The following is a 70,384-nucleotide window of genomic DNA, read 5'->3' on the forward strand; positions in this document are numbered from 1 at the left end:
TGGGTGCATAGTCAGAAAGAAATGCGAATATTAGTGACTTGTAGAGTGACCATAGAGTTTTAGATTATTTTTGTCAATGAACAATATATCACATAAACTATCCACAGGTCCTGACCCGAATGCTCGAGTTACCCGTCCCAGCCCTATAGAAAAGCATTATGTATACAAACCCACTTCTCACTGAACAGTATGCCAGTAATCACAAGTAGACTCATGTGGGAGGAAAGCCAAATGTGATACATGGTAAGTTCTTTGGGAAACCCACAACCCGGGTTATCATTTTGATAAGCCAAGGATCCTTATCAGGGCAAATCTAGCTTTGAACCATGGATCAGCACATCCTGACATGGGTAAGGGTCACAACTCTGAATAGTGAATTTGTTGTCTTGTACCATTGTGCCGCATGAAAGAAGGTACCATATTCACTGTATTAAGTACCCCACCCCAAAAGCACCTCCTGAACAACTAGACCAGTCTGTAATTTTAATAAATGCCTGATTCTAAGCCCAGAAATTAACACTTAAATCATATTTTCTTGTGCATATTACGGTTCTTTTCACAGTATAGACAGAATTGTAGAAATGGGTATGTAAAGCCAGTACTATGATGGAAAGTCTGTTCTTTACCACTGGATCTCGGACAACAATCAAAATGTGAACGGTTTTAATAAGCACACTCCTCGGTCAATTTTCTAAGCACCACGGGCACAAAATTATGATGGCGAATACGGTAACCTGGTATAATGCTCATGTACAAGAAGTAAGAAAGACCTTTTGGATCACTGATCTTGTCAAATTCCACCTTGTATAGCTTTGGTAGGTCATACATGGAGTTTCATGGTACATGTCCAACATGATATGCATCAAACCACCAAGTAACTGTTTTATATCTGTACACTTTTGTGACAAGCAAGGATGAGAATGTATTTTTTCAAAATTGGGATATTTTTAAAGTTCTTATTTTTCTAAATTCAGAGGTATCTTGACATTGAAATGTAACACTGCATTGAATGCAATGAAGTTAAACTTATCATTAAGACTCCTCCACTGTATAGGTCCTAGTATCAGAGTATACAAGTCACATCTAATAATTAAGAGTACTTAACTTTTGCTCAGATAGATCAAATCTTAAATCATACACTACCTCATAACATTAGTTATAACAATAACAGCAGGAATTGGGAAATGTTTAATTCCAATTTGGAAATTTGTACTGACATTTGCTGCAGACTTGGAGCCAAATATCAGCCTCTGAGACGGTCTAGATAACTCCCTGCATAACATCCCTAGCAGTAAACTCATTCTGATCACAACTCGGCGACCATGCTAATACCGTATTCGACGTAATAAGCGGCCACAGCGATATTTGCTAAGATATTGGCTAGTGAACAATCCCAATTAGCACCCCTTTTGATTGATCAATTTACACTTATTTATTCGTGTATAATACGCACTCATGTGTTATATGCACCCTTAATTATGGGCAGTTAACTTCTGGAAAATATATCTGTCGTGTATAATATGCACAGACTTTCCTTTTGTATCATTTCAGGCTGTCGGCATAAAACACGAAATTTGCAATCTTTCAAATCTAATTTTTTCTCTCCAAAATTATATTCTAATAAGAGCCCACTATTTCTAATTTTGGGAGCGCCATGGGCGCTTATTACGTTGAATACGGTATATGAAACATTGCCATTATAAACAGATGATCTATGCCTTCATATCTAACACAGTAATATCAATCATGGTAGCGTCATTCTCACAGCACCAATAACTACTTTCTATGACTGAGTATTGGGAATAAATCAATTCCAGCACCATGAATTTGTCTCCAGGGTATATAAGTCATACATGTTGTCTACATGACCTAATCTCCCCATGACGTAAAATCAATCACAGGCAGGAAACAGCTCATAACAATAATGATATCACTGATGATGTTTTGTTGAGAGGCACAAAAACAACCATAACATAACTCTCAACCATGTGAAACAAGCAACCATCTAAAAAACAAATGTTAAAAATTGTACTGCCACAAGGCTTTTACCATGTTTACAATGTCACATTTGCATGTGTGTAAATTCATTCCTTTTTCAAAGATTGTGGTTTATTTGCAGAGTGATGTACTGCTTTCTCCGGTGATCCACGCTCAGGACCATTTACAATCCTAAGCGCACCATTTACAATCCACTTAATTATCTTGACCACAATGGTGACAATCAGAACTACCAACACAAACACAACAAACAAAACAAGGAGAAGAGCCGGGATGCTCAGCTCATAGGACTGAGGAGGCATGGCTTGGGCTTGTCTGACTGCTTTGACTACACAAATATTGTTTAATGGGGAGAACTTCTATCTTCTTCGTTGAGGAAATATACTGAGACAGTACCCTTTGATGTTGAGACGTCCTCTGAGATCTTTGCAAACACCCACGACCCTATGCCATAAGCAAGAGTTGGTATACCTAAAAGGAAGAAAACAAACGTGAAAGGAAAAATAAGTCAAAATTGATTATTATTTAATAATTAAGAGTACTTAACATTTGCTTAGATAGATCAAATCATCAATCATACACTACACCGTGTGCGACATACGCTGTTAGTCGGAAAGCCCACGTTAAATCCCCAACCTCAGTCAGTCAGACACTACATAATGGGAACACTCCCACACAGATCAAATTGCACAGTAAGTACAAACTTATACCACCAGACAACCCAAAATCATATAAAAAAGATACATGCAAATTAATGTTATTTTGAGGCAATATTTCATCAATATCATGATGATATGCAAATAATCAAGTCTGGACATGTGTTGATTGACACACTATCAGCCATGTTAACATCTTCCTCACTTAGCACGCTTAGTTCATCAAAATGAATTACTGTTATCACCTACAAAGTACCAAACATCTTACCTATATTAAGAACTTTGAGACACGTGAAGAATGTGTTTTCAAAGCTGAGATCTTGGTACTCTCGCCGTGAACAGTGGTACTTGATGAAAGGAAAACAACCAGTTCTCAAAATGTGATAATTTGCATTCTCTACTCTCCAATTGAAATGTGACAATCCAAACTGATCATTTACGACTGCTTTGTATTTGACACAGAATGATGTCCATGGTGGTAGACCAGCCTGCTGCAAGTGACATGACAGCACCTCTGATGCTAGCGGCAGGTTCTTCTGTAGCTGTTTCTTGATAATAAGCTTCTGAATACAGCTGATGAATCTGTGTAACATCTATTCAAGATGGACTGTTGAGAAATAGAAAGTTCTAATTGTAAACACTTGTATTAAATCAGACAAACATGACAAAAGAAAAGTTCATTCACTTATATAATGAAATTTCAAACACATAAATACACTGATAAAAGTTTATAAATTATGACACAGATCTTTGAGATCTTTGAGATTGAATATTTTGCTGACGTGTGTCAGTCAATCGGGTTGGGCTGGAATGATACTTTCGCTCTGTAGATAACGTTGCTGATTACCAAAGCCTGTTCAGTTTCGGGTAATATCGCACTGGCTATAACGACACGTTGGGCCGCTAAACGTGCATCATGGTTAAGTGATATTTGCGAAGAACTGAAATTAAGGTGAACCAACGAGATATCAATGATCCCGTGTTACTATCTGTATATTATGGTTTCTACATATCAAGCGGATCTATTCAAACGTGAGAAATTCTTCTCATAAGTCTCGCCATCCTACTTATTTTTGAGTGCACCGGTTCATCTAAATCACATTTTGTTTCTATATGAAACAGGCCCTTTAAAATTCCCTCTTCAAGTTTAACATACGTTCTTTTAGTTGCGAAGAGTTAAGTGCCCCTGGTTGTTATTGGTAGTTAAAAATAAAGCTGAAACGGTCAATGAAGTGCAATAATTGTGAACTCCCTCTTGACAAATTGTTTTGAGTCGTTCAATGAATACGATTTGAGCTAAAACAAACTTGTTATATAGTAACCCAAATACATGTTTTGACTTCGTAATGAAGTCCCAATCCTCTCTATGTGTGGTCAATCTTATTTCAATTTCACAGTCCTACTTTTGGTAATCTCATTTCTAAAAATTAGCACTTCCGGTTACCTTTGGCGGCTACTTCGAAGCAAATGTCAAATTTGTTGTTCAAACCATCACTGTTATGTGTTTCCGTTGCTTTTTTGGTTGATGGTTCGGATATAGTTTGTTTTACACGACTGGTTTGTTAACGAAGTGCTTGTTTAATCAATTTCGATGTGATCGACGTTAGCGTTGCACCATAAACACAACCGGTATGTTTTCCCGCATATATGCATGTCCATGCTTGTCATTATTAAATATGGCATTGTTATACGAAATGTATAAGCACAATAATATTTTTAAACCTCAAGTTAGTTACATTACAATGTCATGATTTGTCACTCTAACTTGTTGGTATAAATGCCATTGCTGTCAGCATGAAATACATCGTAATTTATTACAGTCAGGAATCATTTTTGTAATGTTAGTAAACAAATAGTCGAAACATCCGTCTTCGGACATCATACGTTTTCGGACGACCTTTTTTTATCGCGATTACTCAAGCTGGGTTGGGGTGCTGGAGCATCATCCAGACATTGTCAATACTCAGATGGTGGCTTGTTTAAAGAGAAACTCGTCTTTTATAATGGGTGCGGGGTAAAACGGCACTTCAGCAAAACGGCACCGATTTCTTGGGTGAAAACAGCACCTCATTTGGCGAAAACGGCTACTATTTCTTATGCGAATACAGCTCCTCTATTTTTAATAACGATAAGAACAATTTATGTAGTTGTATATATGCTTTATTGACATGCCCTATTATATTATGTTGCAGTAGTGGCAGTGTTTCCCTTCCTTAGAGGTGTCATCCAACTGTGTGACCACACTAACTGTGATCTGACAGCACCATATTATGCCTTTTAAATACAGTTTCAGCTTGACACAGAGTTAGTTTGAGTAAAGATACTTAAAACTTCAAAGCAAGGGATGTTTTCACAATAAGTTTAGTTGCGCCTCCCAATCAGAGTCTGCGAGTAAATTGGAGTAGGGGCTAATTTCTAATATAACTTTGTTTTAACATTTCACAATTATTTGTGTTTGCAAGTGACCATGTGAAATGTGATTTCATTTATTTCAGTACCAAAGTAAAAAAGAAATATGGTGCCGTCTTGGCCTGGCAATAGTAACCGTTTTTGCTTTAGGCAAAGTGACCTTTGTGCCAATTGGTGCCCTTTTTCGCTCGGTGACTTTTCGCTGAGGTGACGTTTTAGCTGTAACCCTTTTATAAGTGAATGAGGTGTTTTACAGTTGTACATGTGATAAGAGGGAAACTATAATGTTTCTTAAGCATCCGGAAACCCATAATAAAGGGATACGTAACTTCATCTAGCCTCTCACATTGCTTGTTCAGTTAAATTCAATTAGTGACGGAAATAATTTTGTCATGATAGAGTTAACAGCATTTCCAATTTGGCACAAAGTAACCATTGACATCAAAGTGCATTTTGTGGATATACTTTTATTTCCATTTATACATATAAGGTGTTTTCAATGCGCTGCCCTGTCACAATATTTTGAAGGAGGTTGCATGATCCCATTGAGGTCATCACATGCGTTTGTGCTACTGACAAATTTTCCAAGGATCAACATCATATGACAATAGTCAAAGTCAGTAGTAACAGTATAAGCTACACCTAACACTGTTGAACTCTCCTATCACAGGTTGGTCATGCAGTTTATCGTTGCAGCTTACTATAGTGCTAATTTGTTCATGTTTCAACTCTCTCAGATCCGGTAAGACTCTTTGATCTTTAGGGTCAGAGTAGGTTACCCCAAACTCTCCTTAGCCCTTGGACCCCTTTCTGATCAAGCACACATTTACGATCAAACATCCCTTCATGATCCTTGGGGTTGGGCAAAACTTGCCAATCAGACACCCTTTTTTGATCCTTAGGGTTAGTTTGTGAGGTAGTGAATGGGTTAGCCATCTCTTTTAACTAATTGATTAATGCATATGAGTGTTCTTTTGCGTAGAAAATGGCTACTGTGCCTACGCATAACGGTTCACAATCGGATGCTGATTTGTTGACCTATTCTACCCCGGGTCTTCACAGGTCCTTTAGCCTCTAGAAATCCCTAAATCAGGTATAGAATTCACCTGGAAAGTCTACTAGCCCGAATAGTGATAACATATAGGAACATCCCCAAAATGTTCAAAATTCTACCAGCCCTTAGCATGCATACCTTTAACATAAGCTAAACTGGCAAGGACTGGCAGGCTGATGCTAATTTCTATCCTTGGTTTATTAAACAAATTAATCCCATGTAGATCTGGTTTGGAATTGGTCTTCAGGAACCCATGGTTTTTTTTTAAAAAGGCGAATAATGAGATAAGGTAGTCATACTTGCTGACTCGGTTGATGCATGTCATTGTATCCCAATTGCATAGTTTTTTTGTCATGAGGTCAATCATTGGATTGTTTGGTCGCTGTCATATAGCTAGAATATTGCCGAGTACTGCATTAAACAACAAACTTAAACATATGCATCACTTTTGATCAACACTCTGTAACTGTTTCAGAGATGGAGTTTGACACATCAGTTTTGATGCGTCAGGCTGCTCCACCATCAGTTGATTCAAGTGGCCCTCTGAGCAAGCGACAAATTCTCTTTACGAACTGGCTTCTACTCGGACTTGATGTTCCAACACAGCAGAGGACTTACAGCATTCCTTTCAACAAGTGAGTGCTCATGTCCTCATTCATCAGTTCAAATCTTAGCAAGGAAGTAATGATACATGCAGGGTTTTATATGACCCAGAAATGTACGTCCATTACACACAAATGTATAGCATGGACGCTCTGTGTGTGTGTGTGTGTGTGTGTGTGTGTGTGTGTGTGTGTGTGTGTGTGTGTACATAAATGTATAGCATGAATGCTCTGTGTGTGTGTGTGTACATAAATGTATAGCATGAATGCTCTGTGTGTGTGTGTGTGTACATAAATGTACAGCATGAACGCTCTGTGTGTGTGTGTGTGTGTGTGTGTGTGTACATAAATGTATAGCATGGACGCTCTGTGTGTGTGTGTGTGTGTATATAAATGTATAGCATGGACGCTCTGTGTGTGTGTGTGTGTGTGTGTACATAAATGTATAGCATGGACGCTCTGTGTGTGTGTGTGTGTACATAAATGTATAGCATGGAAGCTCTGTGTCTGTGTGTGTGTGTGTGTGTGTGTACATAAATGTATAGCATGGACGCTCTGGATGTGTGTGTGTGTGTACATAAATGTATAGCATGAACGCTCTGTGTGTGTGTGTGTGTGTGTGTGTGTATACATAATTGTATACCATGAATGCTCTGTGTGTGTGTGTGTGTGTGTGTACATAAATGTATAGCATGAACGCTCTGTGTGTGTGTGTGTGTGTGTGTGTAGACAAATGTATAGCATGAACGCTCTGTGTGTGTGTGTGTGTGTGTAGGGGGGTTCACTCTCTGGACACCCAGTGTTGTAGGTCAAGGTAAAACCCTTTCCATGTGTATTGATGCACCAATTCACTAAATACATGCAATAGTTTCACAAAATAATATGCACATGTATCCAGGTAAAATCAGTGGAAAAAACAAACATAACCATGTGATAACCAGTGTTAGTGCTACTATAGCTGATTTACTTATGTAATATATTTACGGAACTATCAGAGATAAAGCAGATTTTATCTATGCTCATATCATACATCTCATGGACATGTCATCTAGTTTCCAAACCTCTCAATTCATTCACTCTCTATGTCACTCATGACATAATCAGTGATAATGCTATATGTATTGCAGTACAGTTTTACCTCACAATACCTGTAACCCCAAATTTACCAGATAGATACCACCTGACAGTGGTAGAGCGTCTGCCTGGAGAGCGGAAGGTCCTGGGTTCGATCCCCGGCTGCGTCATACCAAAAGACGTTAAAAGATGGTACTTGTTGTTACCCTGTCTGGCGCTCGGCAGTAAGGGGCTAAAACAAGGACTGGTCGGCTCGGAGTCAGTATACTGTGTCTGACTGGGGTATTCATGTTAAAGTGCAGCATGGTATCTCAGTGAGCTAGCACTATAAATCGGCATCAGTCCGGACTAGTACAAGCAGCCACAGAAACATACACACGAACATGCACGTCGCTATATAAGTGCAATAATCTTGGACGTGACGTTAAACCCCTCTTCACCTTTGAAGTGAGGTGAACTGGGGTTTAACGTCGCATTCAAGATTATTGCACAGCGATGTGTGCGCTTCATGCCATGTTTATAGCGCTAACCCTGCCACAGTTTAAGGTGGATACCCCATTTGGACACTCTATGCTGACTCAGAGCTAACCAGTCCTTGTTTTATCCGTTAATGCTGAGCGCCATTAAGACCCAGTCGTCTCTTGATTTTGAACACTGCCTTTAGAAGGGCACCATCAAAGGTTATGTCTGACCATGAATGTCCGTTGAATATTTGATATCGAGTCAAATAAGATATCTTGGCCACATATTATTTTATCATGCATCCATGTATGTTAATGTCCAGATGCATCATAATGAACTAGAATAGCATGATAAACAGTGTACTATTTATTTGAACATCATTATATTATTTGTTATATTTAATGTGTTTATTATTCTTTGAAAAGGGACATGTTCAACTTACCAAACAAGGCTGGTGCGGAGGCTATCTTACACTTCCTATTTGATAGGCTCAACCCTGTCATGTGTAAGGAAGAGTTCAGGTAATAACTGCCACAGTAAGCCATCTTTAATGTGGACTTTCTTGTTTGTTTTAATGTAGATTCTTACACCGTTATGATATCAAGCTGGAGTGAGGTGGTTACTGTGGTTACTGTGTTGGGCCATCATGCCAAGGGACCCGTGAAGATCCGGGGTAGAATTGGTCTTCAGCAAGCCATAAAAGGCGACTATGCTTGTCGTAAGAGCCGACTAACGGGACCGGGTGGTCAGGGTCTCTGACTTAGATGATGCATGTCATCATATCCCAATAGTTTGGACCGATGCTCATGATGTCAATCACTGGATTGTCTGGTCCAGACTCAGTTATTTACGAACTGCTGTCATATAGCTGGAATATGGCCGAAGGCGGCGTTAAACAAAAAACAATCAAACAAACAAAAACAACATTATGCCAAAGACCTGGTTTCATTCCCCACTTGGGTATAAATTGTCAAGCCTATTTCTGGTATTCCCGTCATGATATGTTTAGAATATTGCCTTAAGCAGAGTAAAATCCTCCTAACAAGTTCTGAAAATATCCGTGTAGAGACTTATCTATATGTTGTCAACCTTTTGACTCATTTGTCTATCTGCTATAATGTGAACAATAGGGTCATTATAAAACTCTTCGTTGATCTCACGCCGAAGACCCGGGGTCAATTCCCGACATGGGTACATTGTGTGAAGCCCATTTTTGGCTCCCCCGCCGTGAAATTGCTGGAATATTGCTAAAAGCGGCGTAAAACCATACTCACTCACTGATTATAAAACTTAGTTTCTATTCAATAAAAGTTTGTTTGACAGACAAGTTGTCTAGTAGTGATATATTCTGTTGACAGCTTCGTCTTGTTTTCATGTGTCTTGGTTTACATTTCCAAAATTACATCTCTTTTTGAATTCGAGAGATTGAAATATATTGCTACCACATGCAAGATTGCTAATGAAAACAGTTGTATATGTATGTGTCAGTGATCAGTTTACATGGGCATGTCATATCGTAATGCAATGATGTATGTTCCAGAGATTGCTGGCGTGTCAGTGACAAGAAGACTGAAGCCATGTTCTACAGAGTGTGTAACAAGTGGCTGAAAAACATTCAAAAGGTGTGTAAAGCCCTTACTCGATTCCATGGTAGCATATTTACATGGTTGCTTGATTCCGTGGTTACTTGATTCCACAGTAGCATATGTACATGGTTACATGATTCCATGGTAGCATATTTACATGGTTACTTGATTGCATGGTTACTTGATTCCATGGTTACTTGATTCCATGGTTACTTGATTACATGTTTCCTTAAATCCATGGTTACTTGATTCCATGCTTTCTGGATTACATGCTCTGCAGTAATGACAGCTCCTGTGAAAATAACAAATAATTGCAAACATTTTTCTCTTGTGACTAAGTATGATCAATGGAATGGAGGAAACACGACAACATGCAAATCAGAGACCTGTTTCACAAAGCAATCATAGCGCTATGACTGTCATAAGTCAAGGAATTACAGTGGTGGTAACTGTAACCTTGCTTTGTGAAACTGGTTCTAGAGTGTTTATTTAGTGCTAAAACTACCAGGATAGTTGGTCCCATTGGTACTGGGTGGTCACACATGGTTCTCAGTATGTAGGGGGCACGGGTGGCCCAGTCGTCTAAGGTGCCGCGATTCGCTGTGCAGAGTTGCGTCCCTTGGGCATGCCAGAAACCTATGATTGTGGGTTCGAATCCCGGTTCGCCCCGATTATGTTTCTAGGTTTGTCAGCACCATACCCGTGCTCGTGGGTTTCACCGAAGTGGTAAACGTCTGAGACCTGCATCACTTCAGGCTTTCCTCAAACATTAAGCTGACACGCCGTGATATAACTGGAATACTGTTAAAAGCGGCGTTAAACCCAACTCACTCACTCACTCACTCTCAGTATGTGTTTTGATGATTGTCCACCTGGAGAAACGCATGGTGGGCATTCTGAAAACCACATTCACTCTGGCATCTGACATGATATATCCTTTCCACACGGTGATACCGAGCTTATAGAAGTCTTCCTGAGATTCATGCTTTCTCACAACTTTTAGAGCCTGAGATGGGTGACATTGCAGAAAGTTTGTTTGTTTTTTGTTTTTTAAAACCCTTTTTGCAACTCCCACCCACCACCCTACCCCCTCCCTCTCTTTGATCCTGTGTGCTAGAGTGAAGAATATCTGTCCTTGTGACCTTACTTACCAACAAGATAGATGCAGGTATACAAGAATACTCAATGCTTCTGGCCAAGGGCAACAATTTTGGAGGCCAGCTGGAAGCTGGATTGGATCAATCATTAGCAAACAATCCAGACGAAATCAGGGCACTGGCGTTTACACACAAGTGCTCTGTCTCTGACTTAATCAAATGAAGCTTTCAGTAAACTGATTCCATCTCATCATCCAGTTGTTGATGTCCATCCTCAACCCAGATGACCATGAAGTCATGTACAGTTCGAGTGCTCCACATCTATCTCGAGACTGGGCAGCCACTTCGGCGCCCACAAGAGACTCTTCATCCCACTTTCTACGGAAGCCACAACAAAAGCCTCCCATACCTGTCTTCTTTTGGCTCCGTTCGACTATACTTCAGCAATTACACCCTGTCCACCCTCACATTGAAAACACACATAGGGTTCTCTAAGGATATGTGGTTGTTGTGGCTGCTGTATAATACACTGAAATATAACATGTCCTCCGCTTGTGTCTTTGATCAGGAGGAGCCCGACTCTCGCCTGCCCCGCATCAATGCATCCCTGTTTATGTCTCCCGGAGGAGAAAGGTTCTATCAGCTGCTCTTCAGTTTCACCAGTTATGTCATGCAGCAGGTCATCAAGCGTGACTGTGGTAAGTTGCATCCATATCCAAATGACTATGCCTGGAGAGTGGAAGGGTGGTGTTTCTATACCCGTTGTTACCCTGCCTTGCATTTGTCTTTTTGGGGGGAAATAAACATGGGCTGGTCAGCTTGGGAGTCAGTCTCTGTGGGATATCCATGTTAAACTGCGGGATGGTATCTCAGTGGGTCATCTGATTGGCTAAATAACTCATGTGTCCTTCATCATGTCATCCATTGTTTCTTCAGACGTGAAGCAGCGGGACAAGCTGACCTGTCCTCAGTTATCCTCCCACAACAAGCATCTGAGTGATGTCATGTACCGCATGATGCAGTGTGGGGTCGTGCAGCGCAGAGAGAAGTTCTTAGAACAGGTGGAGAGAACCATCTCTGTCAGTGATGAGTGGAGAGAAACAGCCAGGTGAGTGGAGAGAACACAGACAGAATAGTGATGAGTGGAGAGAGATAGCTGGATGAGTGGAGAGAAGACAGCTAGAATAGTGATGAGTGGAGAGAGAGACAGCTAGAACAGTGATGATTGGGGAGAGATAGCTGGATGAGTGGAGAGAAACAGCCAGATGAGAGACAGCTAGAATAGTGATGTTTGGAAAGAGATAACTGAATGATTGGAGAGAAAGAGAGTTAAATAGTGATGAGTGGAGAGAGAGACAGCTAGAACAGTGATGGATGGAGATAGACACAGCTAGAATAGTGATGTGTGGAAAGAGATAGCTTGATGGGTGGAGAGAGAGAGACTAGTAATGGGTGGAGAAAAAGAAAGCTGAAATAGTGATCAGTGGAAAGAGAGGTACAGCTTTTACAGTGAAGAGTGGAGAGAGATAGCTGGATGAGTGGAGAGAAATAGCTAGGTGAGTGGAAAGAGAGACAGCTAGAAAAGTGATGATTGGAGAGAGATAGCTGGATGAGTGGAAAGAGAGACAGCTAGAAAAGTGATGATTGGAGAGAGATAGCTGGATGAGTGGAAAGAGAGACAGCTAGAAAAGTGATGATTGGAGAGAGATAGCTGGATGAGTGGAGAGAGATAGCTAGGTGAGTGGAGAGAGAGACAGCTAGAAAAGTGATGATTGGAGAGAGATAGCTGGATGAGTGGAAAGAGAGACAGCTAGAAAAGTGATGATTGAAGAGAGATAGCTAGGTGAGTGGAATGAGACAACTCAGTGAGTGGGACAGCTTGATGAGTAGAGAGAGTGGCGAGGGAAGCTAGATGGGTGATGAGTAGAGAGAGTGGCGAGGGAAGCTAGATGGGTGATGAGTAGAGAGAGTGGAGAGGGAAGCTAGATGGGTGATGAGTAGAGAGAGTGGCAAGGGAAGCTAGATGGGTGATGAGTAGAGAGAGTGGCGAGTGAAGCTAGATGGGTGATGAGTAGAGAGAGTGGCGAGGGAAGCTAGATGGGGGATGAGTGGAGAGAGTGGCGAGGGAAGCTAGATGGGTGATGAGTAGAGAGAGTGGCGAGGGAAGGTAGATGGGTGATGAGTAGAGAGAGTGGCGAGGGAAGCTAGATGGGTGATGAGTAGAGAGAGTGGCGAGGGAAGCTAGATGGGTGATGAGTAGAGAGAGTGGCGAGGGAAGCTAGATGGGGGATGAGTAGAGAGAGTGGCGAGGGAAGCTAGATGGGTGATGAGTAGAGAGAGTGGTGAGGGAAGCTAGATGGGTGATGAGTAGAGAGAGTGGCGAGGGAAGCTAGATGGGTGATGAGTAGAGAGAGTGTCGAGAGAAGCTAGATGGGGGATGAGTAGAGAGAGTGGCGAGGGAGCTAGATGGGTGATGAGTAGAGAGAGTGGCGAGGGAAGCTAGATGGGGGATGAGTAGAGAGAGTGGCGAGGGAAGCTAGATGGGTGATGAGTAGAGAGAGTGGCTAGGGGGAAGCTAGATGGGGGATGAGTAGAGAGAGTGGCGAGGGAAGCTAGATGGGTGATGAGTAGAGAGAGTGGCGAGGGAAGCTAGATGGGTGATGAGTAGAGAGAGTGGCGAGGGAGCTAGATGGGTGATGAGTAGAGAGAGTGGCGAGGGAAGCTAGATGGGTGATGAGTAGAGAGAGTGGCGAGGGAAGCTAGATGGGTGATGAGTAGAGAGAGTGGCGAGGGAAGCTAGATGGGTGATGAGTAGAGAGATTGGCGAGGGAAGCTAGATGGGGGATGAGTAGAGAGAGTGGCGAGGGAAGCTAGATGGGTGATGAGTAGAGAGATAGGCGAGGGAAGCTAGATGGGTGATGAGTAGAGAGAGTGGCTAGGGAAGCTAGATGGGGGATGAGTAGAGAGAGTGGCGAGGGAAGCTAGATGGGTGATGAGTAGAGAGAGAGGCGAGGGAAGCTAGATGGGTGATGAGTAGAGAGAGTGGCGAGGGAAGCTAGATAGGGGATGAGTAGAGAGAGTGGCGAGGGAGCTAGATGGGTGATGAGTAGAGAGAGTGGCGAGGGAAGCTAGATGGGTGATGAGTAGAGAGAGTGGCGAGGGAAGCTAGATGGGTTATGAGTAGAGAGAGCGGCGAGGGAAGCTAGATGGGTGATGAGTAGAGAGAGTGGCGAGGGAAGCTAGATGGGTGATGAGTAGAGAGAGTGGCGAGGGAAGCTAGATGGGTGATGAGTAGAGAGAGTGGCGAGGGAAGCTGGATGGGGGATGAGTAGAGAGAGTGGCGAGGGAAGCTAGATGGGTGATGAGTAGAGAGAGTGGCGAGGGAAGCTAGATGGGTGATGAGTAGAGAGAGTGGCGAGGGAAGCTAGATGGGTGATGAGTAGAGAGAGTGGCGAGGGAAGCTAGATGGGTGATGAGTAGAGAGAGTGGCGAGGGAAGCTAGATGGGGGATGAGTAGAGAGAGTGGAGAGAAAAGCTAGATGGGGGATGAGTAGAGAGAGACAGCTTGTTGTGAGAGAGGGACAGCTAGGTCAGTTTAGAGTGCCAGTTGACCCACACCTGTCAAACAACAGTGCAGCATTACATGGCCTCACACTATCCTGCAGTGAGCTTGTGAGGGAGAACCGCCGCCTGTCCAAGAGTATCCGAGAACTGGAGCATCAGTTGAGGGAGGAGACACAGAGGGCACATGAGAAGGGCCTGGCTCGCGGCAGGTAGGTCAGAACGCTTTATTTTGAAATGATCTCACGTAGCTCAAAGTAGGAATAACATGTGAATCTGAATATATATCGGAACACTTGGCCTGTTATTATATTCTTATTAACAGATGTCTGTGTATTGCATTTTGTAGTCATGGTAGCTTAAACATGTTCAAAATCCTTCAAAATGGAGGGGATGACAAATAATAAAAAAGATCTATATGTTATTTTATTTGAACTTCCTGGCTTCAATCCATAGTCTGGTTGTAACAATGCTCTCAGGCACATCTACCTGACTGGCAGCGACTATGTTAAACTTGCTTTGCTTTAGATGTAAAGATGTATGATTGTTCTGCTGCTGGAGTGCACCTGGAGTAATTTCTGTTTCAGTCCAATGCCTTCCAAGAGAAAATCCTTCACCTCGGAGCATGATCATACTCCACATGTCATCAGAAGAGCCCAGAGAGTACAAAAGGTGGGTTAGCTGACTCATAACTTTGCCTGGTGGTGAAGCAGCTTATTCACGTACATTAGATGCTGATTTGTAAGGAACTTGTCCTTATTTAGAATACCTGTGAAGATCTGGTCTTCTGCAACCCATGCTTGCCGTAAAAGGCGACTATGCTTGTCATAAGAGGCAACTAACAGGATCTGGTGGTAAGGCTTGTTAACTTGGTTGATGCATGTCATCGTATCCCATTTGCATGGATCGATGCTCATGATGTCAATCACTGGATTGTCTGTTCCAGACTCTATTATTTACAGACCGCTGTCATATAGCTGGGACATTGCTGAGTGTGGCGTTAAGCAATAAAGAAACAAATCATTTAGGGAAAAACAAACAAATGACAAGGAATTATTGATGATCTGCCTCATGTGAATATAAATAATTTGTGTAAACATAGAGTCAATATCTTGAAATGAGTCTTATGCTTTTGATGTCCTAAAGATTTGTGAGGCAATTAAATTTACAAGTGCTCCAAATGCTCACTGGTGACTGTTTATTGCTAAATGTGGCATAAAATCCAACTGACCTGTTTTGTTCGTTCAGTATTGAAAGTACAGTGAAATCAGTCTAAACCGGACTCGTCCAGATTTCTGTCAAAGCCTGACCTTACATACAATCCAGAATTTAATTTGTTATTTATCATCAGGAAAAAATCTGTTAAATATGACTTCCTACTTTTCGGATTCCAATGAATAATTTAATTGGGACTCCCTAAGCCAGATTAACTTTTCACACAACTAAAAATGTCCATGGCTTGGCAGTATTGTAGCTTTGATGATGGAATAAATATATGTCTCTCTGCGTTTAATATATGACTATATATTATCACAGGCTCTATATTATCATGGTATAGGGAAATTTTGTAATCCACACCCCCTGTCAACTGTTTATTTTTGCAATTCTAAGCACGATGTTTAATCGTTTGATCGAATACAGGACAATATGTCACGTCTACTTGTAAGTATACACGTTTTATGTTTATGATAGTTTCTGGAATAATTTTGAAGTGGAATTACCCCCACCACCATTCGAAATTAATTAGAAAAGAACCCATTTGTTTTGACAAAGGCCCTTGACTCAACCTAGGTCGTATGCATACTCATTATGCATACCGTAATCCAAAACAGGAAGTGATGTAAAGCACATATTCCATACATATCATTCCATAAAATAGCCATACCGCAATAATCGAGAGTTGCCTGCCCTTGAGTGGCTAATGACAGGTACTTTGTTTACCGAAGTCACTAAAGAAAATCAGCATCGAGCAATCCTAATTGATGTATCATTTTTAATGCCATTTTTAATTGGTTGGTAAGCATGGTAAGCGTGCACCATTATGATACATTTTAAATTAACTACCGCTATAATATAGTGTACTATCCTACAGCGGAGTCAAATGAGTCACACATAATTTGTTCATGTGTCTTCAACCTTGAGGCTTTATATTGTGGGAGACAGTGGGGGACTCAACACTTGCCAGAATCTGATTTCTGTCTCATTTGGATTGCTGTCTAAACAAGACTTAATCTTAGCCACCTCAGAAATCCGGTTTAGAATGATTCCGAAGTATATGTTCAAGTTCAGATCTTTGAATTATTAGTTTACCCTCCACTGAAACCAATGCTGTTGTTGTAAACAAGGTAAAAGCTTATGTGTTATACTTCACTCCTTTTCAGGCACGAGATAAGTGGAAGAAATTGGAGGCATTTTGTAACTTTGAGACTCGAGAACGGCAGGTGATTGAGTCAATCCTGGACCGAACTGTGCAGAAATATCACATTGATGCTGCAGACATCAGTGTCAAGGTGCCCGATCTCCTGTTGAGGGAGTGTGAAAATGAAATCTTGAAGGTATGTAGAACATTGTACATTTACTATGTTGTGGTAATGGTTGTCTGTGACAGACGTGGCTGATCTTACTTTTCGCTTGAGTCAATAAACTGTGTTGTCATGCTCGTCACATGATCAGTATTGACCTGGCACGTGATGAATATTGACTCGTCGGCTAGAAAACAAGATGGCGTCTAGTATACCAACATTTTACAGTTCGGAGCTAAGTTACTGTAATGAAACAGAGGATGGTTTAAAGGTTTTATAAACTTTGAAGTGAATTTTGGTAAAAGAAAACAATTGCTAATTCTTGACGAGGTCAATATGCGAAAACAAGGACCCTTGGACCCGGCTTCAAAATCAGCTAGTTAGAATGTTCTTCCTGTGCAGTTGTTTTTCAGATCTTCATGCAGAGAGGTATGGTATCAAGTAAAAGATCTGATTGGAAATGGATTGGAAATGTCCTATCATTTAAATAAACTAGTAACTAATAATCTGTTTTCATGCTAACCCACTACTCACTGACTGATACCTGGTCGTTTCAGCGCCATGTTGATAATACCTACCAGGGAGGTCGTCTCAATCTCCTTAGCCTCATACAGCTGTGGAACCTCTCCCTGCATCTCTACATAGAGAGATTTCATCAAGGTGAGGATACACTTCCAGTTCTACAAAGTGAAAAAAGACTGTTTCATGCTTCATTTGCAACTCCCACATGCAGCTCCTGCATGCAACCCCAACATGCAACCCTCACATGCAACCCCAACATGCAACCCTCACATGCAACCCCAACATGCAACCTCACATACAACCCCATCATACAACCCCAACATGCAGCTCCCGCATGCAACCCCAACATGCAACTCCCTCATGCAACCCTCACATGCAACCCCAACATGCAACCCCAACATGCAACCCCCACATACAACCCCATCATGCAATCACAAATGTTACCCCACATGCAGTTCCCACGTGCAACCCTCACATGCATCCCTCACATGCAACCCCAACATGCAACCCCCGTGGGATTTCTTAGGCAGTATAGGTCCCTTGTACCTACTGCTTGTTGTTAGAGCTGACTTAAATGAGTATCTAATGGTTACAATATGTGATCTGTCTGTATGTCATACCCTGTTAGAAAGGATCGTTGTTCATGCTATCAACCACTGGTTTGTCTGACCCAGGCCTAATTACTCACAGTCTCCATGATATGAATAAATATACCATATTCGACGTAATAAGCCCCCAGGGCGCTCTCAAAATTAGAAATAGGGGGCTCTTATTAAAATATTATTTGTTGAAAGATCGTAAATTTCTAGGTTTATGTACCTGAAATGATGCAAAAAAAAGTCTGTACATATCATACACGACAGATATATTTTTCCAGAATTTAATTGCCCCTAATTAAGGGTGCATATATCCCACAAGTGCGTATTATACACGAATAAATAAGTCTTGTGTACACTGATCAATCGGAAGAGGTGCTAATTGGGATTGTTCACTAACCAATATATTAGCAAATATCACCATGGGCGCTTATTAGAGCGGGACACTTATTACGTCAAATACGGTATGTAATCTCAATCATGTCAAGCCTTTGGCCTGCCAGCCTTCCTCAGGTACAATCTTTTCCTTCAGTTACAGCCGTGGTTGAGTTAGCATTTCCAGTGATGTAGTGCTAAACCCAAAGAGTTGAGCTTGAGATTATATTCTTTTACTTATTTGAAATCCATCATGGGAATGAACACAAAAGATTTGCCATGATATGGTGCAATATATTCAGGATCAACTCACTCATTCATTCACTCATTTTATTTGCTTTGTATGAATGAGCCTGAATAATATAGGGTTTTTTTAAGTCAGATTTTGCCTTTAATTTTAGTGTAGATGTAGATGCTATTAAACATTGTTAACACTGGTTGAAAAGACTGGTGTTGATGTCTTTAGATTTTATGTTGTATGAGAAAATGTATGGCCATGTGGAATTTTCTGTGGAGAAGATTGAACCATTCTTTTATTTGCTGTTGCAGTGGGTGTTCCTAGTTTAGAGACGGAATCCAGTCACTTGACAGCTGCAGTCCACACACATCAGGCCCAAACTGCCAACGCTAATGCCTTCCAGTAAGTAGAATTCTCTTGCCCAGAGAGCCTTTATTTTCCCCCGCCCAACAAAGTTGGTGGGGGATATAGAAACGGGCTGCGTCCGTCCGTCCGTCACGTTTTGTTTCCGGAACATAACTCATAAAACTTTGCAGGTCTGTCAGGTACATGCTGAACTGGTGCCTTTTGCTATTTAGAAATTTTAGAAATTTTTATTTTTTACGTTTCATGGCAACAAGATGTACTTCGGTTCCAAACTCTTCTTTTATTTTACAATTTCCATGACAAGTCCACCTCGGTTAAAAAAGGTTAGGGTTTGTTTAGATTTAATTATGTCATAAATTCTGCAACAGGGGCGGGGGATATAGCCACGTTAGTGGCAAACTCTTGTTGATATAGGGGGGAACCGGCACTGTGGTGTACTAGATTGAGCATCAGCCTGGAGAGTGGAAGGTCGGTGGTTCAATCTTGGACGCTCATACCAAAAAGGGGGTAAAACAAGGACTGTGAAAATGTACAAGGTCACTGTAAGGTATGAAAAAGGGCAACAGCTATGACAGCAAAAACAGATTTCCCTCAACAAGCCCCTTTTTTTTAGATCAGTGGAACAGAAGAGCTTGATAACATAATTAAAGGTGCAACATGCTTCTTCTATTACAGGAAAATGTTATCTGAAGATTTTTTGCCACTCCTGAAGCAGTCTGTCTCTCGTCTCCGTGAGAAGCTTGAGGCAGACACCAGTTACCTGACAGATACACCGCAGTCAGGACGCACCAAGGTAATCACACATTCAGGCTAGTCCACTAGATTGATACTACTACCGGTAAATAATGCTGTGGACATGAAATAATCCAATGATGTTCGTCCTCTTTGACTAGCAGCATTTGAGGACCAAACTTCTGAACCAGTTCTCAATGCTTCAATATTGCTACAAATTGGAACGGAATAGAACTGAACATGGAGGTTTTTTTGTCTCTTCAAGCAGGACAAGCTACAAATTCTGCGGACTAGTTAAATAAGATTTCCACTAGTCTTGATAAGATTTCTACTTGGTCCTCAGTATTTTTATACCCCCAACCTATGGATTCATCTCAAACTTAGTACATATAATCTGTGTCATATGGAGGGGTGCAGTCAAAAGAAAAAAAATGTTTTTATTAATTTTCCATTTTTTTATGAATTTTTCAAACCCTAACCCTATCCTAGCTATTTAATTTGAAACTACTGACACACTAGGCGGGTCGGGGGTATTAGTGAGCCACGCTCACTTTTGCCCTTGTTGAACTTATCCTATCTTATACTATGCGTTTCTTCCCCCTTCTTTCGATCCTCATCTTCCTGAGGCAAGAGAGTTGACTGACTATAAAAGTCCAGTTTCCACCCTTGCCAAACCAGGCTGGTATTATGGAGTTACATTTTGGCTGGACTGACGAGTCTATGCATAGACCAATCAATGAAATCAAAATCCAGTTCGTAATCTGTCATGCAGATTTCTGTCCATTGCAGAATTTGCAAAGCATGTGCACCACCAACTCGATATCAACAGATATTTTCCAAATCTTTTTATGTTTTTAATCAAGGTGCTCACGTGATTTGATGCACTTCGTGATGTAATTTCCGTTTTATCACAACCCTATTCTATCAATTATCGATCAGATCGTCTTGACTGGGCGCCGACATTTTGTTTGAAGCAAATGCAAGTGATATGAGGGGTGGAATCTGATTGGTCCATCGGAGAGGCATAGAAGGGACATAACTCGTAATAGCTTATGGTGGTGCTACGGTCGAGCTCAGGAATTCCAGCCTAGTTCGGCAAGGGTGGAAACTGGACTTTTAAAGACAGTGAACTCTCTTGCCTCGGGAAGATGTTCAATCTTATGTGGAAACATGCTTGAACAAAGTTTCCAGCTTCTTTCATATTTGTTGTAAAAGCCAACTAAAGTGGGGATTGGGTGGTCAGGCTCTGTGATTTGGCTGTTTCTATTTTTACCTATATAGCTTGGGACGTTTAATCATGCTAATCATGTTGTGGTTATTATTTACAGGCTACCTAGATTTTACCAAAATATTGCTTACTGTGATCATAATGGCCAAACAAAATTCTGACAGCTATGTCTGTTGACTATTTTCTCACTCTTTCTGGACATGTCAGGACGGTATCTTCATCCTCTGAATTACAACTGAAGATGATAATGACAATACCTTGCTTGTTTCAGTCGGTTGGCCTTGGGCTGTTTTCATCAACACCCCCATTATCCTTCACCCCCAAGGATGAGGACCCTGTCCCCCCACAGTCTGCTCTGCACATCACCCCACAACACGATGCAGGTAAACATAGCATTGCCTCCACTACATGTTCATGTGGAGGAGTTCTTATCTGATAATGTAGGCCTCATGAACTAGAAGTTGGCTTACACTTTGTGTATATTCCTTCATGTGCAGTGAGGGGCGGTCGGGTAGCCTAGTGGATAGAGCGTTCACTCGTCACACCGAAGACCCGGGTTCGATTCCCGATATGGGTACAATGTGTGAAGCCCATTTCTGGTGTCCCCCGCCGTGATATTGCTGGAATATTGCTAAAAGCGGCGTAAAACCATACTCATTCATGTGCAGTGATGTGGGGATTCTGTGTTTGAATTAATTGCCAGAAACCAATGCTGGTCATAAGAGGATTGTTTGATAAGCACTTGGTTAATAGTGTGTCATTGTACCCTGACGGTGTGGATTGTTGCTCACAATGTCACTTAAAAGTCTGGTCCAGATTATTTACAGGCCCCTTCATACAGCTGGAATATTGCTGTGTGCGGTGTTAACAAACAAACTCTTACATAAGTGTACATACATTGTCTATATTTAAAGTGATGATATGCAGTGTTTGAAATAAGCACCTGCATGTAGGCCCGTGGCAGGCAGAGTTTGTGTCTGGCTGTAGTTTCAAATTTGTATGGGTCCTTATGGCCTGTAGTAAATTTACGTGTCAATTTATTTGTCACGATAAGCTGCAGTTTTTTAATGAAGGCCTGAAGAGTTTAGTCTTAAGTCTGTGGGTCCTGATGGCAGCCTTCTATTTGGTATTATTTCAAAGATTGATTATATGCTTTGAGAAGGATTTTGATTTTGATTACTCCTACACATTTACTTTATGGGATATATGTAGATTTATCATTGTGTATGAATTATGATAATGTTATGTTCTCATGGTTATGTCCATTGTAAACAGATTAGAATGCTGAGATTTTGGTGAATGGATCATTTCTGAGCCATTTATGTGATTAAGAAAAGGATGATTTGGAAAACTTGTTGATTCTCATAAGTATGAAGTTATGTGTCTGTGAAGTTACATGTTATCACAAAGGAATTCTTAGCTTATGATTCTGTTTGTAACTTCAGTGATGACTCCAGAAGCTGCCGATTGCATTGCTAGCACCGTGACCAAGTCGGCCCGCAATGTGGCCAAGACACTTTTCCAGGGCAGCCCTGTGTATGCTCCCAAGATGGCGATGCAGGGGAGACAACCCTTCTCTGACAGGTAGAGTGGTATTGCCAGAGCTTTATGAAGCAATGTCACGTACATGACTATCGAAGACGGATAGATATTTGGTTATCTTTTCTTTTGGATCTTTCTCTTGGCAAGATGGACCTGTGCTCACTTTCACAAAGCAATCTTAGCGGTAAGACTACTATAAGTCTGTGTTAAGTATGGGAGTAATAGTGATCTTAGCAATGAGATTGCTTATTGCAAGTTGGCCCAGATCTGACTCTTTGCTTTGTGGACTTATTTTGTTGCTATTGTTGTTAATGCCAGACAATAACCAAAACCAACCGCTGTAGACACTTTGCTTCTTATATTCTTCCTCAGCTTTACACCATTCACACACAAACAACCTGTCACGCCGGCCGGCACATGCTCACTCCCTTTCTCACAACACGAGATTTTCCCAGCAGCCCCACTTCCGACATGTGCAGTGGGACCAGTTAGCAGACGATATATCAACAATTGTTACTTTATGAGCTTAGGGAGCCAGTTTGCTGCATGTTCTTACACAGTACAACACTGATGCTGATCATTGTTAAATGTGTACCACCTCCTGGAGAGCGAAAGGCCTGTGCTTCCCCAACCACATCATGCCTACGTTCAAAGATGGCACATGTTGTTACCCTGTCTGGCGCTCAGTATTAAGACGGTTAAGGACTGATCACCTAGAGTCAGTATGCTGTGACTGAGTAGGGTATTCATGTTCCACTGTAGAATGGTATTTCAGTGGACGAGCACTCTAAAACATGCACTAGTGCAGACTAGTACAAACACAGACATGTGCACACATGGCTACATAGGGCAGTAATCTTGACCTTGATGTGAAACCTTATTTCCCCTCACCACACCTTTATGTTATAATGATAGCGTATTAAAAGACTACAAGAATGATACATGCATTGTAATAATGTCTGATTGAAGAAACATTTAGTTACTGGTTTTGTAGTAGATGCATCAAAAGTGGTTTATCAGTTTATACCTCAGACCAAAATTTGATTCCCCACTTCAGAAGACTGTGTCAAGCCCCGTCACCTGTCATGACAATACCAAACTCACCTATTTATTCAGTTTTGTTTAGTTTCAGAATTGACACAAGTAAAATTCCTCAGCCTAAGCAGATTAAGAAGGATAGACCCACAAGCAGTAGGACACCCTCTAAAGCAAGGGAGCACCTTTATCAGCCGTCTGTTCAGGTAAGTAGCATGTCATCTGAACAATAGAGTGGATAGTCTGAATTGTAGAGTGGATGATCTGAATGGTAGAGTGGATGCTCTGAATGGTATTGCGGATGCTCTGAATGGTAGAGTGGATGGTCTGATTGGTAGAGGGGTCAGTCTGAATGGTAGAGTTCATGGTCTAAATGGTAGAGACATGGCCTGAATGGTAGAACGGATGGTCTGAATGGTAGAGTGGATGGTCTGAATGGTAGAGTGGATGGTCTGAATGGTAGAGTGGATGGTCTGAACACTGAAGGGACGGTCTGAACATTAAAGGGGATGGTCCGAAACAGTGAAGGACTGAACAGTAATGGGAATGGTCTGAACAGAAGAGGGGATGGTCTGAAAGGTGAAGGGCATGATCTCAAACAGGGATGGTCTGAATAGTAGAATGGATGGTCTGAACAGTAGATGGGAAGGTTTGAACATCAGAGGGGATGGTCTGAATGGTAGAGGGGATGGTCTGAACAGTAGAATGGATGGTCTGAACAGTAGATGGAAAGGTTTGAACATCAGAGGGGATGGTCTGAATGGTAGAGGGGATGGTCTGAACAGCAGAAGGGAGGATCTGAACAATGAATTGAAGATGTGACAATGTTTATTTGTTTATCTATGATCCCCTTTCTAATATATACTAAGAACAACCATTTGGCAAATGTCATGTCAAGAATGACCCGAAGTTGACCCTGAGAAATGTTAACTTTTCAGACTCCAGACACCAGCCTACGAGCCCCTCACATCTCCCTCCTGACAGATCCTGTCTCCGATGTCATGTCTTCAAGTACTTCAGATCGCTCCAACACACTCACAGAATCACAGATGGGTCCTGGCACCCCACGTAGTGTCTCAGGAGTTCGAGACTCCTGGAATGGTGTTGTGGGGCGAAATAACAACACACTCACAGAATCACAGATAGGTCCTGGCACCCCACGTAGTGTCTCGGGAGTTCGAGACTCCTGGAATGGTGTTGTGGGGCGAAATAACAACACACTCACAGAATCACAGATAGGTCCTGGCACCCCACGTAATGTCTCGGGAGTTCGAGAAACATGGAATGGTGGTATGGAGAATAAGAACGAGACTCTCACAGAATCACAGATGGGACCTGGCACACCACGTAGTGTCAGTGGAGTTCGAAACTCACAATATGGTGGTGTGTTAAACAAAGAGCCTTTCCTCACAACACACCCGAGGGGCACAAATGTGGATGAGTTTGTGGATGAAGTAAGTCATTTCTCACTTTTCCTGTTATGTTATAGAGGGTGGTGGGGAAGCCAAGTGGAAAAATCATCTCGTCATGCCAAAGACCAAGGTTCGATTCCCCACATGGGTACAATGTGTGAAGCCCATTTCTGGTGACCCCCACCATGATATTGATGGATTATTGCTAAAAGGGACATAAAACAAGAATAACATCCGAACACCATAGCGATAGAATTGAGAATGAGGGTGCTGGATATGTCAGGTGATCAGGTCGCTGGGGTCGTGTCGCATGGGATTTTAGTGGTGCATGAACCATGATCACAGTGGTGCTTTGGTAATGTGTTTGGGTGAGTGGTGTTTTTGAAGCTGGAAACTTTGTTCTATGACGTTTCCAAACCAAGATCGAGGAATTAGAGGAAATGCATAGTGTGAGATAGGATAAGTATATAAATATACAATTTATCTGAAAATTTACAACTCACTTACTGTTAGGTGATAGAGGTGATGTGTTAAAATGGCATCCAGTGTTTTGAAAAAGGGGAGTGCTTCAGGTTTGCTCCAATATTATTTGAATTTTGGGGATCCCCTTAATCTTTACCTTTAAACATTAGGACTGTGACATGGACCATTTGACTTTCATGTTTAATTTGGAGCACTGGTATCGCTCACACAACTGATATCTGTCTACTGCTGTCCTCAGATTGTGTCTCACATGCTGGATCTAGAGGACCTTGAGGACACTGAGAACTGTCCCCAACTCAACTATGCCCAGAGGCTGCAGGACCAGACACGATCAGTCCTCCGCAGCCCTTTCTCCCAGGCCCATCCTCAAGCTGTTGTCAGGGATGAAGTGGACCTAAATTCCAGCAACATCAACCACAAGCTACTTGAAGCGGAGGCACAGCAGGACCAAGGTTTCAGTAAAGGACAAAATGTTTCCTCTCGAGACGCTGTTAGCAAGAGTCTGGACAGAGAAGAATATTTCAGAAATTCGAGTTTTGAAAGAGGTTCTGAAAAAACAATAGAAAAGTTGTCATGTAGTTTTGTGGGAGGTGGCTTAAAACTGCCCGAGTCATCTTCATCTGTTCCTCCACAGCGTAGTCCTGAGAAGCAGCAGGACCCGGATGCGTTCCGGTATCCAGACTTACCATATGTCTTCGTTAAGAATGGTCCCCCAATTCCAACGTCACAACATAAACCCCATCATGCTGTGAACAGGAGTGCAGATACTGAGGTGTTTAGACATCCTGACATACCTGAAGACGTTTCTCCCGAGATTGATCCACATGGAAGCCAGAGGCCTCGGAAAGTTGTCCACTCCCCAGCTGATAAGAGTCATCTCGGTCTTCCAACCTTTCCAAACTCTAGTTCGTTAGAAGATTTGCATCGAACCGCACAAGATGTGTCGAATCTGTCGGAGGATCTTGCGAAGTCTGTGTATCTTGAAAATAAGGCAGGGGTGTCTAGGCAGACAACGGAGCAGGAGGCCGTGTCAGGGACAACAGTCACATCTCTATCCCACAGCGTTGCAGAATCTGCTCACCAGTCAGACATTCCATTGTCACCGAGGCAGAATACAAGTGAGTAGACTTTCCATACCCAAGCGTTGTAAGATCAGTTGCAACAGTGATGTAGCCTAGTGGTATTATAGTTGTCTCTTTTTCCAAAGACCGAGGTATATTCCCTATATGCATGATATGACTACAATGTGCGCCCATTCTTGTTGTGCCCTGCTGTGATATGGTTGGGACTATTTTGTGCTGCCATTGTGAAATCATATTCACTCGCTGCTCTTCAAAAATCAATTTCTTTTTCAACTACCAGTACTAATGTCTCAAGGGGATAAACATATAATAACAAGTAGTCAGACACACATATCATTTTAATGGAATGCTTTCACTCATGTGAGCAAGACGTTTATCTTATTACCTTATCAGTACTGAAAAAAAGAGTAACAAAATATAAGACTACCAATGAATTGCAATTGTTTGCCCTACGATAGTACTTCATGAAATAGGAATATAGAAATGCCAATAGTATTGTCGATAGTATGCATAACAATCGATAGTTTCAAAAGTTGCGCTGAGTTATAAATATAACATAAATTATGCGAATTTGAAACCTGCCTGTGTGTTGGTTGGCTTGGATCATGATGGATTACGAGAACTTCAGCTTAGAGTTACTTCCCTTTGGTTTGAGTTGTGACAAGGAGGCAAATGGCTGACTTTGAGATTGTCAGCAATATTTTATTCATTTCCATCACATTGATTAATATAATTATCAAGCCTTATTGTTGGTTTCATACTATCACAATACTATGGCAATACTGTTGTGTGCTGATATTGTAATACATCGCAATAGTGAAAACAAGAAGTTGCAGTCCCCCAGTAGTCACCCCTAGTTCTGACATACTGTCTGCTTTGCATGTCTGTATTATTGCCTGTGCTTGCAGTCCAGTCCCCGGAACGGAAGCTGGGGAGCCACCTTGAGACGGAGATCCGGCGGTTGTGGCGGCAGTCCCTGGACGGGGAGACGCTTCCGGGTTCGCCGCACCTGGAGCGGCCAGCATCTTCTCCACGGATGACCACTTCCCTGGATCTCAATGTCAACAGATCTGCCAAGGCCAAGAAGTCAGCCAGAGGTAGGATACAATATCCTTCATGCACTGTGTACATGTACAGTCAAACTGGAGAGTCCTGAGGGTAATGTTCCCTCTGAAGTTGTCCGGATTAACAAGTCATAAGGAACATCACATAAGTAACAACACATATAAGCTTTCCCCGAAGTAATCGCCCAGAAAGCAGGATATCTAGATGGACAAGGTTTCACTTTATACAACTATGTCATGACCATTTCTTGTGACAAACAGAAGATAATATGAATAATTTACCTTCCAGAAAATGTATTATGGACCACATCTGGTATAAATTATACACACACAAGGCAAAAAAAAATAATAGTCTTGGTTCTAAGGCTCTGTCCACATCATCTTAGAAAAATATTCCACATCTCCAGCACACTACCCAGTAAAATGCTACGATATTTAAGAACATGATTTTGTGAAACTTTGTTGCATACTAGCTTCAACAACAACACACAAAAACACCGCCCGCCCACACAATATTTTCAAAAACCGTATCCTGAGAACCAATTCTTTTATATTTTTAAGCCCAAGTTGCAGTTTAAACGCAAAGATTGTAGGAAATGAGTGAGAGCGGGAAGGAATTTAAACTACAGCTGCCAATATGACAAGCATATCTTGCTGAAAACATGGAAACAAGAAAAAAGTGGTTAATACTTATATTGTATACTAGATATAGTAAACTGACTGATGGGGATATGAACCAGATGTTGCTGATCTTGCTACTTGTTGGGGGACGATATTGAATGCTGCTATTTCTCCTTGTCGATCAAGATATTCCTGTTTGTGTTCACTTTTTGATAAAGCTAGTTGAAAAATTGCATGTTATTGTCGTCAATCCTTGTCATTCTGTGTCAATTCTTGTTATTCAGAGGGTCCACATCACCAGTCAAACGGATTCAGTGGAACGTTGTTCCAGGATGATGAGGAGTTCACCACTCTTGACGATCTCACAGCAGATATTTTACTGTCACCAGAAGCACTGGAGGAAGAAGAGGAAGAAGACATCCCAGTAAAGTCATCCATAGTACAACCCAAAGGCTCTTCAACGCATATTGTTGATGACCTTTTTCACACCAAGACACCTCAAATTCCACGTTTTAGGTCAAAATATATGTCTTTACAGGAGAGTCCATTTTCCCAAACAACAGAGAAAGTCAATACAAGTTCTTCATTGGATCCAACTTCCAGGTTTGACACTGATGCTTTGTCTCCATGGATGTCTCAGACCATGCCCGTGTTCAGCAAGGGTGTTCTTAATACTTCCCGACCCGGAACATCATTTCAGGTCGGTGATGCTGACTCAAGTCAGGTCAGGTCGGTGTTTGATGACACTGAGGATGCGCAAGATGAAGATGCTACTCCAGACAGGTTTCAATCATTGGATGAATCTTTCGCTCCCTTGAGCGAAGGTCTACAGCTTCAGGGCAAGTCTCCTTTCAAGTCAGTTCAAGACCAGAACAGAATAAGCAGTGAGCCCACTCATGATGAGATCATGGCACGGTTTCATCAGTTCAAGAAGAGTGTGCTTCAGGACAAGAACGAGGGGCAGAGAACTCTTGAACCCGAACTGCTTCAGTCGACCTCCAGCTCTGACGAGAGACTGATGTCGGCTTTAGAACAGAAGTACATCACAGGACTGAACACGTCGTGGTCCCTACTTGATGATGAAACTCTGGATGACATCAACTGTCTTCAAGACATTTAGTGCATGTTTTGTTAATGTATGTTTTTAATGATGCCAAAAAGATAAACGTTACCCATGAGAGTTAAAAGATTGAGTGTAACAGCATTTTCCGATATTTATGTATGCGCACGTCAGCCATGCTCAATGCTGATTGGTCAGTTTAAGCGATATGTCACATTGCTGCTTTGTTGAGAACACAACAAATTGACTTTTGTGAAGTTCCTCTGTTGGCTTGACATTACTATTGTTTTTCTTCATTTTCTTTTTTAAAATGATAATAAGTAATACAGTGAATAACCTCAAAAGTCAGAATTAGAGATTCTTTGCCCCTCATGAATGCTGAAAGTACTTTGCTAATGGCTTAGGGCTTACTTTATTGATGCATATCCATGAAGGTCCGGGTAAGAATTGGTCTTCAACAACCCATGCTTGTCGTAAGAGCGACTTATGGGATCGGGTGGTCAGGTTCACTGATTTGGTTGATGCATGTCATTGTGTCCCAATTGCGTGGATGGATGCTCATGATAACAATGACTTGATTGTTTGGTCCAGACTTGATTGTTTACAGACTGTCGTCATGTAGCTGGAATGTTGCTGAGTGTGGCATTAAACAACAAACATTCATTCAACAATCATTGAAGCACTTTGTACAGCTGGTCCATAATCTCTTGTATTTTATTTGTTATTCTACACTTTTCCTCCAGTTCTTAAGATCATACTAATACATACAGGACGAGTGAGGCCCCTTTCCTGGGATATAAAGGTACAGTTGCAAGAAGACATGTAATACTCGAGATGCATGCAGCTGAATCATCACTGTTGTATAAAGTGTATTGGTCAAAGTACATTTCCGCTAAGGACTACAGATGGCCCTAATGATACTGTAAAACAGGATTTTAAAGCGACATGAAAATAATGCGAGCTCTTGTTTTTAGACATAAATGCGCTTTTTAAAAATGCGAGTGCCCATACCCTTTCCTAAAAATTTATGCTCTGGATTTATGTTCTGTGTTATTTTAATTAATGTAACCTACGTATATAAAAGCCTTACCTGAAAACGCTTTGTTTGTTTCAAATGACGTTTTGAGCAGGAACTGTGAGCAGACAGAGATAAATAAAATAACTGTGCACATTAAATCCCCTGTCCATGTTTTTTCAGTGTGAGATTCCTTCCTTATTTTAATATTATTTAAGCTAATTGCCCATATGTTTGATGGCCAAGCGTGAGAATGGTTTCCTTGCAGCTATCATTGTGTTAGTGTTGTTTTAGTTGACAGTCTGTTGGTACTAGTATATACGTTCGGCCCTTTGATGAAAAGAAGTAGAAAACAGATCAGTGTATCAAATCTTCGATCAGGTGACAATCCTCACACTCCTGTTGACCTGCGAATTAGTGTCAATGAAACTCATTTATGCGCGTTGGCTTGTGTCTGCTCTTGACAAGCTTGTAAAGGACACTGATGGGATAATTCGTGGCTGGCGCCAATCTGGGCTGCTTGACAGGATGTGAACTGACCACTACTCAACTTCACTTTGTGTAGGTGACTTTGTTATTTGAAAAATTAATGCGACCTTCCGTCGCTCGCATTTTTCGCATTAATATTCTGTTCGCATTAATTTCCTGTTTTACAGTATACACTCACTGGACAAGAGCTCTGCACATACATGTGGTCAGAGCTGTAAACATTCTCTGCCAGGAGAACCATCCCTGCCATCTTGTATCACTAGGGTTCCTGAGAATAGGGTAATTGTTAAATTCAAGAATTATTTATTCACTGAGTGCCGTGGCAACCCTTGAAGTTGAGTAGAAAGGATCTGTGAAATGGCAGCATGACCTTTTTTTTATCTTTTTTTAAAACTTTTTTTGCTTTCTTTTTCAGTACGTGTAGGCCACTGGCCTTTTTGTTCAGACGAAATACAATGAAGGTGCAAACAGTATAAGATATAATACACATTTCTTTGTTTTTTAACAAAAGCAGTTTTAACATAATTTCACATTATACATGTTGGAGTATTTGTGTTCTTACAGCATTGGCTTAAAACAAGTACTTTGCTGTATTCATATTGATGATAGGGTCTTGCGATGGCAGTAGTGTATTAAACTTCATTAAACTAATGCTTTAAAAATGTCATGACTTAATAGTGAATGTATTTGTTAAGACAAAACCTCATGTACAGGAGGTTTCATTTACTAACCAATTCTTCTGGGGAAATGTTATTGTTGTCCTGTGACTGCCACCTGTCAAAACATATTTACAATTTTTTTAACAATTAATTTATTTATTTTTCCCATTTGTGCCTTTTTGTTGGATGTTTTCCCTTAGTACCTATGATTGGACTCTTTAGACTGCCAAGGGATAATACATATTGCTGCTTATCAAACACATTAGAAGTGAATTGCACTTGTGTTTACGTTATCAGCAGGTATTGGAGACTGCATGTAAATCTGATTGTTGAATAGTTGGTCATACCTGGAGCAGTGTGAAATAAGATAGAGTTAACTCAAATACCGGTAGTTCCGAGAAACTGAAGACCATTGTCTGTGATCTGTTCAGGTAGTGGGAAAGCATGTATTGTTTATGAAACTTTGAAAGCATTGTGGACAAAACAACAAAAACATGTATGTTTTTAACATGTTCATTGAAAGCTTACAAATGGTGGGGGTATAACGAGCTAATCTTTTGCCTGGGTCAGTGTTCCCGGTTACCAGTAATTACCAGTTTTTTACCAGTAAAATTAGGATTGGACCGGTAATTCTTGTGACTGCCAGTTCCTGTGGACCGGCAAATGAGGTATCTTGTAAATCTTTATTGTTGAACAAACATCGTCGATAGTCAAAAAAGTATATTTTTCGAAGGAAGACCTTATCTGTTATCATCAGGGTTTCCTGTTGTCTATTTTTAGTGCAAGGAAATAATATTTCGCATTGCTTAGAGGTTTAATATCTATTTGTAGTGACTTACTCTTGAATAAAGTGAACTATTCTGAAATAAAAGGAGAAAATTGCGATTGAACTTTTCGTGAATGACGTGTAGATCTAACTAAGTTACTTTAGAAATGACGTCACTGAAATAGTCATCCTTAAAAGTACACTGCATTGTAATTGATGTTGAAAGCAAACCAGGTGATTTTCATGCCAGTTTTATTTGTTCAAAGTTGGGACTGACAAAAATTGGGTGGGACTGGTAATTTTTATTGTTGACAGTCCACTGGGACTGGCAGTTTCAAAAGCCAGCGGGATCACTGCTGGGTGCCAGATAGTCTTTAGTTGTGTAACTGAAGTTTATATCACTGAATGCTTCTACTGAGCACTTGTTTTATGGGTGTCTATATACAGTAGGCGACACACCATGGCCAAAAAAGTAAATCTGAAGGACTACTGTCTCTCCTTAAAATGTTCATAATGGCGCCGCCACCTTAGCTTGTGAGTCTGGATTGCTGGGATGAACAAGTGTAACAGCATTTCACACCATTTTACTGTATATAGGTTACATTGGTGGTCAGCAATAGGTATATATTATATGTATGTATATAGCTGTAAAATGTGTACAAATGTGAGATACTGGAGTGAGTAATTATTGTAACTGTGATATGTGGTGAAAGTTGTATTTGGGCTGGAGATTTGCAGACAAGCGTGAGAATATGTTATAGACTTTAATACATAGACTAGAGATTTACAGACTTACGCTGGAGAATAACAGACTAGAGGCATTATATTTTTGATACTTACTATACAGATCAACCGACCCTAAAATTCAGGGATGTGAGGGAAAATATTAAAATTCCAGCATCAGAATATTTTACTGATATTTCTATCAATTGTTCACACAATATCAAATGAAAAATAGATGATTTGGATTGTAATTTTTTTTTCTCAACCCGCAGACTAATAATTTACAAAAATAAACAAAACTTATTAAAGGGTCTGATTTTATATTCATCAACCAACCTAAGATTTTGAGAGAAACATTACTTTATCAACTTATAAAAAAAGGTTTTACAGAATATCATTATAACCTTTAATATGACAGAGACTTACGCCAGACATTGACATACAAATGCAACACTTGTAAAGTTAAGCTGGAGACTTAACCAAAAGACCTTTGTTGAAATGTGTACTAGTTAGAATCTGAGGCAGAAACTATGTTAGTTGTGGTTCAGAGGGTACAAGAATATTTAACGTCAGAGCCTTTCTCCATACCTCTTGCTCAATTGTGCATGTGTCTGTCTTGCCATATGGCGTTGCATTGTTTGTGTTGATGTTTACTGTAGTACGTTTATTCTTCAGGGGCTAAGCAATCTCTACTGTGGGCCTATATGTGTATATCACGATTTATACTGTACACCAATCGTTGTAGCTCTCTGTGTTGGGATGAGAATAACACATGCTAACACAATCAATATATATTATATTGTGTTAATGTTAGCTTTCAAAATTTAAAGTCAAAGTGACCTTATTATAATGTTAAAGTAAAGGACAAATTTATGTGTTGTTTTTGTTGTTTTCTAAGAAGAAATAAGCCTGCTTACCTCTCTCTTTTTATTAAGAGGCATCAGAACACCATTATTTCTTTTAGACCATGATCAAAATAAGAATTCCATCCGTTTATTTAGCACCGAGTTCGGCTAGGCTAGATTTTCATTCTTTAATATAGCTCTGTGGGGAGAATACAACCCATGCCGCCTGTTAGGTGCAGGGAGGTTAACAGTCACATGACCATCTCATCCTACCGGGTACCCATTTAAGGCTGGGTGAAGACAGAGGCATAATTCAAACAAAGTCACCTGCCGAACAAAGTCTCTCCACACCATACCTGTAAGTGATGACCACTTGCTTGACAGAGGTGTTAAAATGTACACCAAACTGTCGCCTCAATGGTAATAAAAAAGTTGCCTTTCTGTGAGAATTTGTCCTTGTATGCAAAACAACTTCTAAACTCAAAGAAGTGACACTAGCGGTGCACTTTCAATTGTCCATGGCCCCTGATGTCAGGTGAAAATGCTACCTATTGGTAGACCTTTACAAGGACTATCTTAATCTAAATTTAACTTGGTTGGGATTCCTTGTATATTAATATAGGTCCATGTAATATCTTGTCTTACATTCAGTCGACCAGTGAAGATCAGGGATAGAATAGGTCTTTATGCTTGCCATAAAAGGCGACTATGCTTGCCATAAAAAGGCGACTATGCTTGTCATAAGAGGCGACTAATGGGATCGGGCGGTCAGGCTTGCTGACTTGGTTGATGCATGGCATCGATCCCAATTGCATGGATCGATGCTCATGGTGTTAATCACTGGATTGTCTGGTCCAGACTCGATTATTTATACAGACTGCCGTCATATAGCTGGAATATTGCTGAGTGCGGCGTTAAACCAAACAACAACTTACTAACAACTTACATTCTGTCATGTAGTGAAAGTAATGAGAAACAGTGAGGTTTATATTTACTTGTGTTGACATCTCATCACATTTTTGCTCCAATTCAATACCTGTCTCCTGTATGGAATCGGTGAAAAAGATCTGATTTAATGGGGATTGATGTATCTTTCTTCCTCTCTTTGTAAATAGATAACAATATTTATTGATAACTAACGTGTCAGCATTATGATTAATGTAAACCTAATCCACTAAATATATTGTTATTACCAGTGTATTTTATTTGACATTAGTCATATTGTCATATAAAGACCCATACAAGAGAGACTTGTATGCTTTGTGAAGGTAACTAAATATTCTCCATTGATGAAGGTAAATTTATATGTTTTGGTACAAAGCAGTTGAAATCAAATGATTGCTTCTTTTTTAAAAAATGGTTTGTGGATCTTTCCCCCACCCTAAAGAATAAGGGAAGACTGACTTTACTGTACCCATGGCAACATTCAAATAGCTTTCTACATGTATTTCATTGTATTTTCCCAACCAAAAGTCAAGAAATGAAAGAAGTATTGCCATCAACGATTTTGAATGAATTTAACTTCATAGCAGGGTGCGTGATCATCTGAAATGACTGTACAATGTGTTCCAATATGTTGCCATGATACCTTTGTACCCCAGGTTCATGGTGATTATGTTACTCAGTCTGAATAATAATAATAATAATAATAATAATAATAATCTAAAATTACATAAAATATGTTAGATTCACTACACCATTATTGACCAGGTCCGTGTGCTCTGGTTCTGTGATGTCACTATATACCCATGCTGAAACTTGTTTGTGTCACTTGACTGTCCTTCAAGCCCATGCCATGATATAACTGACAACATTGTTAAATGTCGCATTTGACTGGATATTATAGATTTAATTCAGGCATGTGTAATATTTGACAGTTAAACAGCAAGCAATATCTCTTTAAGTTTGATCGCCAGTGTCAGAAATTATGTTGATTGTACTGTATTATCCAGAAATATGCATTTGTTACTTGTATTTTTATGTACATTATTTATTTGGAATGGGTATTACTTAACATGCATATACAATCTCTATATATAATGATGCTGTGTTTTTATTATGAGAAGGGGGCACGGGTGGCCCAGTTTTCTGAGGCGCCACAGTTTTCTGTACTGAGTTGCGTCCCCTGGGCACACCAGAAACCTATGATTGTGGGTTTGCAGTCTGGTTCACCCTGATTTTTGTTTCTAGGTTTGTAAGCACCATACCCATGCTCATGGGTTTCACCAAAGTGGTATACTTCTAAGACCTGCGTCAATTCTGGCTTTCCTCGTACATTAAGCCGACAGGCCATGATATAACAGAAATATTGTTAAAAGCGATGTTAAACCAAACTCACTCACTCTCTTATGTGAGTGGATAGTCAGTCATTCCCTGAATGATAATTCCTGTCAGCATTATTGCATTGATGCAGAACTATTTTCAACAGAACTCCTTTCTTATGGTGTGTTTCCACAGATCCAAGACTTTCAGCAACATGCTGACATGACTGTTATATTAAGTGTTGAACAACTTTCCTAGTTCCATTCAGTTTGAACCTGTTGCGTTTCAGTGTGTGTGTTCCAGCTAAACACCATTCCCTGGTTGAACCTTTAGAAGTGCTTGTGACAGTGGTTGCTGCTGCTGCTGCTGCATTGCAATAAAGTCATTTTGCTTATGATGAGTGATTTGTCTTTTATTATTTATACTAGCTGCCTTTGGTCAAACATGGTAACAGACAGCATCTCATCAACTTGATAAGGCTTAAAATATATAGAAAATTATTCCAGACATTGGTACCTCACCTTAAAATGGAACCACCTCCATAGTGGTAGAATGTCCTCCCGGAGAATGGAAGGTCCGTGATTCGATCCCGGCTGCGTCATACCAAAAGATGTTTAAAGATGGTACTTGTTGTTACCCTGCCTGATGCTTGGCATTAAGGGGCTAAAACAAGGACTGGTCGGCTCAGAGCATACTGTGTTTGAATGGGGGTGTTCATGTTAAACTGGGACATGATATCTCAATGTGCTGGCACTATAAAACTGGCATTAATCTGGACTAGTACAAGCAGCCACACACACATGTGCATGCACGTTGCTATATATAAGTGCAAAAATCTTCGACGTGATGTTAAACCTCATTTCACCCCACCTCATCTCACCTCACCTCACCTCACCTTAAATTGTGCCCATCAGGCCTTTGTTAGTTTGGTTTTTACTGTTGGCCCAGTCACCTGAGGCTTTGCAATTTGTAGTGCAGAAATCTGTGGTTTTGGAGAACCTATGCTTGGTTTGAATCATGGTCTCCGTGGCCTAGTGGTAGAGCGTCTGCCCGAAGAGCGGAAGGTGAGGGGGTTTGATGAACTTTGATCCCTGGCTGTCATACCAAAATATGTTAAAAGATGGTACATGTTACCCTACAGGGTGCTGGGCATTTCACATGATCTTGAATCCTGGTTCGCACTGATAATACTCTAAAAAAAATCAGCAACATACCGATGTGGGTTTCAAGTGGTAAACTAATGTCATTTCAGGTTTTACTTCCACATCAAGGTTGCATGCTGTAATATAACTGAAATACTGTTCAAAGACATTAAACCAAACTCAGTGTTTCTCTTATCCTTTCATGAACACTGTATAGATATGCTGTAGACAGTGTTTTCACTGTATAGATATGCTGTAGACAGCGTTTTAACTGTATAGATATGCTGTAGACTGTGTTTTCACTGTGTAGTTATGCTGTAGACAGCGTTTTCACTATAGATATGCTGTAGACAGTGTTTTCACTGTATAGTTATGCTGTAGACAGTGTTTTCACTGTATAGATATGCTGTAGACAGTGTTTTCACTGTATAGACATGCTTTAGACAGTGTTTTCACTGTATAGTTATGCTGTAGACAGTGTTTTCACTGTATAGATAAGCTGTAGACAGTGTTTTCCCTGTATAGATATGCTGTAGACAGTGTTTTCCCTGTATAGATATGCTGTAGACAGTGTTTTCACTGTATAGATATGCTGTAGACCGTATTTTCACTGTATAGTTATGCTGTAGACAGCATTTTCACTATATAGATATGCTGTAGACAGTGTTTTCACTGTATAGTTATGCTGTAGACTGTGTTTTCACTGTATAGATATGCTGTAGACAGTGTTTACACTGTATAGTTATGCTGTAGACAGTGTTCACTATAGATATGCTGTAGACAGTGTTTTCACTGTATAGATATGCTGTAGACAGTGTTTACACTGTATAGTTATGCTGTAGACAGTGTTCACTATAGATATGCTGCAGACAGTGTTTTCACTGTATAGATATGCTGTAGACAGTGGTTTCACTGTATAGATATGCTGCACACAATGGACAATGGTCGGTGGGGTAACCTTGTGGTTAAAGTGTTCGCTGGTCTTGCAGAAGGCCCTGGTTCGATTCCCCACATTGGTACAATGTGTGAAGCCCATTTCTGGGGTCCCCCACTGTCATTGCTGAACGTGGCTTAAAACCATACTCCGTCCCTGAACAACATGAGACAACAAGCTATCATCCACTGCCCTGACCAATACTTGATGCACGGTGAGGTTGCTGAATATTGATGACTGTGGACTATAGAACAAATAACATATACAAAACGCCATTCCCATCCCAACCTCGAAATCTAGAAAAGACGCCGCGGGAAAGCCATTCAATAACCCATATTGACAAGAGAGAGAATACTGTCTGACGGTGTATTCAGCAGTATTTCACCTGTATGGTGGCTGCCTACGAGGTGAGTCCTCCTCGCCAGGTAGAGTTTGGTGAGTACCAAGAAAAATCATCCAGGCCGTCGGGACACGATGACACACAAGCAGAAAGATCATACCTTGTATACTCAATCCTTGAAAGGCTCGCACACAAGTATGGGAAAGATGTGGTACCTAATATTTCCCGAAAACCCCACGGTGGCCTGAAAGAAATGTCGTAAGGACCTTTCGTTGTACTAGTTTACAAAAACAGAATTGATCGACTCCCCCGAACTTTCTCAGAATATTTAATGGTTTGGTCCCTTACACCCAATCAGTGTAGTATGTTGTAGCGAGTAAAATTGCCTTTGATATTTTGGACCCCACACTTTTAACCCTGCTGGATCCTCCCTTGAAATATCACCGCAGTCAGAAGCACATTCATGCAGTGCGCCCGGCTTGTTGACAGCTCACTCAGATGTTTTAGTTCAGTACCCTTTCATGATTTTTTGCTATTGAAAACAAAATCGATACAAATTTACACATAATCGACTGCCTTACCTGACCTTAAGTTTAAGAGCAAAACGTTTGTGTTAAATTGTAACAATGTAAATTGTCTTGACGATCATGTCCAACATGTTCGTATGCAAAATAATCATGGACTATAACAAGTTATAAACATCTAGTAACGTCATCCTGTTGTTATAACGGGGACTTTCCGTCGAAAGCAGGGACTTTCTAGAGAATTTCTGTCAGTTCCAGGAATATTCTATGGAAAGACTCCCTGCCCCGCGGATGTACTGCAGAATATCCTTCTGTTGTATGGATAATGTATTGAAAGTCCCTCGTCAGAGAATACAATCTACGTAACACATTACAATGCTAACGTAAGGAGATGTGCAAAATGATGTAAGATGCTACTTTTGTCACTGGGATCGAACTTGCAGCCCTTGTATATGTAGCCTGGTGAATGAACCACCACAGGTCGGAGGGGGGACTTGACAATGAAGTTTCCAGACATGGTTTTGGTTTCAGAGAATACATATATATTCCACAGCACTGGTTACATATAAAATACGCTGACTAATTAGGGATGATTCGGCAGCTTTCGTAGGCACTTTACAACCGCCACGAAACTGTCGTTTCTACGATGTTTTACACATATGCAACACTGACTTATTATAGTTGCCGATTATCAAATGTAAAGTTAGTATCTAGCATACAAATGACTTTCATGTTGTATCTACAAGAACTTGACTATTAAGTTTCAAGACATGTCTGTGAATACATTTAGACAAAAGTTATACAATTTCTTTCGTTGGGATGTTACATCAACTTAGGCTAGACTGCTTTCTTTTCTTCCCCGAAAATCAATTTGGGGGTGGGAGGTGGGTGGGGAGGGTAGTATTCTTGTAGTTTAAAGTGGTCACTCATCACGCCGAAAGCCAGACTTCTATTCCCTACGGACCGCCTCCGTGGTCTAGTGGTAGAGCGGAAGGTCCGGGGTTCGATCCCCGACCGCGTCATACCAAAAGACGTTAAAAGATGGTACTTGTTGTTACCCTGTCTGGCGCTCGGCATTAAGGGGCTAAAACAAGGACTGTTCGGCTCGGAGTCAGTATACTGTGTCTGAGTTCATGTTAAACTGCAGCATGGTGTCTCAGTGAGCTAGCACTATGAATCAGCATCAGTCCGGCCTAGTACAAACGGCCACACACATACATACACGTGCATGCACGTCGCTGTATAAGTGCAATAGTCTTGGACGCGACGTAAACCCTATTTCACCTCACCTTTTTCCTACGTGTGTAAATTGTGCTCGGGTTGATCCTGTTTGAATTATATACCACAGAACTTGCATTTCATTGTCGGTGTTGCCTTGGAGCGAATTGCCCCTGCGAAAGGCTCTGGGAACGTATTTCACGTATATCACACAGGGGAGGGGTGGGGTTTTTCAATTCTATTTGTAACTACTATATTTTCTTGAAATCAAATTATTTATGAAATAATGGGACATACCCAAACGTCAAACGCTTGGTGTTAATAGTGAAAATGAATAGATGGTGCGCAGTGAATAAATAAGTTGTTTTTTTGTATAGCTAACGAAAAAAAACCTATACAAATCAAATTGATGCTTCCAAAGTAAAACTGCAAATCTACCATCATGGTAGTAGATATTGCGCTATTATTTTGATTTCTCATAACACTCATATTGAAACGTCACTTTATCATTATTTCTGTACACTGCAACATTTTGAAAACAAAAGCTATCACATAATGCGTTCATAATTCCAGATACAACGATTATAACATTTAATGCCAGTGATTACCACGAGACTCATTTTCAATATTACCCTTAGGACTGGATTATTTTCTCAACATGGCACACTTCTTTCACGGGAAGCAATTTTCTCAACAACACGAGATGTGATTGATAGATTATGATGTTGATTGCATGACCGGTTACACACAACACTCAGCCCCGTAGACCAGCTGTTCGGAAGCTTCCCGCTGCGCATGGCTAGATGTGCGGAGCTTACACGAAGGCTTTGGGACGTCCGTGGGGAATCCCCTAAAGCTATTTTAGGTGCTGACTGGGTGACATCATCCCAGCTGCAACAAAAAGGCACATCACTTCCTTGTTTGTGACATGTTGATACACGTTGATGACCTGCTTGTTGGCTTGTGCAGAAACTAATATTGCGTGGCTGATTCACTGAGTTTTTAAAACGTAGTTATTAAATACCTGCTATTTGTGTTATATTACTAATGGTAGATTTTTACAGCAGATTCTAGAATCGGAGCATCATTAAATCAGAAAACAAATTAATATCAGAGATATTTCAAATTATGAATGTTATAAACCGCGGGTATATCGAATTTCTCTTCACCGGTGTTCTCCAAATGCATTAAAATCCTCGATGAATGATTTCTACATCAAAGGTTTTCCGAATACAATTTTGTTTAAGTTAAATTTTAAGTTTCAAATGTAATTACTGTCTGACAAGCGCTCCCTTTTTCATACTGACAGATTCATTAATTTTTATTGTGATTATGGTCAAAACAAAAAGATGAGGTGTGTCATAATGAGTTATTGTATTGGAGTATTCAAATGTTTATGCTTTAAAATCAGGGCTCCATATTTTTTTTGAGTATTTACTCACATCATCACTTGCTCGATAAAGGTGTTAGGATCTACACCGAAACGTCCCAATAATTGTAATAAAGAAGTTGTTCATCCATAGAACTCGTCTTACTCTATTTACTCACATGTTATCAAAGGGGACATTTGTAGTTTTCTTTGAGTATTCAATATAATGAAACTCTCTTGGGTCCACTCTATGGGGTATTTTTACGCTAATGAGTACATATATAATTTTTTTATCAGTCTGCTTAAATGCTGTTTTGATTTTACTTCTAATTTGTGTCCTGGCCCATGAATGTACATCTCGCGCAAACTTGCAACAGCTATGGACATGCGTTATTCACAGCAGTCGACCTGGGCCCACTTGCACAAAGCGATCTTAGCGTTAAGATGATCGTAACTCCCATACTTTAACATAGGCTGCGATAGTCTCAGCGCTAAGATCGCGTTGTGCCCAGGGTTCATGTGTGATGTCTGCATTTGAGCAGTAAATGAAGATACGAGAAGTAATTTCGCAGTGTTGTCATGTTGGATTTTTAAAAATAATTTCTTAGGCTAATTTGCACTCAACTCAAAATGAATATTTGGGTGACGGTGATTTGTTATAATTTGGATATCTTACTGAAATACGCAGATAATCGGGATCTCTGACGGTTCGTTTATTGTTTTGTTTTAAAAACGCGAACACCATCGCCTCGTCTGCGAGTTTGTTTGTTATTATTTTAAGTTACATGGTCCTGTGGTCCGATGCACAAACGAACGTACTGTTACGTTGCTATGCTGCGTGAACCGGCGCCCATGGACGCATCACGTGTGACGTCATAGTTCCATGACTCGAGTTGCACTATTTGTCTCGTGCAGGATTTGCGTGTAAAGTTTGGAAATCCTGTGCAGCATATCGTGATAAGAATACAGACACTGTGGTAACGCTTGACTGATTGTTAGTTGTGTCATTAAGTGTTACACTTTGGTAACACCTCTTCTTAACGTGCACACTTCTCTAAATGTTTCTATGGTTCGCGTTTCTTTTGGCGGTGAGTATATATGAGTGTGTGCGCATCTGCTTGTACCAGCCCACTGGTCGAGATACCATGCTGCAGTTTAACATGGATACCCAACTCAGCCCCAGTGTACCGACTCCGAACCGTCCAAACTTTGTTTTATCCCTTTAATGCCGAGCGCCATATTGTAAGGTCTTTTGGTATGACGCAACCGAGCATCGAACCACCGACCTTCCGCTCTCCGGATTAGCTGTGTCATATTGAGACTATCCACTAGACCAAGAGTGAGTAAGTTGGATTTAACGCCGCTTTTAACAGTATTCCAGTTATATCGCGGCGTGTCAGCTTAATGTGGGAGGAAAGCCCGAAGTGATGCAGGTCTCAGACGTTTACTACTTCGGTGAAACCCAGGAGCACGGGTGTGGTGCTGACAAACATAGAAACATAATTCGGCCGAACCGGGATTCGAACCCAAAATCATAGGTTTCTAGCGTGCCCAAGGGACGTAACTCTGCACAGCGAATCGCGGCGCCTTAGACAACTGGGCCACCCGTGCCCCCCACTAGACCAAGAAACTGGACTGGCTGATACAACACAGATGCCGAGATCCGCCCAGTGAACGAAATTATTAATCATTTAGATATTTTATTCCAAAAGATTGTAAAATAAAACATTCTGAGCATTATACAAACATCACAAAACAATCGAGTTTCTGACATACAAGTGATTAATACATGGGGATTGTCAGTAGCAACATAATGCATTTGAATAAATTAGAAAAGTGAATACAACAAAAACATATTTTGGCTTTTGTTGGCTTGTGAATGTTGACTAAAAACATTGGTGACAGGTGATGATGAAACATGGTATTGAAATGTTGACAATTAACTGTGCAAGATCTTAGAAAAGTCACCGATCGACTGCGTCATTCCTTGGCATATGACGTCACACCACGTCACGGAATTCCAGTGACGCTTTAGGCCACAGCTCTGATAACAGTTATACCTTATGTTTTGCAGACTACTTCGTCTTATCTAAAAGATGTTATACATGGGTTTCCCATCATACAGACACTTCCCTAATACCACATTGATATGAACATTAAACTATAAATACACGTGTAACCAGTGACTTGAATTATCAAAGTAACGACTAGACTTCAGTTAATAACTGGCCATGAAAATCATATTCATGTCAACTCAAACACAAAGAATGTAAAATGACAATATACATGATACATGTATATCTAAGCTAAACGATAACAAATATATTACCTACGTAACATATTAATATATTGATTTGTGAAATAGAAAAGTGTTGCCAAAAGCTACTGCGTTTGATTCACTGTTTGTAGACACAGTCAAAGCCGGGTTTGAATATTGCTGCTGATAAATGCATGACTTCCTGGTTATAATTAATTGTGCGGGACACTGAACGAAACAATTCATTCAAATATTTCATTGTGAATTCAGACAAATTACTGGGCTCTGACAATATTAGATTGATGTTGTCGTCTTCATTGATGTGTATTATGGATAAATGGGAATGTTCAGTGTTTTCAGGGAAAGGCAACTACAATGTGGTAGCCAACTACACATACACTTGCTCGTCGGATATTTTGTTGTCAGTCGTGAGAGCTGTGGGATGATTATGCATTTTTCTCTCATGATAGTTCTTCTTATAGTCATTGTCCCAGATTGTATGCACATTAAGGGCTGAAAGAGTTCAGTATTTCTTTATATTTTAACAGGATGCCATTTTGTAGCTTATTTAACAACAACCCCCTTCCAAGTATCAAATAAAACCAAAAAAGGGTGGATTCTGACGAAAATATTATTATTATTATTATTATTGCACACAAAAACCATTCTAAAAGAAAAACGCTTGTACACGAGAACTACCATCTACACATTATGATTGATCACATGTATTGTAAAAGAACACACACAAATAAAAGTGAACACAGTCAAAAGATGCTATGCATGTATTACCATATAACGTTATATTTTGGCAACGTTTATAGGTAGGTCATCGGGTGTTAACCCCATATGCATGAAAGTTCCTGACGTGCAACCACGTGGTGTATCACGTGACATGACTGTCACGTGTTAGCGACATTCAACTCCTCCCTCAAAGTGTCTCATCTGGTCTTTTTATCATTTTTTTTTGTTTTTGTAAAAATAAATCTTCACAAAATATGTCTTTAATGAACCGCCTCATTTTTCAGTCTGACTGTCACTCTGAGGCCACATGGTAAAACACTGAAATAGACACTGGCTGCTGAGCCGTCCGAGGTAGGTTCGCGTTGACCATGTGTGAAGTGGGTAAGTGTCTTTTGTGCGTTGTGTTCCCCAGTCGACGCTGGAGGTGTGATGAACACATGGGTTTGTCGAAGCACCATTGGACGTCTGAGATCAACTTGGAATGAAAGAGTCCTGGGTTCAGGTGTGACCTCATAGCGTTCACTGTTTCAGGTACCTCATGACGAGGACTGTCCCCACCACGGCGACAACTGCCACCATTACGTAGCCTAGAGGACCCTCGCCGTTCCGACACACCACCTGGCTCTGAAGTAAAGAACGCATTGCTGTAATGGTTGTTGAAACGTTAGAAGGCGCAGCCTTTAAAAGTTATCAGTACGATTATTGTTTTTTGTGAGATATGTTGACAATAACTGAATAAATGGCAACTACCGTGATAGGTTCGACGTGTTTGTGCTATATGAATACCATGTACTGTTTTATATTACGTATCACAATTAAATATTTATTTCATAGCCAACATTTAAATGTTAAAAACAATTATAATCATAATCTGATATAACGGGAGGTAAAGATAATGCTACCCGCACAACTATTTGAAATAGAAGTGATTAAAAAGATCTATCCTTACAACTATTTAAACTCGGGGTTTGTGGGAGCGAAAATTTCTATCGTCACAGCCACGTGTATTTTTGATAGGGGAGGGGGGAGTATTATTCTCACAAGTATTTAAAATTGGAAAAAAAATGGTGAATATACAATCTTCACAAAACAATACGACAAAGGTTGAATACTAACCCATCCTCCGAGCGTCTGTATAATTGAGCACACTGTATCAGTGATAAATCGGAGTGACCAGCTGACCACTTGGCAACACAACTCCACGCCAATCCTGAGCCCTCGGACAGCCAAGTCCGAACAGAAACAGAACAGGATCATCACCCGTTCCTTGGTGAAGTCGTCCTGATGAAACAGCTCCGACAACAGGTCACGGAATTGCTCGAAAGTTACCAAATTGATATCCACCTGGAGAGACGAAACACGATATTTTTTAACATTTTCCTTTAATTCATTCGTAACAGGAGTTATGTGGATATCACATTCCTATTTCCTTTAAACTTAAAAGCTGCTTAAACTAATCAGTCCCAATACCCAAATGCATATAACATACAATTTATTTGATTTATCATTATTTATATCCTTTTTTGTTTAAAGGCAGTTGTCGGTAATTCCGTAATTCAGATAAACAACCCACTCAAAATACTGGACTCAACCCATGCCGCGTCACTCAATATATTTGTTACCTCAAAGAGTTCGCGTTTTATTTAGTCATGGCAGAATGGAATTAAACATGCTGTGTTTACAATGTAGCTAGTTTATCTGTAGATTTAACCGCACTATATTTCACATTTGAAACGATAGCTCTACACTGAAAACACAGTATGATATGTAACGTAAATATTAGGTATGAGTATACACCCGCTTCTGCAGTCACCTATGACATGTGTCATCCACTTTATAGTCAACGTACTAATGAAGGGCAATCGCCTTTTGTCCGAACCGATTAAATAATTAATACCAAAAATCAATACTCAGATTGTTGAGATTCCTAACCCGTGACACACGTTACACAACGCGACTCTTTTAATACACCGCCATCACTTTCCAATCTGATGAGAAAATCAATTATTTCTTTTGTGTTGGAATAGCGGAGCATTCAGCCTAATGGCGTAAGACACAAAAATACATCGGGCGTTAACCACCTTTTCCATGTGAGGACCTTTTGTGAAAGTATCTGGTACAAGATATGAATGCACGTGGTATCAAAACTTCATATGCGAATATATACCGCTATATTCCCTGTAGCAAATATATTGAGTTAAATAACGATTAATGTGCAAACAATTATGTCAGTTTTCCGTACCTCTTATTTCACAACATCTCAAATATATGATTCAGTTTTCGTTTCAGGTGACGGAACACTGTACGGTAGAAGGTACATACTGAAGCAGCTTTGTTCGCCAATCTCTTCCGTTCTTTGGTTTTAGCGAATTCATCCGCCATGTGGCGCAGTTCACGTCCAGTTTTCGCCCACATTGGGTTCTTGTAACCGGCTGGGGTGCTGGAAAATAATATATTAAATAGAGGATAAATCTTCAACAAACAAAAATAGTTGAAAAATAAAAATAAAACGTCATTTTATCTGAAAAGTCATAGAAATATTCATCATCATCATCCGTAAAACCAACTGAACCTCGTTAACTCGAAATACTATATAACACTATATAAGCATCCGTACTTTGACACAAGCGAAGTGCGATATAAAACTACCGTTCCGAAAAGGATTCAGTCGGGACAAAAAATTTACTCGAAAAAAAGCCAAAGAACATTTGCGTCTCCCATATGATACATAGCTTAACTTTAGTCATATGAAAAAGATCGGATGTTCTTTAACATCTTTTGAGTAGTATACACCATCCGGAATTCCAGTTAACGAGAACTTAATGACCCGTACAATAAGCGCACCATTCCTACAACACCCTCGCCCCGTGTTAATCATATCAATTAAAGGCTGTGGATATGTTCCAAGAAAAGAGTTTTATGCGAAGGTTTTGCATTATACGTATGTGTTGGGATCGTCCTGAACTATCCCGTTTCTCGAGAATAACGATCGAAGCCCTAGTGTGTTGTAACCTACTTGAGTGAGTACAGAAAATAACAGATTGAGAAGTAGTTGTACGTAAACCGGATCTCATCAGCACAGGGACCAATGATACATACACATATAATAACAAAGGGATGCACGTCGCCATGACACAATTTGACGTAGGTATAAGCCACACAAAGACATTCTATATGGCACACAACATTGTAACAAAATGACACAAGGGAAAAACCTGGTTATCCATAGTTTCCTGAATAGGATATCATGAAACTTAATTTCGACATTATTTGTCAATATTTCAGCCTCTAAAGAGTATCAGTTCCTATAGCCATGAACCTGAGCTGTGTCAGAGTTGCGTTCTACCAATTTGCAATAGGAAGTGTTCATTCTAGTATGTTCTCTCAGCTTCTGTCAGAGGTTATACACGTGAGACCACGTGAATACAGAGACCGTTTCCATGCGTGGTCTCTACTTCCATATTAACATTAACAGTCAAGCCTAAATCTTTAATGTGTACCCGCCGTCATATAGTTGGAATATTGCCGAGTGCGGCGTTAAAAACAAATAAACTTTTTTGTGTAACTCAAATTATTCGTGATACTCTGAGAATGTGTACTTTCATATTCCGAGGTTTGACTGTACATATTCACGAATACAAAAAGGAACTTAATCTGAATCGGTCGCCCCAACGTGTGCATCATACACCAACTTTGTTGTGTTTTTTTCTATACATGCGCGCTTTATCCGTGACGTTTATATATACATAAAACATGATGTTTAATCAGTTAATGCAGGACAGTATTAGGCATCTGCTACCATATTTTCAGATAACAAAATATATATAGGTGGCAATTGGGCTATTTGATGTAAGCTATTTCACGTGTGGATATTCATTGTGAATGTCACGTAATGAATACATAACCCCTCTCAGAGCCATGACAACACGAGAGTTACATTGACAACCAACGCGTAACACGATCGATCCACACTGTAGAGCCAGTGGTGGTTATTTTAGACTCTCCTCTCATATCGCACACTGAGTAATGACAATACCACACAACAGCCTGCTTCACAAGGATAGCAGTGTTGTAGACCCATACACTGCACTTCCTACACTCTGAATATAATTAATGGTATGCAGTGTGTTTTTTCTGCACTGACTGACACGCAAAGTACATCTGCACCGAAAAATAACAGTATCCAGCTAATGATGATGTCACGTAAGTCATGTGGCGAACACAATTAAATACAATTGTACTTGACGAACAGCTGTACGAACCGTTGTAGCGTTACCATGAAGGGTTTCTGGGGTCCTTTAAGTTTGCACCTGTAAATTTTGAAGCTTAAGAACCTTCCCCATTTCTTTTACCTTTTAACGTTTGGATTATGACAAGGATATGACTTTCAAGATAAATGTTCAACACTGGTTTATACGAATGTGATACTAACGTTTATTACATGTTTATTGTAAATAATAATGATACTAATTTAAATATTAACAAAAAATATTATTATTATCATTATTATTATCATTATTAGATTAAAAGAAAAATGCAGTAAAGAGGGTATGGGTGATCCTGGCACAGTCATTATTATTATTTATTATCTAAATACACGTTTACTTATTCCCACCTCTATTGTGTTTAACAACAAGTAATATTTGTAAACAAACCTGATTTGGGCCGTCAGGTCCTCAACCGACATTTCTTCCCGATGAATATCCTCCAAAACGAAATTATGAAACAGTTCTTTCCCCTCCTCCACCAGGTCTTCATTGGGGAGGGCGTTAACGCCGTTCCCGCACCCCCGGGGTGGCATGACAAGGGGTGTGAGTGTGGCGCTACCCCGTCGCTGCTGTAGCGGTACGCCGTGGCTTGTCATCATTACAGGTAAATACGTCATGTGATTAGTGTGAACACAAATCTCTCTTCGTAGCACGTCTCTTACGGTTGACAGTTGTTAAACTGACTTGAGGTTAGCTGTGTTGGTCTTTATACTCGCCTTGAGGGAAATCCCTGGGAAAATACCTTGACTAATGTAAAGTCTCAACATTATGGTCTAAATCGAGAATCAGGTGGGACCTTTATAGGAGGTCAAAGCGTGACATCAGCAAGCCCATGACGAGGACTCCTTATATGGAAGCAATGACCTGGCGCGTGTCAAGCGACCTCGACACTGATTGGTTGCCGGAAGCGGTCGCTCACAATGACAGATAGAATGACTTAAGCACTCAATTTGTAGGTAAAGTAACTGCCGCTTTAGTCTCTCCATGATGCAAATATCTATTCACATCGCCAATACAATCTCCTGACTTTAATAACTGTAATCTAATCAGTGTATGATGATATTTGAATATAGTTTCTTTTGTTGTCGATAGCTATTTTAGATGTCCATGTCTTTGAAGAAAATCGTTTTTTTATAGACGCTCGTGCACGGGAGAGAGAATATTTATATATATCATAATAAGCTAGTCTATGTATATACCATATCACTCCATGATCTCGCATTGTATAGCCATGCACACGCAGAACGAATAATCATTAGACTTTAACTATATATATAACTGTTTCCCACAGACCAAGGAAATAACAAAACATTGAATCCAACTCATGTCTAGAATGATTTGGCAAGTCTAGATTGCTCAAGAAATTAAGCATTATTCTGGGCTCCGTTTTGATTTTACGTTTTATTTTGTCGATATATATATTGTTAAATGAGTTAACTGTTTTTTCTGGTACTTAATGTTAATCTAATGTTATGTTTACATCTTGGTGAAGTTAAAGAAACAAAATCAAAATAATTTCAGTGCATGTCGTGAGTTGTACAAGAATGCTGATGCATATTGGTTACAACCTAGAGATGGTAAGCCCAGGAAAATGTGACAAATATTCGTTTTTCATACACACGTTCATGATACACGAAACAACTGGAACATGTGTAATTATTAATTTTAAATAACACGAATGATTCATAGTTAAAAATAAATATGCCGCAACAGCTGTTCGGCTCGAAATTTATTGCTAAGACTAGAAACGCTATATTTGTTTGAGAAAATATAGACAATGAATTTGATATATATGTTTTCTGAGAATTATACACAAAGAAACTAAAATTATGCCAATGCACTGAATTAAAGTTAACGTGTTCTAAGTAAATATAGCTACGATGATAATAATAGTGATTGTCGTTCTTTTCGTATTTTAGAAAGTTAACTAACAAATTGCTGCTTGGTGAGTATGCGGATGAGAACTGACGATATATTGAGCCAGTAAATAATGCCTTAGAAAAAAAACATTAATCATACATAGGTAATATTTAATTGCAACAGCGGCACCGTACACGTATCTGCGTTAGACGATAATTATTTTACGTTCGCTTTCTCTCTTTAGAACAGTATAGCTTAACGCTAGTGTCCAGACTTTTGAAATAAAAAATCGAATAAGAAAAACTGATAGCAGGGAGTCTATATAGACCCTCTCTGTATAGTATTCTTGTTTATAGTTTGCTGTATATGCGATAGGCGTGATAACCTACACGTATCCACTTCTCGCCTTATCTCTAACCAGGATAAACTTTTCATTTTTTTATTCATTTACTTTATTTAAACTATGTCAGGTGCAGTTTCATTCCACAACTATTTTACACCAGCGCGCTTGAAATAGTGGTAACTGGGTGATGTCTGACTGAGATAAATGTACATGTACTTCCATCGTTATCTACGTGTATTCTATCCACGTATTTAGACTAGGGTTATCACAGCTGCCTGCATCGGTCGAATGAGTCAACGCCGCACAGTACTGCAGTGTGGATGAGGATTCTTGTCAGTACAGCGTGATGTTTACACCATTCTCTTTAAAATACTTCCTATTTCCAAATCATTGTCATTGATTTATAACTGTGAATAAACTGCTAAAATTAATTCCGTTCAGGGAGATACCAGATTAGGATCGGGTGTATACCCCTTTGTTTATTTTCTTTCTAAAAAATCATCTGACGTCGGTTGACAATATATTGCACGTTAATAATTAAAACTCATATACAAATATTAGGGAAAGTGAGAAATGATTGGTAATTCATATTTGTCGGATATTATAAGTAAATAAATATTGATGTTAAAGACTTGTCAGATGTATGAATGTGTGGTTAAATTTGTCCGTGTTTTCGTTTAAGTTTACAATATTCTCATAAAGTTATATTCAAAACGAATTTCTTGATGCTACGGTGACTATACCTACAGAAACACCGCTCCCTTAGTACAGTGGATAGAGCCTCTGTCCGGAGAGTTCGATCCCCGTACTCGTCATACAAAAAGACGTTAAAAGATGGTACTTATTGTTACCCTGTCTGGCGCTCGACGTTAAGGGGATAATACAAGAGCTGGTCGGTCTGAAATCAGTTTTTGTGTGTCTGAGTAGGATATACAGGTGCATGCACTTACTTATAAGTGCAATAATCTTGAACGCGATGTTAAATCCCATTCACCTCTTCTTTACAGAAAGAAAATATGTCTTATAAACAAATACGTCTTTTACCCAGTAAGAACATTTAAAATAATTATTTAGCTGACCGTGAACTGAATTATCTGTCGAGGCCTACAAATAAATGAAGTACTGAACTTAGTGCATACCTATAGTCGCACTTGTGATACCTATCTTCCAGATAAAGATCCACAAAACAATTTTAATTGAAAAACACATTTCCTCTGGTATCGGTTAACGAATAATTACCTACATCGACCCTAACGCCACAGCTGAACTAGCTGAATGGCCGGGAAACATAATGTGGTGCCGTATGTGTCCATTGTTTATAGTTTTACCTGTGAGGTGTGGCGGTTAAATGCTAACATAGAATATCTAGCTTGTAGACTTAGCCGACAAAGGATGGTTCCGATAATTAGTTCAGCGTAAGTGTGAACATCTGCAACATGCAGTTGAACGATAATACATGTAGTTTGTGTTTTCTCATGCATTGAAAGAACATGCCGATTTATTGATTATAGTGCACGCCAAGTTCACCGAGTGCTCTGGTCGTTTATTGTTCGTGTGTTGATGTGTAGCGTTTGAATAGATACGCGAACAGTGAAAATTGACGTTGTTGTTTAGTAGTTGTCTTAATTACTTCAAACTGTAATTTTGGGCCTCGTAAATGTATTTATTTGTCATTAGAGCCCAACCCTGCATCGCAGGATTCCGGCGCACGTTTGACTGTGTTTGACCTCGGTGTTGTCGAGTTACCATGGAACTAACGAACACCCGACATCCCCTCGGGGTTTCCGGTAAAGAACTGATCCCAAGTATACCCCATGCTTGTCGGAAGAGTCTACTATGAGAATCGGGTGGTCAGTGTGTGTCATCGTACCCCAATCACTTAGGTTGCAACCCCCTTTTGGTACCCCCCACACGGTGCCCTGTTGAGTGGTATTCCGGATGCCACATTGCAGTACGCGGGATGCCATGAAATGATTATCTGGTACGCGAATGCCAATATTTCAAAGCTGAATTTTATTTTCGTGACAGATCAATAAAAAAAATGCCCTTTAAGCACGCATGACCATGCATTTCGTTTCTCAAGAGTCCGTAAATGGATAGAAACAGTAAAACAAACAGTAAATAATTAGACGCACCGTATTCGACGTTATAAGCGCCCAGGGCGCTCTCAAAATTAGAAATTGGGGGCTCTTATTAGAATAGTATTTTGGTGAAAAAAAAATTAGAGTTGAAAGATAAATTTCGCGGTTTATGCTGACAGCCTGATATTTTTATATACGACATATATATTTTTCCAGAATTTAATTGCCCATAATTAAAGGTGCATATAACACACGAGTGCGTATTATACACGAATAAATAAGTCTTATGTACATTGATCAATCGGAAGGGGTGCTAATTGCATGGGATTGTTCACTAGCCAATATATTAACAAATATCGCCGTGGCGCTTAATACGTCGAATACGGTATTCAAAAATCCATCTGTTTGCTCAACGTCATAATTGGTTTCAAAGGTTGAAAGAATTCTCAAAGATCATTGTATTCAAAAGTGGAGAGAAGATATTTAAGCAAGATCAAAAGGGTTATATTATCAACACTTTTAAAATGTCTCACATCCAAATTTTAATAATAATTTGCCAGTTGAAACTGGCCGATGGCGAGGGGTACTGTGAGACTGTGCCTGTACACTGCAATTCATCTGCTGTTGGAGACGAGTTTCACTATCTTTTTTGGTGTGTGTGTGTGTGTGTGTGTGTGTGTGTGCGTGTGTGTGTATTTTTACGGGCAATGCAATTACATGCAGGCAACGCAACCGTGGCATATTGCGGTTGCCGTTCACTCACTCATTCATTCGCCAACCCTGAATTGTTTCATCTGTCCCAATAGTTTTAAAGATGATTTCAGCTACCTAGCTAATTCCGCATCAAATTCTATATATTCGTAATGCATGCGTTCCATGAAGAAGTCGATCGTCTCGTGATATAAAAAAAATTGCGGGACAAAAATCAAAACAAAAAAGGTATTGTATGTAATGATTATTTTCTCAACTATTTAAGATATCATGTTTTTTGGCCTTTTATGGGAGTAACGCTTGTCATAGCGATGTTTAAAGTGGGCCCACGTTTACATTAGACGCGCTGCTTTGTACAAGTGGGTCATGTGCACATTTCTTCCGACTTACGTGACGAAGCTTTTATTACGTAACATATATGCGCAAATAGAATATTTTGAAAACCATTAAACTATATGTATGACCGTACGTAGATACTGGCCCACGCCGAGTGTGACGTTTTCTGTACACTATGGTTGTATTGTCTGTAGGCTTATATTACACCATTAGTTCGTTTCTGTTTGGCTACGCGCATTCCTTTGCAACGTCAGTCGTCAGGAAACACGAATCATTGAGATTTCCCACCTGTTTATTTACACACCCAAATTGTTACCAGTTATTGTTCTCATACAATCTCCCGAATGTGAGGAAAGACATGAAACAGAGTGAAAAAGATTTTATGAAATCTGTACTTCAAAAGCTTCAAATAACAAACACGCCATATGAATGGCACATTAATTCCAATGTTTTTAATTCCCTTGTTTCAAACTATACAGTGACGTCAGACCGGATGCCCCCACACAGACAATTATGACATGTATACAATGACGGTATATTCTTGTCACAGTTGAGTTGTAAAAGTAGACGCCTTGTCCACATGACCAAAGAGGTTAACCCCCATCAGCAAGTTGGCAAGGTAAGGATGTCATCCACGCTCTGCTACAATAATAAGAAATATTTTTTATAAATTTGAAGTTTACACGATATAGAGCTTTTCCATTGGACGAGAGGTCGGTCACATGACCGCCATATTGACGTTTGCAAGCTCCGACGTTCATACAGTTTGGCCATCGCTCTATGAAGGTTCGTACTCCAATGAACGCACACAAAGTGAAAGTCAATTTTAAAGTACATATCTACATTTAAAATTTTATCATGGAATAATGTTATTGCAGTTCATGAGAATAAACATGATATCAATTTTTGATTGTATAAAGCGTAAGGTACTCTTGATGTGTAAAAGAAAGTAGTTTTATTATGTACTTGAAAATGTAACTGTTGTTAAATTTGGTTATGTCTATTTAACCACATCTTCCCGAGGCAAGAGAGTTAACTGACTATAAAAGTCCAGTTTCCACCCTTGCCGAACTAGGCTGGTATTATGGAGTTACATTTTGGCTGGACTAGCGAGTCTATGCATAGTCCAGTCAAAATCGCGCACCGAAATCGAAGTCCGGTTCGTAAACTCTCCTGTAGATTTCGGTCGATTGCAGAATTTGCAAAGCATGTGCACCGCCAACTCGTTGTCAGCAGATATTTTCCAAATCTTTTCATGGAATCTATAATTGATCCATAGGAGAGGCTTAGAGGGACATAACTGGTAATAGACACTGGTGGCGCTACGATCGAGCCCAGTAATTCCAGCCTAGTTCGGCAAGGGTGGAAACTGGACTTTTAAAGTCAGTTAACTCTCTTGCCTCGGGAAGATCGTTTAACCATCACTCGTCCCTGCAACAGTTTGGTAAAAGTAGTCAGTGGCTGGATAAGAATAAATGGGTTCAGTGAAGACTGGGGTACGAAATCAATTTGCTACCACATAACCCCTACCATGTTTGAAATTTTCTGAATTTGTGCCGATAAAACCAAATTTATTCTTTTAATCATGTAAAAGTATTCTTTGGGTGCTGACAAAGTGCCAGTATAGTTCATCTAACATCACTAATATACGATATTATTAATTGAAAATCAAAAATATATACCAAAAAAGAAGAGGAAAGTGAGAATCATAAAGAGATATCTTCTGATCTCTATGATATCGGCAAATGGAAATGATATGATCATATCTGCTGGGGAGTAGGCGATCAGATCTAATTTTGTTTGTTTCTTTAACGCCGCACTCAGCAATATTCCAGCTATATGACGGCGGTCTGGACCAGACAATCCAGTGATTGACATCATGAGCATCGATCCACGCAATTGAGATGGATGACATGCATCAATCAAGTCAGCGAACCTGACCATGCACCCGAACCCGTTAGTCGCCTCTTACGATCAGATATAATGGGTTCTTATGGTTGGTGTGATGAGATGGTGGCGCACATTAATCACTTGCAAGACATTGGTGTATTTTCTTGTAGTTTCACCTCATCCCAAAATATCCCCTGTCCTTTTTAGCATAGCACAGGATAAAACCTACGGAGAGGTATAGTTCCCTTTGCCCGTCGGTTTATGTACGGTGTCAGTATATTTATTTTATTCCGTGAAAACTGCTTGTTTGTTGGTTGGTTGCTGTTGTCAAATGACGTTTTGGTGGGGTAGTCACATCGGCTTTGGGGCGGTCGGGTAGCTTAGTGGTTAAAGCGTTCGCTCGTCACGCTGAAGACCCGGGTTCGATTCCCGACATGGGTACAATGTGTGAAGCCCATTTCTGGTGTCCCCCGCCGTGATATTGCTGGAATATTGCTAAAAGCGGCGTAAAACCATACTCACTCACTCACTCACATCGGCGTGTTTGACATGCATATTACAGCAGTGATGAATAAAAAGGGATACTTCCCTTTTTTACATCATCCATATGCCATTTAGCCTGACATATATTATCAAATATTATTGTGTGCTTATTGTTTAACGCCGCATTCCGCAAATCTGCAGCTAAATGATGGCGGTCTGTAAATATTAGAGTCTGGACCAGACAATGCAATGATTGACATCATGAACATCGATTTACGCAATTGTGACATGCATCAACCAAGTCAGTAGCCTGACCACCCGATCCCGTTAGTCGCACTTATGGCAATTATATCAAATGTTGATCTTATCTCGTGACTTTTGTAAATAAATTTACTTTTTTTCACTCGTGGCTGCACTGCTCAGTGAAAATATCACGTGATGTCACTCGATGAGATGAACGTCTTTGATGTTTATGCATATCATACTTGGACCTATAGCTAATTCCTATTCGCAATCACGTAATAATAATAATATTATGACAATTTCAGAAAACATGTGAAGCATAACGATAAAACATATAGCGAGTGAGTGAATGAGTTGGGTTTAAACCCGGTTTGAACAGTATTCCAGATATACATTATGTCACTGCGTGTCATGTAGCTTGAGGAAAGACCAAAGAGACGCAGGTCTCAGACGTTTACCAATTTGGTGAAACCCACGAAAATAGGTATGGTCCTGACAAACGAAGAAACATAATCGGGAAACGAACCCATAATCTCGGGTTTCAGGCGTCCCCAAGAGACGCACCTCTCTACACGGCGTGGGGCAGTCGGGTAGCCTATTGGTTAAAGCGTTCGCTCGTCACGCCAAAGACTCGGGTTCGATTCCCGACATGGGTACAATGTGTGAAGCCCATTTCTGGTGTCCCCCGCTTGATATTGCTGGAATATTGCTAAAAGCGGCGTAAAACCATACTCACTCACTCACCCTCTACACGGTGAATTGCGGCGCTTAGACGACTCGGCCACCCGTGCCCACGATAAAACATAGATTCTCTGGAGGTCGCTGTTGCCATTTTCAACCTGACCCTATCGCTGACGTCAATCAGCCGATTAATTCTATGCAGCTGATATCACTCGATCTCACAGGTATTGGTGATATGTCCTGCGAGAGCCATGGGTAATTATAAAACGCTGTTCCACGCTGGGTGGTCACTATAATTATATAGCTGTTTATAAATTTGATTAAGAGATAGCCCTCACAAACGTGTATGATCTACGTCAGCGGTAGTTATTAACACCTCATATTACAGCCAAATTGAATTCGTTGTGAGCGGCATTGTCATAACCCAGTCATGTAAATATTGTGTAGATATAAACGTCAGTTTCTTTCTGATTATGACAGATTAAGTACAGGTAGCCCTCATTAAAGTGTTCACAAGTAAGTCAGAGCCTCAGATTTATTCTAACATCGTGTGCTTAAACCTTATTACCTGATTGTCATGTTTATGAAGAGCAATTATAGTGTAGCATCTGCAGGAGAGTATATGCATAGAAATATGATAATTTGGGCAATATTAATACATATTGTATAAATATAAGCGACAAAAACATGTTTTTAATCATAAAACATGATTGAATTATTCGGTTATTTTCAGTTCGTCAAAAAGTATAAATATAAGTGATAAAAGCATTTCTTAAAATCATAAAACATGATTAAATTATTCTGTTATTTTTAGTCCGTCAAAAAGATGTTTTCTTTGTTTCAAGTATACGTTGCGGCCAGTTAAGGTAATAGTTCCTCTATGGTTTTTTTCTGTTCTAGCGTTGATAAACGATACGATATCTATTCTTCTGTCATCTGTATATATAAGCTGATGTGTGTTATTAGTGATAGAGCAGAACGTTGGTTTTTTTCAACTCAAGACAATACATGATCACATTTTGAGTATTTGCAGACAATGCAATATTTACATGACGCCAATTTTGCGAATTATCACATAAAAACATACATAGTTTAAACTGCCGGTCCAAACTGCCGGAAGGTCCGGGTTCGATTCCCGGCCGCGTCATACCAAAAGACGTTTAAAGATGGTACTTGTCGTCACCCTGTCTGGCGTTCGGCATTAAGGGGCTAAAACAAGGACTGGTCGGCTCGGAGTCAGTATACTGTGTCTGAGTGGGGTATTCATGTTAAACTGCAGCATGGTATCTCAGTGGGCTAGCACTATAAATCGGCATCAGTCCGGACAAGTACAAGTACAAGTACACACACATACACACACACACACACACACACACACGTGCATGCACGTCGCATAATCTTCGTCGCGGCGGTAAACCCCATTTCACCTGACCTCAAACACGGGTGTATACTATTTTAGAATTAACAGTTTAGTATTAACATTTTCCCCACCAGACCGAAAGGCCCAAACAACTTCATGTCAAATGAAATAAAAATGAAACACATTTCGCTACCCAATTAAATTTAGATTTTTATTTAAAATAATAGTCAACATGTTACTAGAAACCCTTAAACCTAAAAATGGAAATAGTGTAGCCTGAGTAATGGCAGCCGAATTGCCTCAACATCTCGATAGTCGTGCAACGTCATACAGTTTTCCATTCACGTGGCGCACGTGCTCCATCAAACGTCATACCCGAAGCATGATAACGACTGTGAGGTGTACACGTGTTAAATCAACTGGTGATGTGTTGTGGTGACGTCGCATTTTAAATAACTGGTATATTAACAGTCGGGTGTCACGGGAAGTACCTGAGATTTTGCTATAAATATACCATTAACTGTATCTATAGGTGGTTCGTTATGATTTTTCATACGTTCTTGACTCGTATGTTGGACTCCAAATCACTAGATGTTATCTATCCGTATTTTTAACATGATTGTTACACCACAGTGTTGCACGACTATAACACTGCGCATTTAGCTGCGTTTATAACCGAAAATACCACGTCTTGGGGAATAGTCACGACCACTCGACATACCTGGGGTATTTACAGAAAGCTTTCCACAGATAGTCTTGATATCGAAAATGAAGTGAGTAAATATAGACTACGAGAAGGATCTACGTGTGAATACTTACGGAGAAAGACCAACCTGGAGATTATGTCGTAAGTGGTCTTGATTTTGACCACTGAGAGGTAGCTATCTATAGTATACTATGTGTTGTACAACTTATTTTTACCCTGCCTTTCATTGTAGTGCTTGAAGTGTAACTGTCACTTAATAGACGGTTAATGTCCTCATGTCCTCATATGTAGCTCTAACAGTTATTGCCCAATCAATCTTGGGATAGGATTCCCCGATTCCAGCTCCCCCCCCCCTCACATACACACTTAAAATATTCTCTGGAGTTAAAGTATATATCCAAATATTTTTTTTAAAACTATAATAACTGAAATTTCAAATTTAAATATATCAATAACTTTCCAAGCCTGTTCATTAATTGGCAATTTGTATTAACATCAGATCTATATTAATTTATGATACATTTTCTTTAAACGTTCTTTTACCAATATCATATAATGTTTATCCTGTTTATATTTAATGACCATCTAGTCAAACATAGTATACACGCGTGCAGCATGCGCTTTTAATATCACGACACGAAATACATGTGTTCATAAAAACTACCAACTCAATCACGAAATGGCTAAAGTTATAAAGTACAACTGTGCATACAGGCACTTGACGTCTATCACAGATTGATTGATGCGATAATGATATTCACATTATCCACCATCGTGTATTTTCGCGTTTTCACGCTCTCATCTATTCAGTGCTGTGTCTTCATAAGCTAGTTAACGACCCGCAAAATCTGTAAAATCAACAATTCCCATCCTGCTCTTTAACTCGGGGAAGTGAGATTATATCAACCTTTCAAATTTGCTCTTTGCTCGCTTCCAGGTAATTGAGAGAGAGGTAATCACGGCGAATGTAACAACAATTACACAACATTATCGCGGGGTCGCCGGCGTTAAGCTTCTCACTAAACAGTTCGCAATATCAGCCGGACAATGAAATTACCGCATGAGGCGCTTCGCCCATCCTTGGTTCAACTGGACGGCTGGTATAGCCCCGGGGGTGAAACTCGCGGTTAGGGGGATGAATTAGGAATCAGTCATAATCCACGGACTGCTGATGTGTTGTTATCGGGGATGCTGGCGGATCCCCCGGGCTACATATTGCCGTCTCCCAGCGGGATTCCCCTACCCTGACAATTATTTCTTTATAAAGACACTGCTAAAATGGTGGAACAATTGCACAAACTCACCCTGTCATTAAGGGCTGATTTACTGATGAATTAAATTCTTGCATTTATTAAGCGTCATAAATGAGTACCGATTTGTCTATTATTTTTATTTGTGATGTTTCTTTTTTTAAATATTGTTGAATAAGCGTAAAAAGTTCAAGTATTTGCGAAAATAATATTGAAAAATTATATGTAAGTTTAATATAAAGGAATCCGTTTTAATCCGTGCAGTTTATTCAGGTCATGTTCATATTGTTTTTATTATATATTAAATTAATCTGATTACATAAATACCTTCTCCTTGATAATGCACGTGTAAATAGCCTTTGAATGAAAGGGTGTGGGGTGGTAGCCTAGTGATTAAAGCGGTCGCTCTTCACCCCAAAGACCGGGTTAGATTCCCACATGGGTACAATATTTGAAGCCCATTTCTGGTGTCCCCCGTCGTGATATTGCTGGAATATTTCTAAAAACGGCGTCAAACATAAGTAATAACATGACAACCCAAGACTCAGAGCCCCCTTGTCCGAGAATGATTTGGCAAGTCTAGATTGTCTCAGCCCAAGGAAATAAAGCAATGTTCTGGGCTCCATTTGGATTATTTTTATATATTTTGTACATGCAAAAATAGTTAAAAAAGATTACTTTATTTTCGTGTCTAAATTTTAGTCTACTACCATGCGTGCACCTCTTTAACCTTAAACGAAACGAAAATTTGTACATTACAATGACTAAACCAGTACCGAATTATTGCAAAGAAACGACCAATTCACGCCGTCTTCATGAACTAAACGACACAATAAGGAAAACGGTGTCAAACAAACACCTTGACAAAGAGGAGTGTACATAGATGCTCATTTCCATCAACTGAAGCACGCAGGTGTTTGCAGGCAGTCGCTATTATTTAGTCACAACACGCCACTCTCAGGTGCGACTTATCATATTAGCGCTAAGTCATTGATTGATTACCAGATCAAGGGGCTAACAGCTCAATGGACACTTCTAACAGTTTACCTCTAGGAGGTCATTAATTGCATTATTTACCTTTCGCCATTGAAACAGACATGCGTGCAAAGTCATCAACACAGCGCTAGATAACAAATGCGACAATCAGTAACAACATTTTAGAGCATGTTCGCTAATGCCCCCAGGGCATAACCATGCACATTGTTATACACAGGGACATAACATTGTACAACCCATACCTGCTATAAGATAAGATTGACAAGGGCCATAAATTTCTTTATACCACGGTAGGAGCGGAAATGGTTCTTATCTTAAATCGTTAGATTGACGCCACCGGCGAATGTAATTGACTCTGGGTGGTTGAGTAATCGTTTCCGTCATCGACTGAAATGGACAAGATGTTTTGTTAGTGGTGGTGTCTATAGCAGGACGGGATTTCACTTGTTTATTGTCGCTGCACGTGCAAGATGACCAATTACCACATACTTACTTTTTAATCTCAATAATCTGTTTGAGGTTGATCGCGATTATAAATTTGATATGGCTGTTGTTTTTAATCGACCTTTAGAAATTGGAAGAACATAAATACATGGAATTAAGTGACAAGAAGTTGCGCTGAAACGTCGTTACAAACAATAAATAAGATGTTATCAATACGTCATGACAGTTATTTAATTTATGTAATTATTGTTTAAGGAAAATGACGATTTTATTTTTGACTTTAAAGAATGTGAACATTACAGATGCAGGTAAATAGTATATCGATTTATGCACCAAACTTTCCAAACCGATGCTCTTTGTGGATGTTTCAATGTCTCATTTAAAAAGGTTTTATCTGCTTTTTTAACGAACGTCCACGATACAAACATCAAAGGGACGATAGACAACAAAACCTTATTTTAAAAAAAAAATTGTAACCTTTTTGGGGTACTGAAAGTAGGAATGTTTTACATCCGCACAGTTATTAAAAACAACCTTACATTAAATATACTATACACATTCACAAACATACAATAATCAACATAAACCTATTTTTTAACATGTTTTGTGTTTTCCAAATAAACTGCCGGGCAAAAGAAAGTATACATTTCACTCTGCTCATTTAAACTGTGTTCCGTGAAATTGCTACCCCATTGATCCCTGAGACGATATGTGCACATCGCCTGTTGTGAGATACCCATTGATAAGATCCATGTATTATTGCCTATGATACCCGTAAAAACATCACCATCAAATAAGCATTTCTTGTTTGTTACATTTTAGCCACCATCACTCATGGATGTAAATCCACTCCACATAGAAACTCTTCCTCGAGGCTAATCCTTCATCCTCGTATTCCCTTGGCCAGACACATTGATCGTATTGCACATCTGTTATTGTTGCCACCCATATAACTCACTTCTGTATCTTTAAGTGGCTTTATACTAGACGCTGTAGTATCAATTAGGACATCGTTGACGTCCGGTTTTTAATGTCTATATTTGTACAGTTCGATGAAAAAATAAATTCCTGTCGTAATTCCAATACTCTTAAATTATGTTTTTCCCCGAAATAATTAAGTGTGGCCAACTCAGTTGTTTGCATTCTTACGAGATGAATTATCTTTTTCACATTCTTCATTCCACCATTGATAATGTGTTATCGAGAACACCTGGCCTGACTTTGTACACAAGTGACCATTCCACGGTGTGAACCTAAGATGTAATAATGTCATCATAGAAACAGTTGAGTTATTTATTGGGTTATTTCTGTGAAAACTGCCTCCGAATCATCGCCCAGAGGGTCCTCTTGATACACATTCCAATTAAATTTAGCTCATTTTTCACTTCAATACAATTCAAATGTTTATTGTGTGAAAGGCCATGGGCCCATGTACATGAAGAGCACACTGCACAGTGCTGGATCATTTTACAAAAGGATTGACATGTTTCATTTTAGTACATTTACGCTCTTGAAGGCATATTTGAAATATGACCAGACAGATTTTAAATCTTGATATAATGAGGTTGCCATAACGCGAGTAAATTGTTAGAATGAAGGTCGAGCTACATATATATGTGGTATGTGTTGCTTTAGAGTGTCTCTTAAGGGGGGGCATATAAAGGTGAAATGATACATTATGCCGATGACAGAGCATGTCTCTTGCCCTAGCTTTACTCGGGACAGGACCACCTCCGGGGTCTAGTGGGAGAGCGGAAGGTCCGGGGTTCGATCCCCGGCCGCGTCATACCAAAAGACGTTAAAATATGGTACTTGTTAATACCCTGTCTGGCGCTCGGCATTAAGGGGCTAAAACAAGGACTGGTCGGCTCGGAGTCAGTATACTGTGTCTGAATGGGATACTCATGTTAAAGTGCAGCATGGTATCTCAGTGGGCTAGCACTATAAATCGACATCAGTCCGCACTAGTACATGCAGCCACACACACACACACACACACACACACACACACACACACACACACACACACACACACACACACACACACACACACACACACACATTCCCAGTGTTTAGGATCAAATCTGTTGTCTCTACATACTCAACGCAATAGTAATAACTGGTATGGTGGCTACCCAACATGTCCATGTGACTGTTGAAGTCACCACAAATTGAATGATTATCTTCTGAGGAATCAATCAATTTAAAAAAAGTTATTGTCGCTGAAGGCTGTTTCAAGTTGCTATTTTCATTGTAAGCTAAAATGTAGATTTTTGTCTAAGTGTACAAAGGCTGGACAGTACAAGTATGATGGGAATATATTAAGCACTTCTTCAAGTGTCGAAAACGTTAGGGGGGCACGGGTGGCCCAGTCGTCTAAGGCGCCGCGATTCGCTGTGCAGAGTTGCGTCCCTTGGACACGCCGGAAACCTATGATTGTTGGTTCGAATCCCGGTTCGCCCCAATGATGTTTCTAGGTTTGTCAGCACCATACCCGTGCTCGTGGTTTTCACGGAAGTTGTAAACGTCTGAGACCTGCATCACTTCGGGCTTTCCTCCCACATTAAACTGACACGCCATGATATAACTGGAATAATGTTAAAAGCGGCGTTAAACCCTACTCACTCACTTACTCTATTACGTTAGCATGCTTAGCTTTGCTTTTTCTCGAAAGAAACATGGCCATTGAGGTTTAGTCTAGTTACTAGCGTCTACATGTCATCTAGTTTCCAGTCAATGAGCTACTTCCCATCAAATATCCATCTTCGCGTTTATGTGTTTTCCCGATCTGTAAACCAGACGACAAGAACATACAACACTAAATCATCAATGTACAAACGAATATTGAGAACCATAACAAATCCCATGGAGACAGTGTTGTGTTCTTTTTCTCGTCGACGTATTAACGAGTAAACATCATATATGGCTAGGAAAAGACATGAGACTCAGGTCTTCGATGACCAAACCAAATTTGATTGTCGTCAAAATATTCCGTTTATTTCACACTTTTAGCACGCAAATTCCTGATTAAACAAATATGTGCATCTAAGGCCATGCTGGTGAAAAACAGTTATGATCTATTCTCTACCTCGTTACATTATCATCTAATAGACCTGATGGAGGTAGCCTTGTGGTTAATTCGTTCACTATTCACGCTTCAAGGCTCGCGTTCGATTCCCCCAATTGGTACAATGTGTGAAACCCATTTCTGGTGTTCCCTACTGTGTTTGTTGTTTTACGCCGCACTCAATATTCCAGCTACATGACGGCGGTCTGTAAATAATCGAATCTGGACCAGACAATCCAGTGATTGGCATTATGAGCCTCGATTCACGCAGTTTGGATACGATGACATGCATCAACCAAATCAACGAGCCTGACCATCCGGTTCCGTTGGTCGCCTCTTACGACAAGCATGGATTACTGAAGACCTATTCTACTCCGGGACTTCACAGGTCCCTTAGCTTCTAGAAAACCCTTAATGAGGTATAGAATTCAACTAGAAAGTCTACTAGCTCGAATAGTGATATTATATAGGAACATCTCCAACAACATGTTTACCATAAAACGTTTTCAAAGCTTTGCTAAGGCCTTGAATAGTGTATACTTGATCAGTTAACTTCCAAACAAGAGTTCAGACGCTCTTTCAAATCTTCGTAGAAAGAGCATACTCGATTGTGCTCTCGCTCTCGCTCGGGAAATACACGAATTCTGACACTCGTTTCATGAAAACAGTATGACACACATACATGTATAATAATCTCTACATATTCTTCCCAAGGTCTAACCAGAGAGCCTCAGCCCCTTGCTGTTGTCGGGACAAAAGGTCAGGAGGACGTATATATGTTTGACATCGCAGAATAGACATGTGTGCTAAAAGTGAGCCATATAAAGAGAAACCCCGTTAATACGAACATTCCCGTTCCGAGTTAAATCGTCCGAATAAGCAAACTCTAGACGCACAATGTCCAGATTGTATATTTGTGAACGCTCCCATCACTAACATCGTCCAGAATGGGAGGTTTCCAGTCTTTTGAGGTCCGGGTTAATACGATTTTACTGTAGCAGTATCGTTTTCAATACAACACACAGGAAATGATTCAGCACTACGTATACAAGTCGAACGTCATTGACAAAAACATTTCAACCTAACTGTTAATTGTTTGTAAATGAAATTGAAATTTATTTACGTCAATCGTAATGAAATGACCAAGATTTGGGAAATACACCGACTATAATTGATATACTTTCACAACTTGTGCACATGAAGCTGTGGGCGCAAACTATTCAGCGTCTTCATTCATGAAGCGAATCACATTAAATCCCAGACCCACATGTTCATCGATGCACACGATCGATAACACTTACTATGTATAGAGCATGGCGCGTTCCTTAATTTGATTGGCTGGTTTTACGGAGTTTGTGTGATTACCATATACGGTCAAACGCTATTCCATTCCATTTCATTCATGTCGTAAGCTCTGGCTGACAATGACTATACATTTCATTGAATAGGACGATGGGTTCTACTAGGAAAAGGGAGTAGTACTTTCTGTTTCAGTCATGTGAACATGAATATAATAGTGACGTCGTCCCGTTCATACAAACTGATTATATATTAATATATATCGATGAGTTCAGTGGTACATGGTGCAGCTATTGTCTCGTCCAGAATACCTTTACGTTGAGTAATATAATGACTTAAACTGTCCCATACGCTTCAGAACAGGTGTCATATGAGTGAGTGGGTGAGGGAGTGATTGAGTGAGTGAGTTGACAGCATGGGCAACGACCTACGTCGTGAGACACGATGACACTCACCTGCAATATCACACATTGAAACCATGTACCATACCCCATTTGATTTATTTTATGATATTTATTAGATACGTGGGGCTTATGTCCTCCGGAATTTCTACATAGGTTTGAAAAAGACAACAATAATATAAACAATAACACAACAACAATAATAATCATCATTTTTGTAATAATTACGAATATCAATTACGACTATAACATGAAATCAGCACGATAAATGCATGGCACAGTCCCAGACACTGACATTGATGTATCGGCCATATTTCAACAATACACGCAAACAGATAGATAAATCCCCTGCATCTTTATCACACGAAAACCAGGTATGTCCGCGGTTCTTTCCGGGCAAAAATTCATCTTTTTCCTTAATCATTTGACATACATCATAGACCTCTAACAACCTAAATGTGTTTCAAATAGTATCAATGATTTGTGGTGATAAAAGCTATTTGTTTGATGTAATTCTGTAAAAAATCGAGTCTGAACCTGACAATCCAGTAATTGACATCATGAGCATTGATCTACGCAATTGATAACGCAAAGTTATTATCTCTTCTCTGCCTCGCTACACTATCATCTAATAGACCTGATTGGGGTAGCCTTGTGGTTAATTCGTTCGGTCTTCACGCCAAAGGCTCGGGTTCGATTCCCCCAATAGGTACAATATGTGAAGCCCATTTCTGGTGTTCCCTACTGGGTTTCTTTGTCTGTTGTTTAACGCCGCACTCAGCAATATTCCAGCTACATGACGGCGGTCTGTAAATAACCGAATCTGGACCAAACACTCCAGTGATTGGCCACATGAGCATCCACCTATACGCAATACGGATACGACGACATGCATCAACCAAGTCAGTGAGCCTGACCACCCGATCCCGTTAGTCGCCTCTAAAGACAAGCATGGGTTGCTGAAGACCTATTCCTACCCGGATCTCCACGTGTCAGTAAAACACAAAGAACCCGGAACCAGTATGTTCTATATTGTACATCCTTGTTTCATGGAGGATTGGTTGCAGAGGTAACGTGCGCTATGAATCATGTTTTATTGCACGTATATTTCACCTACACCTCATATATAAATAAATACATCTGACAATAAGTAATTTTAATATCATATTAATGGTATTGTTTCATGAGCATTTCTACATCTAAGAAGGATGCAGTTAAAATACGGACACTGAGTTGATGAGAATCTGGAGATGCTGACGAATGCCTGATGCGAGCACGTCATGTCCTATGACCAGCACCCACGCCAGGTGACTGTACTTATATAGCAGGCTATTATTGATGTCACATTCCGTTCTGTGGCCGTGCAGGTGTAATGATTATCACCTGTAATCAGCAATGACCAAGACGATCGATACCAGCATTACATGTGCTTGAAGAGGTGGCACAGATTCCAATCTCGGGCGTTGACGATACATTTACCATTGTATCATACTGAGCTGTTTCATACTGAATATGGGAGATTGAAATACAACAAAACCTCGTTAATCCGGACCCCGTTTGTCCGAAAATCGGCATTCCGCACAATTACTGTTTTTTTTATATAAACCCAAATGTACTTGAACAATACTCTGCACCTATGATTCATTAACTGAATAATCCGGATTTGGAACTTTGCTGTTCGGATCAACGGAGTTTCACTGTATGCTTGTGTATATTTTCCTTTGATACCTTTTTGGTTACAAGATATTCTAAAACGGGCATGCAGGTAAAAAGTAGAAAACAATGGACTAAAATACAAACGTGAATAAATGTCCGCGTATTCGGCATAAAAAATTGCATCTCATCTCCTTCATCTTCACCTTCATCCCATTCTGTTGGAAGCCAAGGAAATCGGGTGCATGCAATGTAAGACAATGTGAACACGTATTCTTATTTCGCCCCTGAATTACGACACGCAAGTCCTATAACTATACTGCTAACACAAAGGTTAAGGACCGCCCTTTAGTATCACCATAGTTAATATGTGAACGGTGGCACGGGTGGCCCAGTCATCTAAGGCGCCGCGAATCGCTGTGCAGAGTTGCGTCCCTTGGGCACACCAGAAACCTGTGATTGTGGGTTCGAATCCCGGTTCGTCCCGATTATGTTTCTAGGTTTGTCAGCACCATACCTTTGCTCGTGGGTTTCACCCAAGTGGTAAACGTCTGAGATCGGCATCACTTCGGGCTTTCCTCCCACATTAAGCTGACACGTCGTGATATCACTGTAATACTGTTAAACGAGGCGTTAAACCCAACTCACTCTCAATGTGAAAGAATCGGATGGTCCTTTACTTCTTTTGAGTAGTATATATGTTTTTCCGTGGCTGTACTCCTGGCAAACAATGCACTGTTTGTTTTTGATCATTTGACGTAACTCATAGGTATGTAAACTATCCTATAAAATGAGTTCAATAAGTATATACATCATTGGTATCATAAAATAGTCGCAGTTTGGTGAGCCAAACATCAGGAACACGTGACCAGAAACAGTAGGTGCTCTACTTCCTGGTTTCACACGAGGATTGGTGTACGTACGTGATCACCTCAGAAATAAAATATGTGATAAAAATTCATATTAATATCCTGTATCATGACATTTTGTTTCATGATCAATACATAATCGCAAATGAGAATGATGCAGCTGAATTTGAGACCCTAAGTTGATGAGAATGTTGAAATGTTGACATATGCCTGATGTGTGCATGTCATACCTGTCATGTGACCGGCACCCACGTCAGGTGACTGTACCTATATAGCAGGCTATTATTGATGTCACATTCCATTCTGTGGCCGTGCAGGTAATATAATTATCACCTGTGATCAGCGATGACCAATACAATCGATACCAGCATTACGTGTGCTTGAAGGGGTGGTTAAGATTCCAATCTCGGGTGTTATCGCTGCATTTACCATATTCACCGAAGAACAGTTTCATCCCGGGGGTAGAAATACAGCGAAGGTATACCCATCCTCATAATTATTGTCCCCATAGATATATACCTCTTAGTAAAGGGGTAATTATTTTCACCCCCTAGATACATGCGTCTTAGTAAAGAGGTAATTATTGTTCCACCTAAATATGTACGTCTTAGTATAGGGGTAATTATTGTCACCGCCTAAATATGTACGTCTTAGTATAGGGGTAATTATTGTCACCCCCTAGATATATCCGTCTTAGTATTGGGGTAATTATTGTCACCCCCTAAATATATACGTCTTAGTATAGGGGTAATTATTGTCACAGCCTAGATATGTACGTCTTA

General features: G+C 40.1%; 2 protein-coding genes across 3 annotated transcripts; one reads left to right on the forward strand and one right to left on the reverse strand.

Moving 5' to 3' along the window:
* The first annotated feature begins 4,104 nt into the window (after positions 1 to 4,104).
* Positions 4,105 to 29,575, forward strand: LOC139465738 (uncharacterized). 2 transcript variants are annotated; one of them, XM_071247574.1, is made up of 19 exons: positions 4,105 to 4,283; positions 6,593 to 6,752; positions 8,681 to 8,776; positions 9,796 to 9,877; positions 11,507 to 11,636; positions 11,875 to 12,046; positions 14,604 to 14,711; positions 15,087 to 15,171; positions 16,881 to 17,054; positions 17,579 to 17,681; positions 19,064 to 19,154; positions 19,794 to 19,911; positions 21,350 to 21,461; positions 22,524 to 22,662; positions 23,747 to 23,861; positions 24,594 to 25,109; positions 25,789 to 26,668; positions 27,541 to 27,729; positions 28,602 to 29,575. In XM_071247574.1, exons 2-19 carry the CDS (start codon positions 6,595 to 6,597, stop codon positions 29,435 to 29,437), a joined length of 4,104 nt encoding a protein of 1,367 aa, XP_071103675.1. In that variant the 5' UTR covers positions 4,105 to 4,283; positions 6,593 to 6,594; the 3' UTR covers positions 29,438 to 29,575. The 2 variants fall into 2 exon arrangements, with proteins under 2 accessions (XP_071103675.1, XP_071103684.1); XM_071247583.1 differs by lacking the exon at positions 4,105 to 4,283 and having other exon boundaries at positions 6,637 to 6,752; positions 9,798 to 9,877.
* Positions 29,576 to 44,111: 14,536 nt separating this feature from the next.
* LOC139465748 (apoptosis regulator BAX-like) lies at positions 44,112 to 49,751 on the reverse strand. Its single transcript, XM_071247597.1, has 4 exons — positions 49,317 to 49,751; positions 46,984 to 47,101; positions 45,778 to 46,005; positions 44,112 to 45,285 (listed from the first exon to the last, which is right to left on the reverse strand). Exons 1-4 carry the CDS (start codon positions 49,544 to 49,546, stop codon positions 45,181 to 45,183), a joined length of 681 nt encoding a protein of 226 aa, XP_071103698.1. The 5' UTR covers positions 49,547 to 49,751; the 3' UTR covers positions 44,112 to 45,180.
* Between the last annotated feature and the right edge of the window lie 20,633 nt (positions 49,752 to 70,384).

The sequence above is a fragment of the Haliotis cracherodii genome, unplaced genomic scaffold (genome assembly GCF_022045235.1).
Source record: "Haliotis cracherodii isolate W230 unplaced genomic scaffold, xgHalCrac1.p SCAF_1, whole genome shotgun sequence".
Taxonomy (NCBI): domain Eukaryota; kingdom Metazoa; phylum Mollusca; class Gastropoda; order Lepetellida; family Haliotidae; genus Haliotis; species Haliotis cracherodii.

What these genes read in the sequence shown, in the direction of transcription:
- LOC139465738 (XM_071247574.1), top strand. Translation starts at nt 6,595, where the DNA reads ATGGAGTTTGACACATCAGTTTTGATGCGTCAGGCTGCTCCACCATCA. An exon ending in TACAGCATTCCTTTCAACAA is followed by an intron (nt 6,753 to 8,680) that starts GTGAGTGCTCAT and finishes TTCTTTGAAAAG; the next exon opens with GGACATGTTCAACTTACCAA. An exon ending in CGCAGTCAGGACGCACCAAG is followed by an intron (nt 19,912 to 21,349) that starts GTAATCACACAT and finishes TGCTTGTTTCAG; the next exon opens with TCGGTTGGCCTTGGGCTGTT.
- LOC139465748 (XM_071247597.1), bottom strand. Translation starts at nt 49,546, where the DNA reads ATGACGTATTTACCTGTAATGATGACAAGCCACGGCGTACCGCTACAG. An exon ending in TGGCGAACAAAGCTGCTTCA is followed by an intron (nt 46,006 to 46,983) that starts GTATGTACCTTC and finishes TCGTCTCTCCAG; the next exon opens with GTGGATATCAATTTGGTAAC. An exon ending in TACAGACGCTCGGAGGATGG is followed by an intron (nt 45,286 to 45,777) that starts GTTAGTATTCAA and finishes TCTTTACTTCAG; the next exon opens with AGCCAGGTGGTGTGTCGGAA.